This window comes from Cibotium barometz, chromosome 30 (assembly GCF_041138505.1).
Source record: "Cibotium barometz isolate CiBa-2024 chromosome 30, ASM4113850v1, whole genome shotgun sequence".
Taxonomy (NCBI): Eukaryota; Viridiplantae; Streptophyta; class Polypodiopsida; order Cyatheales; family Cibotiaceae; genus Cibotium; species Cibotium barometz.
Genome location: NC_141075.1, coordinates 35399433 through 35471521, shown reverse-complemented (window position 1 = coordinate 35471521; position 72089 = coordinate 35399433). Strand labels below are relative to the sequence as shown.

The 72089-nt window shown below is 40.0% G+C and overlaps 1 protein-coding gene across 1 annotated transcript; it reads left to right on the top strand.

The window, feature by feature from the left end:
• The first annotated feature begins 20080 nt into the window (after positions 1-20080).
• Positions 20081-55113, top strand: LOC147621425 (lysM domain receptor-like kinase 3). Its single transcript, XM_086824166.1, has 12 exons — positions 20081-20739; positions 21693-22038; positions 24155-24193; positions 36380-36694; positions 36909-37051; positions 44705-44794; positions 44951-45056; positions 45151-45302; positions 45513-45613; positions 45751-45901; positions 54136-54237; positions 54696-55113. The coding sequence occupies exons 1-12, from the start codon at positions 20443-20445 to the stop codon at positions 54858-54860; spliced, it is 2007 nt and encodes a 668-aa protein (XP_086680292.1). The 5' UTR covers positions 20081-20442; the 3' UTR covers positions 54861-55113.
• The last annotated feature ends 16976 nt before the right edge of the window (positions 55114-72089 follow it).

The following is a 72089-nucleotide window of genomic DNA, read 5'->3' as shown; positions in this document are numbered from 1 at the left end:
AAAATAGTTGAAAAACGGATTTTTGACACCTCAAAATGGGAATTCCCCGTCATGAAGGAGGCGCCTTTTTCTCATCATTGCTTTCCATTTTTAAATCAATAAAATGAGATATTTCATATCTCCTCTCTCTTAATTCAAGTCTAGTTTCAAAAAGTAAGCTAAACTGACCCAAAAATAGTCAAAAATTGAATAAACTGATATGGAAAATTCTAGAATCAGTTTGCTTGGTTTGAGGCTCACTTTTTCCTATAAATAGAAGCCTCTCTCTTTGTAAAAGCTTAATAGTGTTTTACGCACTGCTGTTACTCTACTCCTCCTCCCCGGAGCCCAAAACATTGAATTATTTGATAATTCACTTGTTTTTGACTAATTCCTCTACAAAGAATTGGTGGCCACTGTTGATCCAAGCAAGAGTAGAACCCTCAATCCCTCAAGCCGAAGGAAAGCTCACAAAACTTTTTTACCTTCTATTCTATGGTTTTCTGATTTCTTGTTTTTTTTAATGTGAAATTGGATATTATGCCTTGATGGAAAGGCTTCCCCCTTCTCTTCATTAAGAATTTCAGCCTTTCTTTATCCTAAAATGAGAAACAAACAAAATAAGTTAAACTTTTCCTATTGATTGCTCTTTAGAAGTGAAAATTGATTAGATTAGAGTGTTTTAATTCATCTTGGGGTAAATTCTAAGTAGAATTAGAATGTAAAAATTGAGAAATGGTCAGCCATATAAAGGAGGTTATGGCAAAATTTTCTTAAATTTTATGAAAATAAGTTTTATTTTTATGTTATTCAAAAAGAGTAATCCCCTCCGTTTGTGTATTCTAAAAGTATTATTTTCATTCTATGCATAGAAAGATGCATATTGAAAATATTTCTATTATAAAAGCGTTATTTTCATTAGAATTATTTTTTTATGCATAGAAAGATGCATATTGGAAATATTTTTTTATAAAAAGTGTTACTTTCAAGAAAATTAATTTTTATGCATAAAATGATACATAAAAGAAATTTGTTTAATTATAAAAGTGTTACTTTCACCAATATTGATTTTTATGCATAAAGTGATGCATTAAAGAAATTTTTTATTATAAAAGTATTACTTTCATCAAAATTTAATTTTATGCATAAAATGATGTATTAAAGATTTTTTTAAATTATAAAAGTGTTATTTTCATTAGATTCAATTTCTATGTATAGAAAGGATATTTTTTATTAAAAAAGTGTTATTTTCATTAGATTCAATTTCTATGCATAGAAAGATGCATATTGGATATTTTTTTATTATAAAAGTGTTATTTTCATTAGATTCAATTTCTATGCATGGAAAGATGCATAATAGAAATATTTTTATTATAAAAGTGTCATTTTCATCAGAGTCATAGAAAGATGCATATTGGAAATCTTTTTATTTTAAAAGTGTTATTCCTATTAAATTGATTTTATACATAAATAGCTGCATAAAGAATTTTTATGTCGAAATTAGATTCTCTTTAATTATATGTTTAATTTTCATGAAAATTTGTTAAATGAATAAGTAAATACTCTAAGAGGAAAAATTCTATCGATTTATATTAACTCGGTTTGTAAAGAGAAAATTCAAGAAATCTATCGAAGTCGAAATATTCAGATAAATGATTAATTTATTCCTCATCGAAATTCGTGATTAATATAGAAATCAATTAAGTGAATATTCAATGAATGAAATTCAGTAAATTAGTAATTGAAATATCACCCCCTTTTCGAGAAAGATAATTCAGGAAGAAAAAGAGATGTGAGGTAAATAGATGTGTGATGTGAATCAGATAGATGTGAATGAAGGGATGAATAGATGTGATGCGAATAGAGGTGATGAGATGTAAGATAAATAGATGTGAAGAGATGTGTAATGTGAATCAGATAGATGTGAATGAAGGGATGAATAGATGTTATGTGAATAGAGGTGATCAGATGTGAGGTAAATAGATGTGGTGAGATGTGTGATGTGAATCAGATAGATGTGAATGAAGGGATGAATAGATATGATGTGAATAGAGGTGATGAGATGTGAGGTAAATAGATGAGAAGAGATGTGTGATGTGAATCAGATAGATGTGAATGAAGGGATGAATAGATGTGATGTGAATAGAGGTGATGAGATGTGAGGTAAATAGATGTGATGAAATGTGTGATGTAAATCAGATAGATGTGAATGAAGGGATGGATAGATGTGATGAGAATAGAGGTGATGAGATGTGAGGTGAATAAATGCGATGAGATGTGAATCAGGAAGTAAATGAATGATATGGGATGTGAGTGGATGTATGTGAAAGTATGGATGTGAATGTATGTAAAAGTATGTGATGTGGATGTATATGCAAAGGAATGTGATATGATGAAAAATGAAGTGATGTGACATGAATATATGTGGATGTGAAGTGGTAGATAGGAATGTATGAATAGATGTAGGTAGTCGTAGAGGTGAAAGATGGATGGATGTGTATGAATGAGATATGGATGTGTATGAATGAGATATGGTGTGGGCAGAAGTGATGTGATATAATGTGGATAGAATGTATGTGATGGGATGGTTATGAGAATGTATGTGGTGGTATGAATGAACGAATGTGATGGATATGAATGAATGAGATGTGATAGGTGTAAATGGATGTGATGTAATTGAATGTGATGGACGAGAATCGATGTGGTGTCATGTGAATTGTGATGTGAATGATTATAATTGGATGGGAATAGGAATACTTATGAAATGGTTGTGGAATTAAATAATGTGGATTGATAATGGAACAATGTGGAAAGACAAGAGTTCGTTATAGAAATCGTATTTATGACATGTTTTTAAATGACTGTTTTATGTCAAGAATGCTAGGGAAGCATTCTTGACATGTTTTTAAATGACTGTTTTATGTCAAGAATGCTGGGGAAGCATATTGACGGTCTTGTGATTGAGGTCGTGGAGACCTAATCTGATAAAGTTGCAATAGCTGTGACAGAGAGTCAATGAAGGACGTCTCGCGTAGCAAGGTCGGCCAAGGTCTTGACCAGCCTTGGTTCATTTAAAATGGTGAGCTTCCGGTATGGTGGATGAGGGACCAAGGAAGCGGCCTATGAGTGAAGCGCTAGGTCACCTGCGAAGGATCCTAGAGGGTGCTAACTATACAGTGCTAGGGCTCTGGGTCACCAAAAAAATACCCACACGTGCATCGTGGAAGATATTGGAACAAGGAGTAAGAGTTGTTTTCTGAATTCGGGCATGGATCTGGTTGATTGACCTTGCTGCTATCGGTCCTCAATAGATGAGTCCATGGCTCTTTTATATGGATCCGTTGGTTGATCTTGCTGATCTGTAACGGAGATTCCATTTTTGATATGTGAATATATTGCCGGTTACTATGAGCTAGGAACTATCGAAAAGACCCCTGAGTGGATAGGTGGTCAGTGTTCTGGTTGCCAATGATGCCATAGGTACACCGATGAAAGAATGTTTGGAAATAAGGATTCAACTGGAGATTTTGAGGATTATGAGATCAGTGATACAATGGTTTTATTAAATGATTGTTTTTAAAGATAGCTATTTCTATAAAAAAGGGAATTTCATATTGGGTGTGTAAGTGGTGTGACTAGTTCTAAGTTTGCATGAATATCCAGCTAGGGGGCCTGGGAACTCTTTTCCCTAGTACTACTCGAGACAAAACCTAACCAAATTCTTAATTGGATCCCATCACTGTAGTGGTTGGGTGGTTGACCTAACCCATGGGACTAGATGGGGTTAGGCTGGACTGATGGATCCCTTAATTGAGACTCAATTCTGTTATGGTATGATAGATTAAGTAAATCCCGAACAAAAATTGTTCTATGGAAAAGAATCAACGGTTGTGCCTCTCAATAAGGAAAAAAGCATTGGTCTCTATGATCCAAGTGCAATCTTTCCCTGATCTGACTATGGGACTTACAGGTTTGGTCAGATCAGTTCAGTTAGTTAAGGCTTTTGACTACGCTGGAGAAAATTTATCCTAGTGGAATTGCGCGTGCTTTCCAGGCAATGGGAAGTTTTTTCGGGTTCGGTTTTGGAAGAACCGATGGATTAGTGTCTTGTCTAGATATCCGTGGGCGAGGCCCCGAGGGCAGGGACCCTGGCCTGCGCAAGAAGTGCTACTTTTGCTGCTAGCGACCTTGAATTCGTTACGCGGTAAGTACCTTACAGTTGGTATCAGAGCAAATTGGCTAATGTGGATCAACCGAGAAGCCAAAAATGTCAAAAATTTATGAAGTAGCAGTAAAAGGTTGTAATTGTGTGATAAAATTCGTACCAATTGTTATACAGAGACTGAAATGCATAAATTGGTAATTGGGTCTTTAGATAGAAGTACCACAATTATATGGAATCCCTGACTTGCTTGAGACCTAGAAATGATGGTATTTACCTTATAATTCCAAGGACCATGACTACCCATATATACCAAGGGTATAACTGCAGCTCTTTACTGGCAGTATATATGAGTGAATCTAAGACCTTGAAATTATAAGCATAAATGCTATCCAGATGATGAATTTGGACATCATAGTATGGATTGTCCAACACCTTTTGGATCAAGGTTTTCGGGGTAGGCAAATCAGGGGTGAAGATTCCAGACTCCAGCTCCTTCCTTCTAGAGTAACCAGGTTTCTTTCCGTCAAAATCAACTTCCCAGAGGTAGACCCTCTAACCAACCTGCAGTCTCAATCCAAAGTAATGCAAGACCTGTGCATCAGAATAGGAGAAGCCAAAGACAGATATTTCCAAATCGATCGTCCATTTCCAAGGCACTAACACTGGAAATAATTGAAGAAGAAGAAGAAGAAGATGAAAGAGATCATACTCCGCCTGCGAGATGAGGACATCTTGTGTTTTTCAAGTGGGAGAGAATGTAAGATTCCTCCCCAGCCCCTCAAGATGTCTAGTTTCTTCCCCTGTAATCAATCCCCTCAAGATGTCTAGTTTCTTCCCCTGTAATCAATCCCCTTTTCAGAATGATAAGAGATCTTGTTTTTACCTATTTTGGCCTAGAAGAGAGAGAAAATATTCTAGAGAGAGGTAACTCAGTTTTTAGATATTTTTGGATGAAAAATATCCTTTCTTATTAAACTAAATTCCCTTGAAATAGAAGTTTAAAAAGAATTTCCTAAGGTGCATTAGAAATAAATTATAATCTGCTCACAAAAGGCCTAAGCCTAAGGGTCCAGATTTTTTGAAAATTTTAGATTAAGGTTTTAGGGACCAATAAGATTAATCCAAATGTAGGGATGATATAAATTGAAGAAATAAAGAAACACCCCCCCTCCCCAAAATGAGTAAATACTCATTTTGGGGCCAAGGAAAATAGTTAAAAAACTGATTTTTGATACCTCAAAATGGGGATTCCCCCTCATGAAGAGGCACCTTTTTCTCATCATTTCTTTCCATTTTTAAATCAATAAAATGAGATATTTCATCTCTCCTCTCTCTTAATTTAATTCTAGTTCCAAAAAGTAAGCTAAACTGACCCAAAAATAGTCAAAAATTGACCAAACTGATCTAGAAAGTTCTAGAATCAGTTTGCTTGGTTTGAGGCTCACTTTTTCCTAAAAATAGAAGCCTCCCCCTTTGTAAAAGCTTAATAGTGTTTTACACACTGCTGTTACTCTTCTCCTCCTCCCCGCAGCCAAAAACATTGAATTCTTTGATAATTCACTTGTTTTTGACTAATTCCTCTACATAGAATTGGTGGCCACTCTTGATCCAAGCAAGAGTAGAACCCTCAATCCCTCAAGCCGAAGGAAAGCTCACAAAACTCCATGTAAGTTAGAAATTCTACTTTTTTTAAATTCTATTCTATGGTTTTCTGATTTATTGTTTTTTTTAATGTGAAATTGGATATTATGCCTTGATGGAAAGGCTTCCCCCTTCTCTTCATTAAGAATTTCAGCCTTTCGTTATCCTAAAATGAGAAACAAACAAAATAAGTTAAACTTTTCCTATTGATTGCTCTTTAGAAGTGAAAATTGATTAGATTAGAGTGTTTTAATTCATCTTGGGGTAAATTCTAAGTAGAATTAGAATGTAAAAATTGAGAAATGGTCAGCCATACAAAGGAGGTTATGGCAAAATTTTCTTAAATTTTGTGGGAATAAGTTTTATCTTTATGTTATTCAAAAAGAGTAATCCACTCCGTTTGTGTATTCTAAAAGTGTTATTTTCATTCTATGCATAGAAAGATGCATATTGGAAATATTTTTATTATAAAAGTGTTATTTTCATTAGAATTAATTTCTATGCATAAAAAGATGCATATTGGAAATATTTTTATTATAAAAGCGTTATTTTCATTAGAATTATTTTTTATGCATAGAAAGATGCATATTGGAAATATTTTTTTATAAAAGTGTTACTTTCAAAAACTATCGATTCATATTCGGTTTGTAAAGAGAAAATTCAGGAAATCTATCGAAGTCGAAATATTCAGATAAATGATTAATTTAGTCCTCATCAAAATTTGTGATTAATATAGAAATCAATTAAGTGAATATTCAATGAATAAAATTTAATAAATTAGTAATTGAAATATCACCCCCTTTTCAAGAAAGATAATTCAGGAAGAAAAAGAGATGTGAGGTAAATAGATGTGTTATGATGTGAATTAGATAGATGTGAATGAAGGGATGAATAGATGTGATGTGAATAGAGGTGATGAGATGTGAGGTAAATAGATGTGAAGAGATGTGTGATGTGAATCAGATAGATGTGAATGAAGGGATGAATAGATGTGATGTGAATAGAGGTGATGAGATGTGAGGTAAATATATGTGATGAGATGTGTGATGTGAATCAGATAGATGTGAATGAAGGGATGAATAGATATGATGTGAATAGAGGTGATGAGATGTGAGGTAAATAGATGTGAAGAGATGTGTGATGTGAATCAGATAGATGTGAATGAAGGGATGAATAGATGTGATGTGAATAGAGGTGATGAGATGTGAGGTAAATAGATGTGATGAAATGCATGATGTGACCAAGGAAGCGACCTATGAGTGAAGTGCTAGGTCACCTGCGAAGGATCCTAGAGGGTGCTGACCATACAATGCTTGGGCTCTGGGTCGCCGAAAAAATACCCACATGTGCGTCGTGGAAGATATTGGAACAAGGAGTAAGAGTTGTTTTCTGAATTCGAGCATGGATCTGATTGACCTTGCTGCTGGTCCTTAGCAGATGAGTCCATGGCTCTTTTATATGGATCCATTGTTTGATCTTGCTGATCTTTAACGGAGATTCCATTTTTGATATGTGAATATATTGCCGGTTACTATGAGCTAGGAACTACGAAAAGACCCATGAGTGGATAGGTGGTCAGTGTTCTGGTTGTTGCCAATGATGCCATAGGTACACCGATGAAAGAATGTTTGGAAATAAGGATTCAACTAGAGATTTTGAGGATTATGATCAGTGATACAATGGTTTTATTAAATGATTGTTTTTAAAGATAGCTATTTCTATGAAAAAGGGAATTTCATATTCGGTGTGTAAGTGGTGTGACTAGTTCTAAGTTTGCATGAATATCCGGCTAGGGGGCCTGGGAACTCTTTTCCCTGGTACCCGAGACAAAACCTAACCAAATTCTTAATTGGATCCCATCACTATAGTGGTTGGCTAACCTATGGGACTGGGGTTAGGCTGGACTGATGGATCCCTAAATTGAGACTCAATTCTATTATGGTATGATAGATGAAGTAAATCCCAAACAAAATTTGTACTATGGAAAAGAATCAATGGCTGTGCCTCTCAATGAGGAAAAAAGCATTGGTATCTATGATCCAAGTGCAATCTTTCCCTGATCTGACTATGGGACTTACGAGTTTGGTCAGATCAGTTCAGTTAGTTAAGGCTTTTGACTATGTTAGAGAAAATTTATCCTGGTGGAATCGCCCGTACTTTCTGGGCAATGGGAAATTTTTTCAGGTTCGGTTTTGGAAGAACCGATGGATTAGTCTCTTGTCCGGATATCCGTGGGCGAGGCCCCGAGGCAGGGACCCTGGCCCACACAAGAAGTGCTACTTTCGTTGCTAGCGACCCTGAATTCGTTACGTGGTAAGTACCTTACAGTTGGTATCAGAGCAAATTGGCTAATGTGGATCAACCGAGAAGCCAAAAATGTCAAAAATTTATGAAGTAGCAGTAAAAGATTGTAATTGTGTGATAAAATTCATACCAATTGTTATACAGACTGAAATGCATAAATTGGTAATTGGGTCTTTAGATAGAAGTACTGTAATTATATGGAATCCTTGACTTGCTTGAGGCCTAGAAATGATGGTATTTACCTTATATTTATAAGGACCGTGACTACCCGTATATACCGAGGGTATAACTGCAACTCTTTACTGGCAGTATATACGAGTAAATCTAAGACCTTGAAATTATAATAATAAATGCTATCCAGATAATGAATTCGAATGTGGTTGATATGATTTTAAAATTCTGGTTGAGAACTGATGAGTTGATTTGGATTCTGATTGAAAAATGATGATTCTTGAATTTTGGTTGAAATGTAATAAGCTGAGCAAAAACCTCAATGAAGATGAATGGGAAGAGTCCCTGTGTGATGATGTTCATAACTGGAATGACGATAATGACTTCAGTAAATCACTATGAGATTAGTCGATTGTGCTGTGATGACAAATTGCTACTGTTAACACTTGACCCAATGGATCAAGTTAAGGGATGATAAATTAAATTTTTGTATAATTGAAATTTCCATGGAGGACTGTTCAGATGAAAATTTTTGACTAATGGACCATTATTGTGTTGAAGATATGAATGAGATATTCTAAATGAATTGTTATCTGATAATGAGTTCTATATGAATGAGATATTCTAAATGAATTGTTATCTGATAATGAGTTCTATATGAATATCTCTATCCCATGATTTTGTGAGGAACTGACCAATCTAAAGAATCCCAGAATCAGTCGAATCTAAAATCGGATTTGAATCATAAATAAAGGCACTTGACAAGAATTTTTGTATTGATGAGAGCATGGATCAAGGTCGTCGTGGTAGAAATGATAACCCCCAACTCGACGAGGAAGAGCTCGACTTGGATGTTCATAAAACTCTTCATAGATCGCAGCTTGGACCTTTCAAGGGTGAAGGGGAAAACTTGGGTAAGGCTGTGGAAAAGTGGGCTGAAGCAATGTAAGAGTACTTCGATGTCACCGGGTACAATGAGAAGAGCAAAATGGCTCTTGCGAGATTGAAGATAGTAGAAACAGCCAGACTGGCATGGAGAAACCACTACAAGACAAACCGTCTGGAGCGGAATACTCAGACATGGAATGATCTCAAAAATTACCTAAGGACGAGGTTCTGCCCTCCTGGCTTTTTTGAAACAAAGATGAATGAATTCTTAGAGTTAACCCAGGGGAGAAGAACTATTGAATTATATCACCAAAGCGTTCCTCTCCTCCTCAAATTCTCGCCACCGTTGGATGAGGAGCAGTCGATGGCCAGGTTCATTTGGGGACTGAATGAACCTTTGAATATTCTGGTGAAGAATGCCAAGCCAGTTTCCATGGCTGAAGCAGTGCGGATGGCGAAGGATTTCACCAAGGCCTTTGATGTCAAAGTTTCGTCGAAGCCACCACCGTCACCTTTTAAAAGGTTTTAATTCCAGAAGGTGATTCCAACCTTCCGCCTGCCTAAAAGATATCAGGGTCAAGCCCAGTATATGGGAAGTTCTAGAATGGAAGAAATGTCCGTTTCCTGAAACTCAATCCCCTGGAATTCAACTTCAGAAGTTCCACCCTTGAGAATAAGGGAGTGAAATGCTATAACTGTCAAGGATTCGGACATCATAGTATGGATTGCCCAACACCTTTTGGATCAAGGTTTTCGATGTAGGGAAATCAGGGATCAAGATTCCAGACTCCACCTCCTTCCTTCTATAGTAACCAGGTGTGGGCAAAAGTGATGTGATATAATGTGGATAGAATGTATGTGATAGGATGGTTATGAGAATGTATGTGGTGGTATGAATGAACGAATGTGATGGATATGAATGAATGAGATGTGATGGGTGTAAATGGATGTGATGTAATTGAATGTGATAGATGAGAATCGATGTGGTGTCATGTGAATTGTGATGTGAATGATTATAATTGGACGGGAATATGAATATTTATGAAATGGTTGTGGAATTAAATAATGTGGATTGATAATGGAACAATGTGGAAAGATGAGAGTTGGTTATAGAAATTGTATTTATGACATGTTTTTAAATGACTGTTTTATGTCAAGAATGCTGGGGAAGCATATTGACCATCTTGTGATTGAGGTCGTGGAGACCTAATCTGATAAAGTTGCAACAGCTAACAGAGAGTCAATGGAGGGCGTATCACGTAGCAAGGTCGGCCGAGGTCTTGACCAGCCTAGGTTCGATTAAAATGGTGAGCTTCCGGTATGGTGGATGAGGGACCAAGGAAGCGGCTATGAGTGAAGCGCTAGGTCACCTGCGAAGGATTCTAGAGGGTGCTGACCATACGATGCTCGGGCTCTGGTTCAACGAAAATACCCACACGTGCGTTGTGGAAGATATTAGAACAAGGAGTAAGAGTTGTTTTCTGAATTCGGGCATGGATCTGGTTGATTGACCTTGTTGGTCCTCAATGGATGAGTCCATGGCTCTTTTATATGGATGAGTCCATGGCTCTTTTATATGGATCCATTGGTTGATCTTGCTAATCTTTAATGGAGATTCTACTTTTGATCTGTGAATATATTGCCAGTTACTATGAGCTAGGAACTATCGAAAAGACCCCTGAGTGGACAGGTGGTCAGCGTTCTGGTTGCCAATGATGCCATAGGTACACTGATGAAAGAATGTTTGGAAATAAGGATTCAACCGGAGATTTTGAGGATTATGATCAGTGATACAATGGTTTCATTAAATGATTATTTTTAAAGATAACTGTTTTCGTGAAAAAGGGAATTTCATATTGGGTGTGTAAGTGGTGTGACTAGTTTTAAGTTTGCATGAATATCCGGCTAGGGGGCCTGGGAACTCTTTTCCCTGGTACCCGAGACAAAACCTAACCAAATTCTTAATTAGATCCCATCACTACAGTGGTTGGGCGGTTGGCTAACCCATGGGACTGGATGGGGTTAGGCTGGACTGATGGATCCCTAAATTGAGACTTAATTTTGTTATGGTACGATAGATGAAGTAAATCCCGGACAAAAATTGTTCTATGGAAAAGAATCAACGACTCTGCCTCTCAATGAGGAAAAAAGCATTGGTCTCTATGATTCAAGTGCAATCTTTCCTTGTTCTGACTTTGGGACTTATGGGACTTAAGGCTTTTGACTACGTTAGAGAAAATTTATCTTAGTGGAATCGCCCGTGCTTTCCGGGCAATGGGAAGTTTTTTCGAATTTGGTTTTGGAAGAACAGATGCATTAGTCTCTTGTTGTCCACATATCCATGGGCGAGGCCCCGAGTGAGGAACCCTGTCCCGCACAAGAAGTGCTACTTTCACTGCTAGCGACCTTGAATTCGTTGTTGCGCGGTGGGGACAGGTACCTTACAGCTAGTATCAGAGCGAATTGGCTAATGTGGATCAACCAAGAAGCCAAAAATGTTAAAATTGTTTGAAGTAACAGTAAAAGATTGTAATTGTGTGATAAAATTCATACCAATTATTATACAGATCGAAATTCATAAATTGGTAATTGGGTCTTCAGATAGAACCGCAAGTATATGGAATCCCTGACTTGCTTGAGGCCTAGAAATGATGGTATTTACCTTATAATTATAAGGATCGTGACTACCCGTATATACCAAGGGTATAACTGCAGCTCTTTACTGGCAGTATATACGAGTAAATTTAAGACCTTGAAACTATAAGCATAAATGCTATCCAGATGATGAATTTTCGAATGTGGTTGATATGATTTTAAAATTCTGGTTGAGAACTGATGAGTTGATTTGGATTCTGATTGAAAAATGATGATTCCTGAATTTTGGTTGAAATGTAATAGGCTGAGCAAAGACCTCAATGAAGATGAATGAGAAGAGTCCCTGTGTGATGATGTTCATAATTGGAATAACGAGATAATGACTTTAGCAAATCACTATGAGATTAGTGGATTGTGCTGACAAATTGCTATTGTTAACACTTGACCCAGTGGATCAAGTTAAGGGATTACAAATTAAAAATTTGTATAATTGAAATTCCCATGGAGGACTGTTCAGATGGAAATTTCAGTCTAATGGACCACTATTGTGTTAAAGATATGAATGAGATGTTCTAAATGAATTGTTATCTGATAATGAGTTCTATATGAATATCTTTATCCCATGATTCTCTGAGGAACTGACCAATCTAAAGAACCCCAGAATCAGTTGAATCTAAAATCGGATTTGAATCATAAAAATAAAGGGACTTAACAAGAATTTTCGTATTGATGAGAGCATGGATTGAGGTCGTCATGGTCGAAATGATAACCCCCAACTCCACGAGGAAGAGCTCGACTTGGATGTTCGTAAAACTCTTCATAAATCACAGCCTAGACCTTTCAAGGGTGAAGGGGAAAACTTGGGTGAGGCTGTGGAAAAGTGAATCAAAGCAATGTAAGAGTGCTTCGATGTCTCCAGGTAGTACAATGAGAAGAGCAAAATGACTCTTGCAAGACTCAAGATAGTAGAAATAGCCAGAGTGGCATCGAGAAACCACTGTGAGACAAACCATCTGGAGCGGAATACTCAGACATGGAATGATCTCAAAAATTACCTAAGGATGAGGTTCTATCCTCCCGGCTTTTTGGAAACAAAGATGAACGAATTCTTAGAGTTAACCCAGGGGAGCAGAACTATTGAATTATATCACCAAGCGTTCTCCTCAAATTCTCGCCACTGCTGGATGAGGAGCAGTCGATGGCCAGGTTCATTTGGGGACTAAACGAACCTTTAAATATTCTGGTGAAGAATGCCAAGCCAGTTTCCATGGCTGAAGCAGTGCGGATGGCGAAGGATTTCACCAAGGCCTTTGATGTCAAAGTCCCGCTGAAGCCAGCACCATCACCTTTTAAAAGGTTTTTAATTCCAGAAGGTGATTCCAACCTTCCGCCCGCCTAAAAGATATCAGGGTCAAGCCCAGGATATGGGAAGTTCCAAAATGGAAGAAATGTCCTTTTCCCAAAACTCAATCCCCTGGAATTCAACTTCAGAAGTTTCACCCTTGAACAAGGGAGTGAAATGCTATAGCTGTCAAGGATTTGGACATCACATGCTTAAAAAGGGAAAGCAAACCCATCAAAGAATGGATATGGAGGAGATGGCTTGGAAGCTAAAAACAGATCGAGTTCTCAAAGATGCAGCAATAACTGCCTTCTATTTTGATTTGACAAGGGAAAAGATGACTTGGGAACAGGTGTGTGAGACATATAAGCTAGGGGAGTATGAGTATAAACAATTGAGGAGCTACAGCCCAGTCCTTTGTTAGGGATGCTCTCAATCTTTAAAAAAAAAATCCTTCACTTCCAAAAAGTGTAGTAACTTTACTGAATCACCTATATAGAGCATCTATGGGTATTGTATCTCAACAAGAGTCTATTCCTTGGACAATTAGGGGGGTGGGTTTTGATATGACAAAGATTATAGCCTTCTGTAGTGAAGAGCATGTACCATTTCAACTGGCAATCATGGACCTACATGGTACAAAGGAGCAGCTGTCGTCAAATTTTTTCTCCAAGTTGGCACTTGCTTTGAACACACACTAAACTCACAATATGAATATATTCTTGTGTGTTTTGTTGATTTCATTACCATTGGAATTCTTATCGAAGGGATTTCTAGCCAGTCAACAAAGGTGCACTATGAATTTGGCGTGATCCACACACAAAAAGATGATGCCTGGACATCTGGAACAGTTGAGATTGCAACTGTTATTCTTTTCATCAGCAAGGTTGACAAGTTTGATAAGGTTCTCACAAAAAATGTATTCATCTTAGGCTCTAGTGGCCAAAATAGAGAATTCATCGACAAAGGCTTTATTGACAGTCTCATCATCACTCACAGGGTTTTGTCTTGAACACAGCTATGTTGTAGAGATATATTGTGGTGGAGTTGTGCTAGAGGAGAGCTTGCTAAAGAAGAGACGATGTATTGCTTTATGCAAAGATGATTTGGAAGCGATGGCATTAGAATCAAAGTGCTCTGCTCTTTTAGATGGTCACCCGTCCTTGCAAAGAGTGGTGTGGTGCAAGTGGCGGCACAAAAAAGCAAACACTAGATGATGCAGAAAAAGAGAACCTTCAAAATCTTCACATTGACGACCTGCCAAGTACACAGAGGAGGAAGACGAAGGTGATGATATTGACAACAAAAATGACACAGATGATGATAAAGAAGTTGGGGATGCTATAGACTTTGAAGATGTAGGGCAAAGGAATGAAGAGGACCAAGGGAATGATGCTCTATTCAATGAGGATGCCGAAGACAAATTTGAAGATATTGGAAGGCATGAAAATGATGATGAAGGTGGGAATGGTGATGATAGATTGGATACTGCAAAAGCCATGGAAGCTACAAATGTTGGGGTTCCTATGGCCGTTGAGAAGATTCAGGATACAGATATCAACAAGGCTTTCCATGCTCATAGCCCATCAAGCTCTCAACCAAAGAAAGGTAGAAAAGTGCATTGATAGTGCTTATTATAAATGTACAAAACGAATGGTGATCATTGAAAGGAGCTTATCAACAACTAATATTAGCATAGGTTTTGTTCAAAGTGTGGATTTGTTGAAATAATTATTAGTCTTTTGATTAATACATTGGCTTTTTTGGATTCACTTTTAACATTTTTCTATCAAAGTGAATATTTATATTCTATTTATCCTTTATTTCATGCCAATGTTTGGTACAAATGATGATGCACACTTACTATTAAGAAATTAGTCCATATCCTAGTGTAGCAGTGAGGTTTGAACCTAATACAAATGATGACGCACACTTACTATTAAGAAATTACACTTACTCCATATCCTAGTGTAGCGGTGAGGCTCAAACTTAAGTTTCAGCCATCCCTCCACTTATGTCCAACCTTGGGGATGTCTTCCAACACAAGGCACAATCTCAAGTTGAACGATCTTTACATTGCCCTTGTAAGTGAGGCTCAAACTCAAGTTTGACTCTTATGTTATGGTTCCTAATTCATTATGGTACATCACTCGAAGTTGAGTAATCTAAGTTTGGATACAAAGTATATGTGTAGATATAAAAATGACTAGTATTGTATTAGCCTTGGTGTATTATTTAAATCCTAAAAGTAATAGCATTTTATTTTAATCTTACAAATATATACAAAGAAGGGAAAGACGAAGATAACATTGCTCAACTAGAACATCATCATGAAAGCCCTACTAGAGAGATCAACTCTCATGATTCAAATGCTAGAAATAATGAAGACAACATGGTGGAGGTAGATCACATGGATGATTCAACTTTGCAAACATCTTCAAGGCCTTCAAGTGATAGGACTAAAGAGACTAAGGACATTCTTGATTTGCAAGTTAATGTTGAGGTTAGTGAGAATAAAAAAGTTAATGAAGAGCTTCAAGAGACTTTTGTAACCAAGGAGAGACAAGAAGAGATTGTCGAACAAATTGACGAGGCTACATATGCTACGAATAAAGGGAAAATAGTTGAAATCAAGAACTCTGTGGGATAGAGGGTGTTGATGAAGAAATTGACGAGGCTACATATGCTACGAGAGAGAATAGTTGAAATCAAGGACTCTGTGTGGCAGAGGGTGCCAAGAAAACTAAAGGTAGATCTTTTTCAATAGGATGTTATTTAAGATGATTTATTCAACAATTTTGTGTGTTAAAAAGTATGTTTCTCAGCGAGAGTTATTTTTGCAGGTACAGCTGCTTCTAACAATCACAAGTTAAGTGCACAAGAAATAGAGCAACATGTTGAGGAGCTACGTTCCGATACACAAAAGAGTAGGCCTCTAGGAAGTTTATATTCTTTTGAGAGAGATGGAGATAGATTAGTATTTCAATCTTCACCAATCAATAGTAGGGAAATGCAATCAAGTCTAGGAGCCATTGTCATAGATGAGTATGGGAGCATGAAACGAAAGTAAACTTGTGGATGTTTTGTTGTAATTAGCTCTCATTGATAATATAGGATCACTTGTTTTAATATTGTTAATTATGTAAACACATTAAAGTGTTATCATTCTTCTGTATTGTATGCAGAAAATATTCCTCGTGCAATCACCATAAAGAAACATGCACTTATACTTGATCTTAATGGAGTTTTACTCAACAAGGAAGAGAAGAGGCATCCACAAACAAATTGTATTCGAATTGATATTGGTCGCACCACAGTTGTTATTCGCCCTGGGTGTTTTTAATTTTTGGATGAGATTTGCTAGTACTTTCATGTTGGTATTTGGTCCACCATGCTACACAAGAATGTTTGTGCCTATGTAAACACTCTTGAACAGCATGCACATAAGAAATATCATTTCTTTATGGTGTGGGGAAAAGAAGAATGTTATATCCATAATTGTATAGGCCAGATGAGCCTACTGTTGAGGCTATGTTTAAACCTTTACTCAAGGTTTGGAATCAGTGCTAAGATATTTACAATAAGAAGAATACATTGCTTATTGATGATAGCCCTTTCAAGGGATGTGTTAATCCAAAAGACAACTGTCTCTTCCCTGAAAGTTTTCAAGGAGGACACGACTACGTACTGTGCAATGACCTTCTACCCTACCTTTTAAATCTAAATAATACAAATGATATTAGGTCTATTATTTGCTTAATCGGCTAGGTCAATCTCCTATCACACATGGTCATAATTTATTTATCGATTTTCAAGATGTACTGGAAGAATGGCTCCAATTCACGTCCCTATTTTTGCGAGAAGAGCTCAATGAATATTCAGATGAAGTGGAAAACTCATCTTCTGCATCTTCACACTTACCATTGTATGGTGATAAGCTAAAGTATGTCCAATCAAGAGGGGAAAAAAGAGAAGTAGAATCCATAAGCAAGGATCTAGCAATGTTGGCATCCAAAGCTGGAGTACCATTACTATCCAAAGACCAGATAAGCTTGTTAAAAGTGTGTTACAAAAGAAGGATTTTGAGTGATCAACACGCTATTGCTTATGCTACTCGCTTGGGATATGATCGTGGTCATCTCATAAGTGGAGTTGCAGCAAAAGCATACATATCAAGGCTACAAAAGGCTTACTTGAGCTTATGGGTAGGATAATGTCTGGTTTCATTAAACATTGAGTGATAGTATAATCAGATTCCAACCTAACCCATACTAGTTGTTGCTCCTACAGGTCGAAGGAAACCATTTTTGAGGTCTAAACGTGCGGTTTGAAGTATGGGATCTGCACAAATATCAAGACTTGTTGGGTGCAGAATGTTTGGAGCCATTTTGTACTAAAAGCCCATAAGATAGACTCAGGCTTTGGCCAAAACAATGTGCTTAGATGGGTTTAATTTTTGGATTGTACGTTCCAAATCTTTACACTATTGTATCAAGAAATCAAATGCCTCCAAACTTACTGTCATTTGATTATCTCTTTTGTCAATATTTGCAATTCGATAGCAATGAAGATGTGTTTGTTTTTTTATTGAAGATATTGCCTTGTCAAGGTGTAAGGCCATGAATATCATAATTTAATTTGGATAGACTCAATTATCTCAACAGTGAAAATCTTTTATACATCATATTCAATAAATTTGATGAAATTTAGCATTGACAATATACTCGCTCTTTTATTTTTTTGGTTGAACTAATGAGGTATTGGAGCGTTTGTCTATGAAGGTTTAAGACCATCCATATCATGGATGAATTTATGTTGTTGGCACATAATATATTTATTTAAAATTTTGAATGTCCATTAACCATACATTTTGTTTTCAACAGGATATGTTGAAGCATATAGCTTTGATTTCAAGTGTACAGAAAACTTACTATTGAGGTGGCACCAATCATTGGTGACTCATGTACCTAGAAGCAAAAGAGTTCCACCACCCCCAGATACAATAAGGAAACAAAGAAGAGTATTGATACTTGAACTCAATGCTGTTTTACTTAAGACCATTGAGATGCAACATGGTGATGTATGTCCAGACTGGGCCAAACATATGCATCTTGTGGAAGAGAATACAAGTGTTTGGCATTTGATTCGCAAAGATGCATTCACTTTCCTTGATTTTTATATGCAATGGTTTGAGGTATGGATCTGGAGTACTAATAGACTACAAAGGACTCAACGCATTCTTGAGTTGTGCTTTCCTCGGCACCATCAAAAGTTTAAGGTCGTAGCAGGGTAGGCAGCATGTCAAAAGACGGATCTTCTAATTGGATATCGATTTGTATACCACAAAAACTTGGATGTAGCATGGAGAATTTTTCATGACTTGGATGGAAATAACACGCTAATTTTTGATGATACCCTCTACAATGTAATTTGGAATATGCCTGGAACCTACTTGATTTTTCCAAAGATGTGGAATCAAAATATAGAGGAGCTTCAAAGTTTTTTGGAGACAACAATCAGCGCATGGTTACTTGGTTGGATTTATGCAAAGAACAAACGGGAGTATACTTGCAACACTTTAGTAAATGAAGCAGCTTATGATAGAGAAACTTTGTATGTATTGGAGCAATACATGAGAAAATGCTATGTTTGAGATACAATTTGTACTCAATTATTATCTTGACAAAGTGTCTAACGAAGGGTTTTTGTCTTCGGATGAATTGTAAACTTGAATGTAACAATCTCATTGAAATTTGATTGCTTCAGGTGTTTCTAAACACCACACTCTTTGGAGATCCCTCAATTCTAAGGTTCCTATTCCAAGTGTTCTTTGGCATTATTATCCCATGTTTTTACTTCAATGTCCCTCAAATTTGAGCATATATATCATGATTTATAATCTTGATATAGTGTCTAAGATGGGTTTTTATCTGTGGATCAATCGTAAACTTAGCACATTGTTACTGTCATTGAGATTTACTTTTTTGTTTGTTGTTTCTAACACCACACCCTTTAGAGATATCTCATTTCTAAGGTTCCTTTTTGAATGATATTTAGAATTCTTTTGGCAAATTAAATAAACCCCATGTTTTTACTTCAATGTCTCAAAGTGGAGATAGTATTTAACATTATCTTCTTCATATGAAAGGTGTTGTATAATCTCAATTAAGTTTAGTGTCATGTTTGTCCTTCCAATATTGTTGCATTGACGTATGTATCTATACAACTACAAACAAATACGCCAAATAGTTGTGTCAAGATATAATCTAATGGCACAAAGAGTGCACCAACAAATAGATGTTAGCTCAAACTACATAAAAATACCGAGTTTCCAACCAATCCTATAAGAAATGGGACTCGAATAATTCCCAAAATTCCTAAATTTATCTTAGGAAGGGAAGAATACCCCATGCTTGGCTCCATAAACATCAGTAAGGTATACTCATAGTAATTAATCATGGATATCCCATTAATTTAAAGAGGAGAAGTCATCACAACTCTTATAGTCATTTGAGGTGTGAGCTATAATTTATTCATGTCTTAATTTTTAAGAGGAGTTCATCGCAACTATTATAGTTAGTTAAGGGGTGAGCTATAATTTATTCATGTCATAATTTAAAAAAAGGTCAGTCATTGAGTGTCTAAATTAGATACTTGGGCATTGACCTAAGTAAGTTGAACCAGCCTAACAAGGCAAGACAAGATTGTGTACACGTGAGTTTGCAACATTATGGATATGAGCTTTGCTTAAATGCAAAAATTGAGGGTGAAACAATAATAAATAAATGTATTTTTTAAGTGCATAAAATTGAGGTGAAAATTGCATGCCAGGAATGAATGGGTTGCATCCAAGTGTGTATGCAAATGAATGGGTTGCATCCAAGTGTAAGCATCTTGCAAAGAAGACAAAGGAGGCCATGACAAAAACAAGGCCAAAAAAAAAACAACGAGGCTAATTAACCGTCCACAGCCGGCCTCTCTTTCTCTCTCTCTCTCTCTCTCTCTCTCTCACACACACACACACACACACACACACTGTCCTCTTTAGCTCCCATAACTTGCTCAAAATTATTGATAATTTCCTGTCCAAAATGTTAATCGCAGATTCAACCTTTGGATTGTAAGTGGAGCTCAGATTTTGGGGTAACCATGGAGTGTCTTTTTGCTTGACTTTATCAAGCGTTGATGATGAGCAGCAAGCTTCTTCCTCTCTTAGCTCATTATCATTCTGTAAGCGAAGGATTTCTGCAGAAATGGGTTAAGGGGGCGAATAGGCTTGTTGGTTTCCATTGTCTGCATATATAATTGGATCACTTAAGCTTGTTGGGCGGTTTAGCTTGCAGTTAATCACTCAGCTATGCAGATTACCCTTAATTATGCGTTTATGTGGTGGTGGGCATGCTGGTTTTTGTACTATTGCATGACCCTAGCAATGGCCCAATTGGAGCCTTTGGCTTGCAATGACCTTTCTTCTTCCAAGTGCCCCTCTATCCTCTATGTGCCCAACACAAGAGTGCCATCAAATTTCACCAAGGATGATGTTGCTCTCCTCTACAATGCCACCACTCCATATCACATAATTCAAAACTTCCATAATGGCTACCTTGTGCTCGTGGATTGTGCCTGCTACAACCTCAACCCTCCCAAGATTCAGGCATGGATTTTCCTACTTCCTTTTGTTCTACATTCCCCTTTAAAGTAAGATTACATCTTCAAACCTCAATGCCATACAATAACTAACTATAATATCATGTTATTGCTATAAATCGTACACCATCAAATGAGTATGCTCGGATCAGATGAGTACGATGTGAACGCAATGTTGCACCCAAGATTCAAGAATATTACAATTCTAATTCACCATAGGATTGTTTAGCTCATGCCATTTCTCAACCAAATATCATGGTATAAATGATAAACCATCTTTTACCTTGGGGAGTTCACTACATGAATGCATTCAAGAATTACTTTAAGAGCCCTTTATGTATGAATTTGGCATTCTAAATGCACCCAATCATGTAAATTTGGAGGTAATAAAACCTTATTGGAATAAGCTTACAACATTTACACTTTTTTAATACATTTTTGTGTGAGTCCTCCATGAAAAGAATCATCCCTTATGTTCAATTCATGTTCTATATTACATAGTTAGAAGTAACATCTCCCTTAAAAGGGGGGTTTTATCAAAGTCTTACTTATAATGAGCATGGTAACTTATCAAAGTGTTACTTTAATGAGCATGGTAACTTGTAAAAGTGTTACTTATAATGAGCATGGTAGCTTGATTCAGGTTAAGTAGGAATTCCAAATTTCTTCATATTGTATAGGTCTAGCTTGCTCTACAAGTGACACAATTCTTTGGACATTACTATGCAATTATTGTATGTAGGCATGGCATTACTATGCAATTGTTGTATGTAGGCATGACAATTATTGTATGTAGGCATGGCATTACTATGCAATTGTTGTATGTAGGCATGACATTACTATGAAATTGTTGTATGTAGGCATACATTGCGATGACAACCTACACACTTATAGGTTTAGCTTACTATAGCTAACACAATTCTTTGGGAATGACATTACTAATGCAATTGTTGTATGTAGGCATACTTTGCACTGACATCCTACACACTTACAAACTCAGATGCCGGATTTGGATTCGCTCAAATCTCAAATGAACATTTTGATAATTTGGCATGGAATCAAAGTGTGGGAGAAGTACCAATAGTGGGCCATCCTTTGGAGATCCATCTAGGTTGTGGTTGCCCACCTTCATCAGGATCATATATGTCTGTGATCACTTATTCAGTGCAATCAGGGGACACTGTTGGAAACATAGCAAATCAATTTCAATCCAATCTTGATACAATTAGTAGTTTCAATAATCTTTCCAATGTCAGTCGTATTCAAGGAGGACAAGTGTTGTTTATACCATCATCTATTGCACCAAGTAAGTATCTACTAACCATACGGAAACAGCTTTGAATACATCATAAAATTTGTTTCACCTTTTAATAAGTACATTGGCTGCAAAATAGTATTTTACTTAATTTCTTATCTAGAGCTCCCTTGTTTACTTTCTTCCTATGCCAATACCATTAATTTGTTGTCAAGAGCTCACTTGTTAATATTCTCCTAATACCATTATAATTAACTAGGTGCACTTCGTATTTGTTCTTAACCCTTATGTGATCCTAAATGAACTTCTTAGGTCCTTTGATCATGTAATGTATTCTATTATTTTTTTCCATTTTTCTTTTCAAGTGGCGCTTACACCATTTAAAGTACTCTCCAACCCATCTACCATTTAAAGTACTCTCCAACCCATCTACCAATTACTATGGTTGGAAAATTAAACCACCACCTTTGTGAAGAAATAAGACATGTTAATAAAAATCATATTCATCAATTGTAAGTTATCTAGATCATACTAAAACAAGATTTTTACCATATGCTACTCGTAGATTTATTTTACAATAGTAATTTTCAAGCATGAAATTTTCAATTACACAACACTAATGTAGTGTGTCTTCCATTACTTATTCTCCACACCAATATCATTAGTTAAGATCACTCTCCAAGCTAGTGCCTCTTTCATCTTAAGAAATTTATCTTGGTCCTCTCTCTCTCTCTCTCTCTCTCTCTCTCTCTCTCTCTCTCTCTCTCTCTCTCTCTCTCTCTCTCTCTCTCTCTCTCTCTCGTGCATGCGCGCAAATAGGCATAGGTGCTTGGCCGAAGAGAAACCTTGGAATTGAGACCCACTACCACCTTGTACATGTAGACTTATCTAGGATTAGGCACACCACTCTAGAGAGCTAGATATCCTTTCCCTCTAAATTTTAACCGTCTTCTCGTCAGCTCCAAATTTGGGATATAATATTTAATAGCCCCACCTTAAGTGGTGGACATTATCTTCATGTATACTTTAGTAAAGGAGGATGGCACATGATGATGAGCACCATTGGTTACACCAACCTCATTATGTATTCCCTATGTGTAGTACGTGGGTCGAATTTCTTATGGCACTTTTGATTCCATGTTTTGGATGTTTAGTTACACATGGAACATATGTTACACTTTTTGGTCTCTCCATACCTATTGGGTATTTAGTAGGTATTAATAGAATCTCTCTCTCTCTCTCTCTCTCTCTCTCTCTCTCACACACACACACACACACATGCACACATGCACAAATAAAGGAAAACCCCTTTGAATTGAATTCTCTTGTTTCATCTCCTAATTAGATCCGAGGGGTGGGGAGGAGGTTGGTGCTATTTAGTTTAGATGAGAATAGATAATTACTGCTATGAACCAATACTATTTTTAATCAAAAGAATAATCATTCACTTCAAGAGAATACAACTAGGTTGAAAATTTAAAACAATCAACAAGAAATTTTCTTTATTACAATGAACCAATACTATTAAAGAAGAAATGTTCCTTTGCATACAAAAGAGTACAGTAGCTTTGATAATCTAAAACAATCCACAAGATATTTTTTTTTTTGCACATCATTCATACAAAAATCTATATAATTATTAAAGTGAACCAATACTATTTTTAAAGAAGAAACATTCAAAAGCATGATCATTTACTTCAAAAGAACACAACTATTTTGACAATCTAAAACAATCAAAAAGATATTTTCTTTTTACACATCATTCATGCAAAAAGATAAACTTTAAACTGTTATCATGACGAGAGCTATTCCTTTTTCTCTTCACATGTAGATTAAGAAATGGCTACACATTGTTTTCAATTTGTGAGTGTTGCTTGGAAATAGATGTGAGAAAGTAATTCATTTGTGAATGTTGTTTGGAACTAGATGTAAGAAAGCAATTCATTTGTGAATGTTGTTTGGAACTAGATGTAAGAAAGCAATTCATTATATAGCATGATATACTTCAAGGAGAAAACCTTAAACTATGAAATCACAAGGGTTTAAGTTGTTTACATGAGCAACCATGTTATGATTTATAAGAGAATACTAACACTAAATACTACAGCTAAGAGAATATTGAAGCTAACTTTGCTAGCTTTTTCTTTCTTTCTTTTTGGCATGCTAGGTTCCATTTACAATGCTACAGAAACACAACCAACAAAAGGTATGCTTTATTTACCTTGCGAGATCAAGTTTCTCTTCCGCACTAGTTTAATGATTATGATGTTGCTCATGTTTTAAATATAGTTAACAAGAATAAATTTCTAAAACATCTCAAATATAGCTTGAGAGGGAAAAAGAATGTGTGTGTAAATTAGATGTTTCCACTTGGAAATTAAATGAATGAGAGAGAGAGAGAGAGAGAGAGAGAGTAACATCTACAAAAGTCCAGAGTAACCTATGAGAGACCATGAACACCAATGGAGGCTTTGAGTTAAGTTTGTGGTCCAAAAGAAAACATTTTGAAGAAAAAATCATGCTAGTTAGCTAGTAGAGCTGTAGATGTTAGACAGAATCTACTAACAAAATAAAATATTTTTCGCTTAATTTTATGGAAGTCCTAAATGAGGGCTCTACCCTCATGTGAGTGAGTGAGTGTGTGTGTGTGTGTGTGTGTGTGTGTGTGAGAGAGAGAGAGAGAGAGAGAGAGAGAGAGAGAGAGAGAGAGAGAGAGAGAGAAAGAAAGAAATATTAACGTCTCCTAAAGGCCGAAATGGCCCATGAGACCAAAACAAGGTACACCTGCTGATGATGATGATGTCTCATCATAACAAATCTGAAAGAAAGAATGAAAATAGTTGTGAGAAAGAAGAGATGAGAGGAGACAATGTACTCAAGAACTCATCAATGAACCACTAGCCAACTTGATTAGAAATGAACTACAATGTCTTATATATATAGGCACAAGATGAACGCGGATGTCTAGAAAAGTTCCTCCACCCTTTCCTCCACCCAAAAATGTGTAAATAGAAAAAAATGAAAATGAATGCTATAAATCCCAAAAATGCCTAGAGGCTAAAGAGTGTGCCACAGCGTGACACCATCTGGAGATGACACCTATCCAACACCTCCTCTTCAGGTCCAGATGGGAGGACCAACGCCAACGCGCTGAAGAAGATAATCCAAGGTAGGTCGAGGAAGAGGCTGTTCTTTGGTAGGACAATACTCAAGCTGAATGCGACCTTCAAAAATCCAATCACGAACAAAATGAAAATGAACATCAATGTGTTTGGATCATCCTCGAATAACTAGATTTTTGGCTAAAGCAATAGCACTCTGTGAATCTGAGTAGATGAGTGTCGGAGTAGATGAACATCCAAGGTGATTCAAAATTTGGTGAAGCCAAAGTGCTTCAGAAGTGGCATCAAGATATGACTTGTACTCTACTTCTGTCGATGAAGAAGAAGTAATTCGTTGCTTTTGACATTTCCAAGAAACAAGTCCTTTACCAAGCATAAAACAATAGCCTGACATGGAATGCCTAGTATTAATACACCCTGCCTAATCAAAATTTGAGTAACCAATAAGTGTATCTCCATCTGCATAAGAAATGCCATACTCAAGAGTTCCATGAAGATATCAAAGAACCCTCAAAGCTGCCTGCCAATGAGATCGACGAGGCTGTGAAGAGAATTGGCTGAGAATACTCATAGCATAGGAGAGATCTAGCCGAGTGTTAACCAAACAAAGTAGAGAACCAATAAGTTGGCGATACTCTGTAGAATCAACCTCAGGGGAATCATCATCTTTGGATAATTTTGAATTAGGATCCATGGGACAAGTGAGTGATGCACAATCATGCATGCCATATTTCTCAAGCAACCTTAAAGTATACTTCTTTTGACAAAGAAAGATGCCAGAAGCAAATTGCCACACTTCTAAACCAAGAAAATAGTGGAGTAGTCCAAGATCAGTCGTGGCAAATGATGTTGTGAGTTGAGTTTGAACCCATTTGAGTAGGTCCAAATTAGAGTTAGTGAGTGTCAAATCATCCACATAAAGCACAAGAATGCATATATCATCATCCACAATAAGCACATAAAGATTAGGATCTGCATGAGTCCTCTCAAAATATAGAGAAAGGAGAAAACTGTCAATCTTCTGATACCAAGATCGAGGAGCTTGCTTAAGACCATAAAGAGCTTTCTGTAATAAATACACATCATGTTCATGATCCTGTGCAATAAAACCTTTAGGTTGTGCCACATAAACTTCCTCCTCTAAATCTCCATTCAAGAAGGCAGATTTAACATATCCATTTGATATATAGGCCAGGCATAGTGAGAAGCAAGAGCAAAAACAACACGAATAGTAGAATATCTGGCAATAGGAACAAAAGTTTCATCAAAGTCTTCACCTTCTTTTTAAGCATAACCTTTAGCAACAAGTCATGCCTGTACTTATCAAGAGTACCATCAAAATGAAACTTGACTTTGAAAATCCACTTAACACCAATGACCTTTTTATGTGAAGGTCGTGGAACTAACTGCCATGTGTTATTAGATTCAATAGAAGAAATCTCTGCTTGCATTGCTTCACACCAATGTGGTAAGGAAAGAGCTTCCTTAACCATTTTAGGCTCAAACACATCACCAATATGAGACATCAAGGCAATATTTACTGAAGGGCGTGTACATAAGACACGTGTAGTAGATTGTTGAGCATCTGAAAGTGATATACCTTAATCCTGAAGTAGAGAGCTAATCCATTTTGGAGGACCAGAAGTCCGTGTAGAATCCAATGAAGTAGTAGGTGTCGCAATCGAAATGGATGAAGGGGATGAAGTAGGAACTGATGGTGTAGATGAGGATGAGACTGTAGGGAATGAGAGAGGCTCAAGCTCAAGAGATGGAAATGGATACGTGTAGTAGATTGTTGAGCATCTGAAAGTGATATACCTTAATCCTGAAGTAGAGAGCTAATCCATTTTGGAGGACCAGAAGTCCGTGTAGAATCCAATGAAGTAGTAGGTGTTGCAATCGAAATGGATGAAGGGGATGAAGTAGGAACTGATGGTGTAGATGAGGATGAGACTGTAGGGAATGAGAGAGGCTCAAGCTCAAGAGATGGAAATGGATCTGAGAGAGATGTAGAAGGTGGTAACTCATCAAGACCAAAAACATGCTCATCAAAGATGGCATCACGTGAAAGAACAATATCCTCACGAGAAGGATCCCAAAAACAAAACCCTTTGGAGCGAGAAGCATATCCTGTGAATATCATAGGTTTGGACTTAGCATCAAGAGTCCTCCTCTTAGAAGAAGGCACATGCACATGAGCAACACAACCAAAGACATGAAAATGAGAAACAGTAGACTTGTGGCCTGTGAAAGCCTCCTCTGGAGTCATGCCGTCCACTGCTTTCGTAAAAGAGTGATTGAGAAGATAAACTGAAGTAGCTATAGCCTCACCCCAAAAGGAGGAAGGTAGCGTCGCATGATGTAAGAGGGAGCGGGCCATTTCCTTCACCGTTCTATTCTTTCTTTCAACCACACCATTCTGCTGAGGAGTGTAGGGTATGGTGGTTTGTCGTTGTATGCCTTTTGAAGCTAGAAAATCCTCAAATGCTGTAAACTCACCTCCGTTGTCAGTCCTAAGAAAAGATACCTTTTGACTTGCTTGATTCTCCATTTGGGCAAGCCAAACCTTGAAATGAGAAAGAGCATCAGACTTCTTACGTAAGAAATAAACCCATGATTTCCAAGAGAAGTCATCCACAAGAAGCATATAATACTTGGATCCACCAAGCGATTGTACTTCCATAGGTCCTGCAAGATCAGCATGAATAAGCTCAAGTATGCGTATGGCCCTATGAGTAGCCTCCTCTGGAAAAGAAGCCCGATGTTGCTTTCCTTGAGCACAAGAAGAACAAATGTGATGGCGAGGTTTCTGAAGCTTTGGTAGACCTGTAACCATGTCATGTGAGACAAGATGTTGCAAAGTAGCAAGAGGAACATGGCCAAAGCGGAAATGCCATAGATCACTATCTTCATTAGAAACAAGTGCTTTAGGAGAAGCAAATAATTGATGAAGATGAGACTCATGTGGTGGCAACTGTGGTGTAAAAGAGCTTATATGATAAAGCCCAGCATTTTGATAACCATGTGCCACACAAGAAAGTGACTGTCTATCAACGATTTCAATCACTTCATCATCAAAGTAAACCCCAAGACCTTTAGAAGTAGATCACAGAGAGAGACGAAGCATCACCAATGTGTACTAATGAAGAGATAGACTTATGGTTTTCCAATAAGGAATAACTATTCTGTTGCCATATATATAGGCAGTGATGTGTGTGAATACACTTAGGACCGCCGGGGCACTTTTTCTCTCTTTAGGAGGTTTTTTCCCCCGGCTTGTATATACGCCCATCCTTCTAGGGCTAACATCTCTTTGTACATTGACACAATCTAATACACTTTGTGTTGTGTGCATTCTTGCTTCTTCTTCTCCAAGCTTTGTGTGCTTTCCTGCAACCCTAATTTCAACAATTGGTATCAGAGCAGGCATCGGCTCCCAGGGCAACACCGCCAGCACCCTCCGACTCACGTTCTCCGATTGAGGTGAGTTTTCACGAGCGCTTGCAGGTCCCTATACTCTGCAAATAGGCCCGTAGGGCTTTGCGTTCTCAGAATTTGCATCTGAGGTCGTTTCGGGCTCCGTTTTTGCATTTCAAGTTCTGCACAGGTGTTTTCGTCATTTTCTGCAAAAATTTCGACAGTGCAGTTTTCTGCAAAACAGGCATACGTACTCTATTGTGGACCGTGCTACATAGCACGAGTTGTTTTCTGTTCAATCTTTGCTTCATTACAGGCAGCTTTTGCATCAGTTTCAGTCAGTGGCCATGGCTGATAACAGCAATGATGTATTTCGCATGTTGTCTGCTGAAGACAAACTGGATGGAGATAGCAACTACCCACTTTGGGCATACATGATGCAGCATGTTTTGGTTGCAAAAGGAGTGTGGCACATTGTGCAGGGTATAGATGTACGTCCAGGTTCTGTGGATGTAGGATCTGTTGAGGATGTTGCAGGTTCTAGCAGCTCTACTGTTGCTGCTGTTTTACCCACTGCTGAACAAGCTCGTTGGGATGGTAAAGATGCGCAGGCTCATGCCTTGATTACACTTTCTGTCAAACGTAACATCACCCCACATATTCGTTCAGCTAAAACAGCAAAACAGGCTTGGGATATTCTAGCTGGTTTGTATGCAGGTCGTAACGAGGCAAAAATCGCTTACCTGCGTAAAGAGCTAGAATTGAAGATTATGCAAGAAGATGATGACATGAATGTTTTTCTTGCTGAGATTAAAGATCTCAAAGAACAGTTGATTTCTGCAGGTGAGATTATTCCTGATCATTCTCTTGTGCAGACTGTTCTTGATGCTTTACCTGAGACATATCAGACTTTTGCTTCCACGTGGAGACTTCTTAATGAGGACAGACCTGATGCTGTCAAGTATGATACTTTAGTCAACAAGCTCTTGCAAGAAGCGCAGTCCAGGCAAAATAGGGCCAGGCAGCGTGCAGTTGATCAAGCATTTATTGCTGCCCAGCAACAGAGAAGAAGTGGTAAGGCAGCCCCTTCCACTGTTTCTTCTTCTATTAATAGGTCTGCAACTTCTTCTCCTTCCACAGGTAGCAACAATAAGTCTGAGAAGGCTCTTGATAAAGGCAAGAAAAAGACCAGGTGCAACTATTGTAAGGCAAATGATCATGTCATTAAGAATTGCCCTAAGCTAAAGGCTAAAGAGGCAAAGAAGAAAGAGTCAAATGCAGCCACAATAGCGGATGCTTCTACAAATGCAGATTCTGCAAATGTTGTGCAGGATACAGAATGGGCGTTTAGCGTGTATTGCCAGTATGACCCATCTGTACATGATGCATGTTTGGCAGTTTCTGTTGACTCTCATGTTTGGTATTTTGACAGTGGTGCTACAAAGCACATTACCTCGCATCGTGATATGTTCACTTCTCTTGAGGCTGTCCCTAATGGGAATACTGTCACATGTGCCAATAATGCTTCTTACCCAGTGAAGGGCATTGGTAAAATTATGCTTACTGCTGCAAATGGCAGCGCTTTCACACTTTCAGATGCTTTGTATGTGCCAGGGATAAAGAAGAATCTATTGTCTGTCTCTGCGCTTGCTAGACTTGGATTTGTAATCAAATTTGTGGATGACAGATGTACTGTTCATGATTTGACTTCTGGTGATACGATTATTGTATCTGGCACCTTGTTTCGTGGGCTATATAGGCTCAATTCTTATGACAAGTGTGTGGAAGATTCAGCAAATGCAGTTTCTGATGAAAAGGCAGTTTCAGATGCAAAACTATGGCATGCTCGTTTTGGTCATCTGAACTTTGCTAGTTTGCTGCGTTTGCAGAAATTTGATATGGTTGCTTCATTGCCCCCTCTTGAGGCACCATTGAAACATGTTTGTGAAGGCTGTATTTTGGGCAAACTACAGCGTTTTGCGTTTCCAAAGGATGGTTCTGTGCGGGCCACTCGCAAATTGCAGCTTGTACATAGTGATGTATGTGGGCCTATGCAAACTCCGTCATTTGGTAAACACTTGTACTTCGTGACTTTCATTGATGATTACTCAAGGCATGCATGGGTATATCCACTGAAGGCAAAGTCCGAAGTGTTTTTGTGCTTCAAACAGTTTTTTCTTATGGCTGAAAATGTATCCAATTGTACTGTGGGCACCCTCCGTACTGATCGAGGGGGGGAGTACATGTCTAAAGAGTTTGATGCATTTCTGGCTAGTCGTGGGATAAAACACCAATGTACAGTGCCGTATACCCCTCAGCAAAATGGTGTTGCTGAGAGGAAGAACAGGTCACTTATGGAGATGGCACGATGTATGGTCAAGAGCCAAGCTTTGCCACATGCGTTTTGGCTTGAGGCTGTCATGTGTGCTGCATATGTACTCAACAGGTGTCCCACTAAGGCCTTGCAGTCTATTACTCCATACGAAGCTTGGCATGGCAGGAAGCCTTCTATTGGTCACTTGCGTGTCTTTGGTTGCTTGGCCTATGCTTTAGTGCCTGTGCAACAATGCAGAAAATTGGATGACAAGGCTGTCAAATGCATTTTTGTTGGTTATAGTGCTGAGAGCAAGGGTTACAGATTGTATCATCCGTAGTCAAAGCGTATCTTGATTAGTCGAGATGTTGTTTTTGTGGAAGATGCTGTGCAGCCCTTGTTATCATGTACCAAAGAGACAGGTGTAAGCTCACGGGATGTATTTGATACGTTGTTGCCTCTCTTTACAGGTGGGAATTCAAATGTAAGTCCTAATGAGGCAAATATTCAGCCTATGCAGATTTCAAACGACATCATAGATCAGCCTATTTCTGATGCAGATTTACAGGATGTAATTCATGAGGATAGGGCTGAAAATGAGCAGGCTAGAGGTATGCCTAAATGGCTGGTGCAAACCTTGCGTGATAGTAAGATTGATGCACCTATTACTAGTCGTACTCGTTCAGGTTTTCAGCATGCCTCTTATGCATCAGATTGTTATGCTTTGGCTGTGTCTAGTATGTGTGAAGAGGAAGAACCTCTTTCATTTGATGAGGCACAAAATTCAGAAAATTGGTTGGCTGCAATGCAAAGTGAATATGATGCTATAATGAAGAATGGTACATGGTCTTTGTGTGATTTGCCTATTGGTAAAAAGGCCATTGGATGTAAGTGGGTTTTTAAATTGAAACGAAAGCCAGATGGTAGTGTTGATCGCTATAAGGCTAGACTTGTTGCAAAGGGTTATGCTCAAGAAAAGGGCATTGATTTTGATGAGACCTTTGCTCCCACTTGTCGTATGACTACCATTCGTAGCATTTGTGCATTGGCAGCTCATAATGGTTGGAATGTGCATCAGTTGGACATAAAGACTGCGTTCTTGAATGGGGATTTGCATGAGGAGGTGTATGTATCGCAGCCTCGTGGTTTTGTTCAAAGAGGGCAGGAAAACAAAGTGTGCAGGTTGAAAAAGGCTTTATATGGTTTAAAGCAAGCTCCACGAGCTTGGTATGAAAAGATACATGCATATTTGACTGCACATGGGTTTCAGAATAGTCCAACAGAAAGCACTTTGTATGTTAAACGTGTGGATGGTGTACATCTAATCATTGCTCTCTATGTCGATGACATGCTGCTCACAGGACCAAATGAGAGTCATATTGCTGATTTTAAGGCTGATTTGAATGCCTCTTTTGAAATGTCAAATTTGGGGCATTTGCATCATTATTTGGGGATACAGTTTAAGCAGTGTGATGGAGGTATTGCTTTGTGTCAGACAAAGTATATTGAGACATTGTTGCGGAGATTTGGCCTTGAAGACTGCAAGCCTATTGCTACTCCAATGGAGACAGGTTTGAAGTTGAGTCTTCATGATGCTGGAGATCACTTTGATGTCACACTCTATCAGACAGCTGTTGGTTGCCTCATTTATGTATGCATTACGAGGCCGGACATTCAGTTTGCAGTCTCACAGGTGAGCAGGTTTATGCATAGCCTAGGGTCTCAGCATTGGAAGGCAGTTAAACGCATCTTTCGCTACTTGAGTGGCACCATACATCTTGGGTTGTTTTATCCCAAGGGGGGATCGTTGCCGCCAGATTTACATGCTTTTTCGGACTCAGATTGGGCTGGTTGCTATGACACAAGAGTGTCCACAAGTGGTTTTTGTTTCATGCTCGGTAGCTCATGCATATCTTGGTTGAGCAAGAAGCAACCTACTGTGGCCACTTCTAGTTGTGAAGCTGAGTACAGGGCAGCTTTCACAGCTACGGTTGAGTGTGTGTGGCTCAGACGGCTTATGGCTGACTTGGGTGTTGGACAGGAGTCTGCCACCTCTATCTTCACTGACAGTCAGAGCGCATTAGCAGTTGCGAAAAACCCAGTTTTTCATGCTCGCACAAAGCACATTGAGGTGCATTATCACTATGTCAGGGAGAGACTCTCAGCAGGAGAGATCAGCTTGTGCCAACACAGGACAACCTCGCCGATCTTTTCACAAAGGCGCTTCCTCGTGAGAAGTTTGAAGCTTTCCGCAAAGCTTTGGGCTTGCTCCCCTTTGTGGATTGATCTACTTCGGGCATGGCACTCCCCTATACATGAGTGCCAGCTCTCGTTCACACCATCACTCCCAGGGGGGATTTGTTTACATATATATAGGCAGTGATGTGTGTGAACACACTTAGGACCGCCGGGGCACTTTTTCCCTCTTTAGGAGGTTTTTTCCCCCGGCTTGTATATACGCCCATCCTTCTAGGGCTAACATCTCTTTGTACATTGACACAATCTAATACACTTTGTGTTGTGTGCATTCTTGCTTCTTCTTCTCCAAGCTTTGTGTGCTTTCCTGCAACCCTAATTCCAACATATTCGTCATGTGAGAGGTAGCACCACTGTCGACAATCCACTCATCTGCAGTATGCATATCAAGATCTTTGATTACCACAAGTGATGTGTCACATGAAGAAGTAGAAGACATAGCAACATATGCAACCTTGGCATTACCGTCTTCCTTCTTGTCTTTGTCTTTGTCGTGAGAAGATGTTGATGTAGAAGAACCCTTAGATTTGGATTCAAGTTCAGCTTTTACCTTCTTGGATGCCGCCTTCTTAGCAAAACAGCGATCCTCCGTATGGCCACTACGACCACAGAAAGTGTACTCCTTTGGAAGAATCCTTTGATTTGTCCTTATCGCCTTTGGTTGAAGAATCTTTAGCATTGGAATTAGAGCCTTTGCGTTGATCATTCCCCTTGCCTTTGCCTTTGCCCTTGCCTTGGCTTACAAAAGTCGAGTCCTTTTTGTTTTGCTTGCTACTAGTAAGGCACTTATCATGAAGAAGACCCATAGTCTCTTCAAAGGAAGGGAAAGGAACTCGAAGAAAGATGTTATCTTTGAACGATTCAAAAGAAGAAGGCAATTTACCAAGTAGCTTGTGGACCGGATTGCTTACCAATGTACCAAACTCTTCAAGTTGCCGCTTGATTCGATTGAATTCTCCAAGCTTCTCCACTATGTTGTCGGATTCGGAGATAGAAAGCTTATCCAAATCTTCTTCCAACTTAGCCATCTTAACCGTTGAAAGTCTTCCATATTGCATTTGTATAGCATGCCATAATTGTTGAGCCGTACTCCTTGTAGAAAGAAATTGAGACACAACCGATGTAGATATGCCATGCACAAGTAAAGCTTTGGCCCGTGCAGTTGCATAAACAAGGACCAAGTGTGGTAGTTGTTTAGGGTAAGCTTTTGTGAATCGGAAAGACTTGGAAGGCTCAAAGATTGAGTGAGTGGGTTAAAGGGCTGATATGATTGAGTGGGGAGAGGAGTAGTAGTGGAAGTAGTAGAAGGAGGAATCATAGTAGATGAAGTTGCCATAAAAGACATAGATGATGTAGGGGAATATACCATAGAGGGCATATAAGTATGTGGATAGGAAGGCATAAAGGACAAAGAAGAAAGAGAGAAAGGATCCATAGAAGGTAATGGATATGACGGAAAAGAGAAAGTAGAAGCACCTACCGAAGAAGGAATTGCACCAACTTCCGTTGTAGTAGTTGCCGGTCTAACCGTCGTAGGAGATGTAGGATCCATAGTATCTTCAAGTTTGCCTTTTTCTTTTGGAGTAGAGGACTTCCGAGATCCCATAGGGAGAGGAGGGTGGGAAAACACAAGGGAAGAAGTGTCGTACCTCCAAAAACACAGCCAATAGATGGGCTGTCCACCAAGAAAGTATCTCTAAAATATGTACAAAGATAGTGCGAAAACGCAGCCACAAAACGCAGCCGATATATGAACCAATAGACTCCGTAGAAACCACCAAAAGAGGGCTGAGAATGTAGCCTTAGGTAGAAGGAGTATGGAGGAGTTGATTGTCCACAAAAACGCAGACACAAAGTGTGTAGCAAAGTGGAATTTTCAGTCGATAGAAAGGTGTAGAAAAGAGGATGAATATGTACCTCAAAACACCATGAAGAGGGCTGAAGTTGATGATGAAAACGCAGCCAAGAAATGGCTACAAATCTCTCTCCACAAGAAGCCTCCAAAAAAACGCTACCGCATGTAGGGAAAACTAGTTGGCAATGTTTTCACCGCAAGTAGAGTTGTAGGACTCGGACTGAAGTGCTTTAAAAACACACTTGTAGAGGATGGTAATGGACTGGTTTGAAGCCTTTTGCATCATTAAATGAGTGCAAGGATGATGAGTAAGGGTTTCTGCAAAAAACGCAAGCAGAAATTCTGCATGCAGGCAGTCTGCGAAGAATAACTCAAAAACGGTGAGGAATTTACAAAAAATTTCTTCTGCTAAGTTGTAGACCATGATGATTCCAGTAGGGCTAACGGCACAATCATCAAAAACGCATTCGTTTAGCAGAAAATCAAAAAATGAAAAGACGCCATTGAAAGCGGGGTTGTTGAAGAGGACTAGAGGTAGAGAGGAAGAAGAATAAGGAGACTCTATGTGCGCCACCACCTTGCTCTGATACCATGTGAGAAAGAAGAGATGAGAGAAGAGACAATGTACTCAAGAACTCATCAATGAACCACTAGCCAACTTGATTAGAAATGAACTACAATGCCTCATATATATAGGCACAAGATGAACGGATCTCTAGAAAAGTTCCTCCGCCCTTTCCTCCACCCAAAAATGTGTAAATAGGAAAAAATGGAAATGAATGCTATAAATCCCAAAAATGCCTAGAGGCTAAAGAGTGTGCCACTAGCGTGACACCATCTGGAGATGACACCTATCCAACAATAGTAACATCCTAAGAGAGCTAAGAGCTGAAAGCTGAACTGCTGAATCGTTGCAGTAAACTTCTCCGGTGGCGGGCAATGATGGCTCGAATCTGCCGATGGTGAGGGAGTCGTGGACGCGATCCTCGTATGAGACCAAAATGAGCAACAATAGATACTAGCTACATATACAATAATGATCATGTGAAGAGACAAGATAACCATATGAGTACACAAATTAGCCACCTAGATAATCTCATGAATATAAAGTATCATCTATGGTGCAATCATTTGTCTATACAGATATGTAGGTTTCTAAATGAATTCATCCTCTATGATCTATGTGCACATACACCCATGGATGGAGAGAGAGAGAGAAATAGATAGATTGATTGATAGACACACACGTGTGCAGAGACACACACAGAGAGAGAGAGAGAGAGAGAGAGAGAGAGACACACACACACACACACACACACACTAGCCACTGAGCTAAGTTGGTTTCCATGATGTGGATGCTATCAAATATATGGTTACATGCTTAGAGTGATGATTAATGATTAGTTACCGTGGCGTATGCGCATGCAGGGTCATCTAAGAAGGGTCATTATGTGAGTGTTGGGCTGGCTGTGGGGATTGGCATGTCATTGGCCATAGTGTTGTCTCTTACTATCATCACAGTTCATGTGATAACCAACAAAAGAAGAAAAAGAGACGAGAATCTCCCCCCTGAGCAGAAGATCGGTAGAATTGCTTTTGCTGATGTTGAGTCCACTGCTCCAACTTCTCGCAAAGGAAGCTCTTCTAGTCACAACAATAGCTTTTTGGGCAGCTGGAATGCTCTCCTCAAGCGGCCTGGTAGCATCAACAATAATGTCAAGCGTGCAATTACCTTACCTGGAGGTAATACATTTGGGGTCCTGAGAACACACACACACACACACACACATGCACATGCATATGTACATAAATGCGTGTGTACACACACATACACCCACATATACTTATATATACATTTGTGTGCGTGCACGTGTGTATGCATGCATGTATGATGTATCTTGTTGGACTCAAACTGTGATTTTTTGGACTCAAACTTTTCCTTCTCTTGGTTGTGCAGAGGCCCAAGATGTCTTTGAATCTGAGAAACCAATTGTTTTCACATACAAAGAAGTTGAAGAATCTTGTTCCAACTTCTTAGAGTCAAGGAAACTTGGTGAGGGAGCTTTTGGTGTTGTCTATCATGGACACCTTCGAAATCAAGTAGGTTGGGTCTCTCCTTATCTTCTTGGAATTCCTTAAGTTTGTTCATTTAGAATCTTTAGTATGACTTGAAAGAGATGGCAGCATGGGATGTGGTTTTAATTTTAATTTCATTTCTTGGGCATGAAAGGAGCTCTTGCTGATGTGGAGTGCACCTATATTATGTTAGTGCTAGGGTGTAAGCACATATAAGTATGTACATCTATGGATACATGTATGTGTGTCTATGTGTGCTTGTATTGGGCATATGCCATATGTACGGGATGTGTATATGCATACAATGTAACATGCATTAGCTTTTTACTTGCCAGCTCGAAGGGGAAAACCTGCAAGAGGGAGAGAAGTACACTGTACACCAGATGAGGTCCCAAATACCCACTAAAGGGCCCCTCCCAAAGGAGTATTTGCTCTGATTGTTGTTGTGAGGAACGAGTACAAAAACCTGGCTGATTCTGCCCTAAAACGGGATTGAATTGGGTTACCTCAAAGAGCTGTGTTTTTCTCCTTACAGGCTTCTTACAGGCTGTGGCCAGAGATCACATGTGTGAGGGCTGCAGTTTGATGACCTGCTGTGAGTTAACGGCAGGAGATGAGACACTCACTATACTTGAAGATGAGGAAATGAGGATTTTATTGCTCCATATATATGGACTGGGCCTGTAGTTGTGCTTGCTGACTAATGTGGCCAGAGATCACATGTGTGAGGGCTGCAGTTTGATGACCTGCTGTGAGTTAACGGCAGGAGATGAGACACTCACTATACTTGAAGATGAGGAAATGAGGATTTTATTGCTCCATATATATGGACTGGGCCTGTAGTTGTGCTTGCTGACTAATGTAGGGCTGGCTGACTTGCATAGTCGTGGGCTTTTGGCCCTTTTTAGGCTGGCTGACTGGCGTTCATGGACACCCCCATGCTCTTGGGCCTTGGCCTTGGGCAAGTGTTGGCTGCCCACTGCCCTTTTCCCATGGATTTGGGCCATCCATGTAGCCCATTTGGTCCTACATAGCCTCCACAAAGGTCTTTCTGTATGTCTTCCGGTTGCTGCTAGAACCTTGGACCAAGGTTCACACACAATAATGAGTGTACAAACCTAGACATGGACTTGAGTTGCCCACTGGACACCCGACCTGTGTCTAATAAGTGTTTGGGTAACTACATCATTTAGTGCATTACAAAGATGGTGCCGGAATGGCACACCAAGATGGTGTGAAACACCTAGCTTGCAGGTTAATCATGGTATTGATTGACCAACCCAAGGAAAGATGCTTATTCGGAACCTTGAAAGGACTAGACCCTGCAAATGGCTTTAACCAGCTGGCATGATAGACAACATGCATGGTCCAACTTGGCGGAAGGTGGAGCTTAAATCAGATCTCGTTGATTTTCTTCAATGAGATCTCATTCATTTTCTTCAAAATGGGAAAAGGACGGAAGCTTTGAAAGGATTATGTTGGACATTGCTTGCCCACTTGCTTCAATCGTTGCTTCATTATCCGGAGATACTTATTGGTTTGTTGAGTATAGGTGTCTGGTGCTTTGGCTAGACAATCTTTAACCACTCCCAAAATTTTGTGGTAAGACTCTGAAATTCGGTTGGCTTTGGGGTCTCGAGACATTGCCATGGTCTAAAGTGACTAGAACGGTTGTCCAAACGCCATCATGGTCTAAAGTGACTAGAACGGTTGTCCAAACGACGCCACGTACAATTGAACCAAAGGCAAATAGATTTTTCACTTACTTTGTTGGTCGTGGACGTAACATTGAAACGCATCGAAGGCGAACTGGTTGTAGGTCCACCATCAATCTAGTCTGTGTGTGAAAAGCACTAGAAAAGTGAAGTTTAGTACCGAAATGATCAAACAATGCTCTCCAAAAATGATTGGTGATATTAGCATCTTGGTATGATACAATGGTGGGCAGAGGATCACAAACGGGTACCAAAATCTAATGAATAACTTTGGCAATGGCATTGGACCAATACTGTGACACACCTCACGTGTAGTAGTGCCATGTGGTGGTCGAGAGCCGTGATGGCATTGGGCGGTGTGTGTAAACTGGCCTTGACGGGCGGTGAAACAAACACTCGCACATAAAACACTTCAACGCCATTGAGGACCTAGAAAAGGAAAACAAACAGGGGGAGCTAGAGTGCTCCTGCAAACAGTACACGGACACCGATTGGCCCCAAAACGCAGTGGCGCCCCTTGCGGTATTTCTTTAATTGAATATAAGAGCTTTGATTACAATATAAGGCTGGGAACTCAGCCGTCGCAGTAGAACCCTTGAAGCCTGCAAAGAACCTGCATCTGGCTTCTTGTCCACTCGGCATCCACAAACAAGTCCAGCCATTGTTCACATCGAAAGACTCTTTCACATTGAGTCTGCATACAGAAGCTTTCTCCCATGATCAAGGCTGCCACAACCATCCATAGCCTCTCACACTATGAACAGCATCACACCCTGACACATCCAGTGCTTCTGCATCACAACACAGACTCCCAAACTGTCTCTCATAAGAGAACTCGTATCACAGCACAGCATAACATACAGTCGACACACCTGTACCAACCCTCTCTACTTTCCAAGGATACTATCCATCTCTGTCATGGATTCCCTGTCCCCTGTCCAATCAGTAGCAAGGCTGTACCATACATGTGTCCATTCCTGTACCTTCTGCCTGCATGTGACCTATCTCCTGGAGAAACCCAAAAACATGTTTCCTCGTCGAGAAACCTACGACCTGTTTCCACATGAAACCCTTAGGCCTGTTTCCCTTTGAAACTTCTGTCCTGTCTCCATACAGAACCATTCATAGCACCATTCAACAACAGTGCCAACAACAGCATACATTAAGTTACCTGTTCCCTCATGAAACATATGGCAACATAGAGATGCCCGTATCTGAAGGTCCCTCTGTTCCTTTCCAGCAGGAAGAAAACAATCTGCTCCATGAGCACGCAGCCATGCGAGCTTGCATCACTCCCATGCCAAGAAACATAACCACATGACCTTGTACTTGCGGCCAAAAACCCAAGCACATAGCTGAATTTGCAGCCACACAAAAACAGCCCATAAACTGTCCCAAAACAGTCCTGAACCCAAATCAAAGAGAAGCGGGAAGTTCCTTCAGATGAACGCCATCGATGAGATGTCTATGTTCATGAAAAAAACCAGCCCCTCCTTTCTGTATCAGCTGTCGTATAGTAGCCGTCTATATCAGCTGTACCCGTCCGTACAAATATGCCTGCAGCCGTACAATCGTACATCTGAACCTGCAGTCGTACAATTCTGCCACGTGGACTGTACCTGCAACTGTACCTAACTGCGCCGCCTGTACCTGCAAACAACAGCCTGACCTGCCACGTGGACTGTACCTGCAGACAGCAGCCTGACCTGCCACGTGGACTGTACCTGCACAGCAGCCGCCTCCAATCCTGCAGCCGCCGGCCTATCCCTGCAGACCTGCGTAGCCACACAGTCTAGCCTGCCGGTATGCAAGAGAAGGAAAGGGAGAGAGAGAAAAGCCAGCGCAGTCCAGCCAGCATCTCCTCTCTTCTCCCAAAAAGCACATGCGCCTCATCAAGGGATAGGCGCCTCTTTTGTCTGCCAGCCCCCCTTTTTCCCAAAAAGCACACGTGGCCCCAAAATAGCATATGGGCCACATTTTCTTTCATAAAAGGCATTAAAAATGATTTTAAAGGTTTTTAAAACCTTTTAAGTTAAAATCTCTTTGCCCCCTTTTACACATGGGGTTGTCCACACATGGGCTCCCTTTTTGACTCCAACCTGATGCCATTCACACTGTCCACCATGTCCCCGTGCACACCTGCATCTTGTCCAGAGAAAAACACAGGGTCGTGACAGTGTGCGTGTCACATGCACCCATGCACTGAGGTGCAATGTGACACACCGGCTTGTCATCAGTGCCATACTTGTACAAAAATAGTAATATTTTTGGTTCATTTGTCATATGCCGTGACCCCATTGTAAGCCCCAGTCCAGGGACATGTCAGGCACGAGCTATGTAGGTCCTTCCTTCTAAGCTGTAGGTGTAGAGTCTATCACTTAAACCGCTTGGAGAACAATCATGTAGGTCATCTTAGCCTAGATATGTGTAGAAGCTTTAGTTAGCAAAGGGCATGCAAAGGCTCTTGGCCAGCCCTAAGGCCCCAACCATGGTAGCCTAGCATAAGGGCAAGCACCATGGGCCATTAAATGGGCCACTAAATGGGCTAGCAAAGCCCTTAGGGCACTGATCAGTATCAGATATTCATATATAAGAAGCCCCTCAACCCTTGCATAAATCATGTCATTCTTCACAGAATTTAGCAGTCATACATTGCAAAAGTATGTGTGCTTGAGACTTAAGTCTTGTGCATACATCAATTCAGCCAAGCACTCTTTGTGCTACAGTGCAAGGCAGTCCGAAGCTATCTTCAGCACTCAGCCTTCAGTATTGCATCTCCCTCGTGTGTAGTGGCTCCACTGTTGTCTTCAACCCATTTGATCGTTGAGCAGATGTTTGGTCTACATTGTCCTTGCGTTTGGCAATCCTCTGTCAATCATCTTCAGTAAGTGCATTGTAAAGGAGTTGTCCAAAGCAATAAAACCAAATACTCTTGTTGCAGGAGGGGGCCCTTAAGTGGGTACATTGGGACCCAATCGGTGTCGTTTCTACATTCTCTCTACAGCTTTATCTCTTGTGAATAAAGATTAAAGTGGATTGCTTCATGCTCACTGACATGAAGGTATAAAGTAGCTGATCATATCGGTTGCATGTTACATTGATATCAAAGCTTTTGGTTGTGACCCGCCGGCTTGACTACCTGCAGTGAGCATTCCGTGAATGGTGAAACTGAGGTCGGGAAAAACCATCTAGCCATTCACCATGTTAGGAGAAGAAGAAAGAGACTTCAAAGAAGGCTTCATTGCAGGAGGAAGCCCTGCAAGAGATGCTGTTTAATTTCTTGCACAAGATTAACCAGCATGATCTCTGCCGAGAAATTAGTGACATGTTCAATATGCAATTCAATTCGCTTGATATTCTTAGGGACACAAAATATTATTTAAACTAGAAGCTGGAAGAGTATAACAGAATCACGTACAAAGATTCTATGGTTTTTCAGGAAAAGAATTTTGTCCACATTAATGACTTGGTTCCTTCGGAACATTTAAGAAGCAAGTTGAATAGAAGCATCGTGAAGTTACTTGAAGACTATAAAAGAACAGAGCCCAAGTATGCAAGGCACATAAAAAATTTACAAATTGCTCGATTGTCACATTGGATTTGTGTGCTATCGTTTCATGCTTTTAGAGGAACACGAAGACATCACTGCAGAAGAAAGTGTCCACGAAGACACAACAAAAGAAAAGACACTTCCGCAAAGCACTAACCGCTGGAGTATCACATAAGTTTGATTGGGAAGCCATGCATTTCCAGCATCAATAGTTGCTGGCAACCTCGTAGGCTGATCTGATAGCATTACTTCTCAAGTTGGCACCTAGTCCTAGTTCCTCCACCACCGTCAATCGAGTTCAACCAAACTTTAGTAAGTATGATGGTAAGTGTGATCATTTTGCAATCATGCAATTTATGCATCAATTTGTTGCATATTTTCTTTTGGTAAAGTTGCAATCCTCAAGACAAAGTCCATTTGGCAGCTCCACACCTCACTCGAGAACCCATTACTTGGTGGCAGCATTGGTCGGGTCTTTATGCAGATCCATTCATAGGCACGACTCATTACGTATGAGACACTTTTGTGTCCGATCTCAAAGCTAGGTTTCTTCCATCTCAGTACATGATCAATTTGGAAGATGAGTTTTAATTTTTAAAACTCTCCTAGAATGAGTCTCCTGTGCTGACCTATTCCAACAAGGTCATAACCATGGCACATCAATTGGGGAAGTTGGAAGAAGAGAAGCTGAAAGGGGTTGGATAAAAACATCTGGTTTCCTACACAGAATTTTGAGTCTCTGTCATATGATCGGGCTCTAACTTTGGCTCAGAATTAGGAAATGATGCTGAACAAAGGCAAGCCTAAGCAGGTCCAGTCAAGCCCCAAACCCCAAGAGCAGCATGAATCTTCATCCTCGTCAGGTAAGGGAACACAGAACTGTAAAGACAATAAGGACAACAAGTCTCAACCTTTAGAGCAACTCGGGCAAAAAGAAAACCACAGAAGCCAAGCCTAAAAGATGTGTGAGGAGAAGGCCAAGGAGGAAATTATTGGAGGTCATCTCTAGCCAGACGAGCAAAAGCGGTGTGAGGCAAAGAACCATTATTTCTTGTGCCATCAAGTAGGCCATGGTAAGAAGGATTGCACCAAGTGGTAGGTTGAGAAAGCCACCCCATCCCTGATTGGCAAACAAGACACCCTCACCATTGTTGATAGTTTACCTGAGCCTGTCATAATTCACGGGGATCGGAGCAATCTTGGAATCCCACTAATTTCACATGTCCAGGCCCAGTGAGCTATCAAAAAAGGAGCTGAGAGTGTTGATCTATGTCCGCGCGCCCAACAATCTGTTGTTCAACCAGCAACACCCTTAGAGAAAAAGTTGGCAGATCGCCTTCCACAGTTCCAAGCTTCTCCTCGAGATTGGCTTTCTTATAAAATTCAGAGTTTTAGGGCCATGTAACATGCTTTAGAAGAGGCTTCTCCTCGAGATTGGCTTTCTCATAAAATTCAGAGTTTAAGGGCCATGTATACATGCTTTAGAAGAGGCTTCTATGCTATGTTTCCCTTGCTTCATGTAAGTGGGATTTCAAGGCGCACTTGTAAATGTATTTGGGTTGTTCTATGGGTGGCTTTGATGGAGTCAAGAGATGTAATTAATGGTCTATATTGATGATATTTTACTCTTGGACATGTTATATTTAAGTTTGGTGGCAAACTTTCGAAGTTATGATCTCAAAGACGAGGACTAAAGTGGAATGCTTTCAAGGTCCACAATACATTGAGTTTGGTGTGTGTCAATTTCATAAGGGGATCCCTTGGTGTGGTTGTGGTTGTGGTTGAGGGTGAGACAGTTGGGTCGTGTTTGTGGTTGGTATGTTTATGATCATGGTAGAGTGGGTTGGTTGTTATTTGGAGTAGAGAAGGCAATGGGAGGCCGTCAATCTCACCAGCTACTATCTGGACACTACTTAGGGGTGACCATGCACTTGCAAATCACACCCACACGGCTTACCATTTCCAAGCATAGCTTCAAACTTGTGCATATGCACATGGCAAAGGCCTTGGCTCATCATAATGCATCCCACATGCTTGTTCATATTCATGCCAATATAGGACTTCAGTATTTTCTAACACCAATCAGAAAATTTCAAGGAACTTAGTAGAGCATGATACACTTGTTCACCATAAAGAAGGGGAGGTTGGATTTGAGGTTGCCTACCCAGTGATGGAAACCACGATTAGTTTCTTTGCAGCTGCATGCCATGGAGGTGCAAAAGGCATGTTTCCTCATCTGCAGGCGGCTCATCTGTGGTTTGAGTGACCACCAAAGCCTTCTCAGGAGGATGAAATCAGTGTTTGTGGCCAGAACTTGGGAACTCTAGCAGCATCCTTCAACCATTTGCATGCAAGGGTTTCAAACAAAGGCAGGATTTGTGTGCAAAATTGACTCGAAGTCTTTTCTTGCAGGAGGTAGCAATCAAGAAAATGAAGGCATCCAAGTCAAGGGAGTTCATAGCAGAGTTAAGAGTCCTCTGCAAAGTCCACCATTCAAATCTGGTAATGGCACTCACCGTTCCACTTTTTGCAGCTCTTTGGTTGCCATGCACACTGGTTCTTAGCATGTTTTACGTGCATGCACAAGCATGAGTAGTGGAGAAAGCTGATTCATTTGACTGCAAGTATGATGTTTTTTCATATAAAATTTCTCTGCAGATTGAGCTGATAGGTTATGCAGTTGGTCAGGAAGAGTTATACTTGGTATATGAGTTTGCAGAGCACGGCAATTTGAGTGACCGCCTACATGATCCCATTGGGAAAGGTATATTAGTTTAACAGCTAATGAGAGCATACATGGTAGCCATGAGACTCTCAATAACACTCTTTCAACTTCAATGCGATATGCATAAATGCAGGCTGCCAACCTTTAACATGGATGGAGAGGGTCCAGATTGCGCTTGATGCAGCAAGAGGTTTGGAGTATATACACGATCATACGAGAACCCATTATGTACATCGTGATGTGAAGACCAGCAACATCTTACTGGATGGGCATCTCAGAGCAAAGGTGTTTTCTGTGTTTCTCCTTGTGTTACTTAGTGGATTAAAGTCTTCATAGCATAACATTGGAATGCATGGCGAACTGTGTATGCATACAAGAGACTTAATCCTTTAAAACATATCAAAGGCAATGCATTATAAGTCTACAGTTAGCTGGCATACACCTTCACAAAGGTGTCAATAAGAGTTTACTGAAAGCTTTATTTGTCTAGAGCAGGTTGGAGACTTTGGCTTGGCGAAGCTGGTAGAGCAAGCAAGTGCTGAGGATGAAAATCTTACCACCCGAGTGGTTGGCACAGTCGGCTATCTTGCCCCAGAGTGAGTTGGATGACTATAACAAAAAAGTTATTTACTTCAAATTGTTTTGCAGCTTAAGAACTGTGATTGGCCATGTGGTGATGATGATGATGACGATGCACTGGGTTTACAAATTGGTGGCCTGATATGATCTGCAGGTACATTAGGGATGGTCAAATCACGTCCAAAAGTGATGTCTACGCATTTGGAGTAGTGCTAATGGAGCTCATTACTGGTCTGGAGGCTTTGAGTAAAAGCAAAACTGCTGATGACATGAACGCTTTGGACCAGCGTTCGCTGGTCGCCTTGGTAAGATTGTTTCTCTCTGTTGTCTTAATGCAAATTGGCCAGTTTTTTGGACAAGGAGCCTGGAGGATGTATCCGGACAGTAGGATCTTTGTAATGGCCAGGTCTTTACACATGTAAGATGGCTGTCTCCAAACTGGCTGACTAGGAAGCCATCTCATGATGGGCAGGAGGTCTTAGCACATGTAAGATGACCACCCCAAAATTGGCTGGCTAGGATGCCACATTTTACCTTACACATGGATGTACATGCACAGGCCAAATTGAGATGGCTGGGGGTAAAACAAACCATACATTGCAAATACTCTGTGATGGACATTTTGCAAAACTTAGTACCATGGTTTATCCATGAAGATTTGTCCACTAAAGTGGACATATCTTTATGCGTGAACATGTGTCTTGCGTTAACTGATTCTAAGGCATTTTTGCATGGGCATTAGGGCTTGTGATAGGTTTTCTGCTGCCAAGTCTTTCACATAGCATTAAGTCTTGCATAGGTCGCGTTAGAAGCTGCATGTGCATGTGTGAAGTCTAGGTAGGGCAAAGGTCTTTCCTGAATTCCTGACGTTTTTAGTACCCAGATGGAGAGTTCTCAAACCGAGATACAGGGGTATAGGCAAGAGTACTTCTGACTCATTGAACAAAACATCAACACCATGAAAGAATTATCAAGCAAGTTGGCAGTTTATTAGTAGTACCACAGTGGACTCATGGAGTCTCCAGGGTTGAGACTCAACCTGAGGGCGTCATCTCCTATGCGGAAGAGCTTCCGAGACCGGAGGTGCTTTTGGAGGGCACTATCTCAGAGGGGCCAGTAGAGGTATAGTTGTCAGAGGTTATGCTAGAGCTCAAGCGAGTCTCCAAAGGCCAATAGTTAACGGAGGAGCTTCAAGTGTCTCTCTCACAAAGGAGGATGAGATTTCTGTTGTAATAGTTTCGAAGGCAACGGATCTCGTAGAGGTACTATTGGAGGTAGAGCCAGAGAGTTTGGAGGAGAGTTTACAGCTGGGCGACACAGAGGGACCCAGGGAGATGTGCTTACAGCTTCCTCAGATCAGTTTGTTGTAACCAGTAATTTTCTGGGAGTTTTATAGTTGCAGATTATGATGACCAGAGTTCCACAAGATATGTAATGGCTGGTATGTTGCTTTTTGAACCATCACGTGTGATCACTCTGACAAACAAGTGCCAGGAGGGGCCATCATTGGGGAGTGCATGATTCGAGTGGAAGTGGAATACCCGAGTGCTCCAAGTTTAGAAGAAGGGGATGTCACATGCATGCCTTAACCTGGATGCACATGGACATAACTCTTTTCTGCGGCCGCCTTTTGGGCAAAGTTCGGGGACGAGTATGGCCAGCTTGGGCAGTGTATTTGTGAAAGAAAGAGCATCATAGGTCGTAACTTGTAGGCCCAAAGCACAAATTGTAGAAGGCTGGAAACAGTTGATTATTGCTGAAAATGAGCACGAGGAAAGCCCGTAGGTGCTTACAAGCATAAGAGACTGTTGCTACAGCCAATGACCTCCAGCAAATATGCAAGAATGAGATGAAAAGTGAGGGGAAGGGTGAGAACCCTTATATATCTCTCCAGGGAGCTGGTCGGCCAGCTCTAGCAGGCCGACAACTGTCGAGTAGCATAAAAATAAAATGCCTAAGAAATGGTAGAAAAATCCCAAATAATATTTGCTAAATATGCCAATGCAGGTCTCATAAAATGACCAGTACAAGCGTGAAAAGGTGATGTGGACCCTCTAGAGATGATATATTCCAACACCTCCTCTTTAGCGCCAGAGGGGCGGTCCAATACCAACACGCTGAAGAAACATCTTCTCGGAAGTGGTTTGGTGAAGAGATCAGCCACATTGTCCTTAGTAGAACAGTAGGCCAGCCGAAGAGGTCCCAACTGGATCCAGTCACGTACAAAATGATAATGCACCTCAATATGCTTGGATCGTCCCCATATCACAAGATTCTAAGCTAGAGCAGTGTCGGCACAACACATGCTCTAGAATCTGATGAATCCAAAATGCCTCAGTAGAGGAGAGAAGGTAGGATTCAGCGCAGCGGCACCTTCTATACCCTACACGCGGGTACCCCCCGCTGGCATTACAGGCCACCTGTTTGGCTTTTCCCCCCTCCTATTGTATGATATAGCCTCTCAGTTATTTGTACTGATATTTGTACTTTTTTGCACCTAGGGAGAGTCTCCCTAGCTGCCTTGATTGGATCTCTGCTTTGCCTTCTTATGAGCAGGAGAGGTTTTTTGTAGCCCAGCGGGCGTTTTTTTTTAATAACTACTGAAAGGATCTTTTCTCGGAAAAAAAAAGAGAAGGTAGGACTCAGGCCTAGAAGGCCCTGGGGTGGAATTTGGAGAAGGAACAACTGTAGGGAAATCTCTGGAAGCCATGTCTACTGACAAATGATCCTCCTCTGACTCACGTAGTCCGCTGACAACCTGCTAAGCACCACTGCTGCAGTGTGTAAGAGTGTGGAGAAGAAATGGCAGCAAAGAAATCTCTGAGAGCCCTGTCCTCTGACAATAAACCTCCTCTGAAGCAAGAGGGCTGTAAAAAAAACAGCAAATAGCCTCCTCTCAAGTTGTGCACAGCAAGAGGAGGAAAGAAGAAAGGGGGGGTGGGTGGGAAAAGAGAAATAGAGAAAGCAAATCTCTCAGTAATCCTGTCCTCAGCACCTAGAAGAGAGCTTCCGTCTCCGACAACAAAAATGCAACAACACCCGTCTATAGATGCAAAAACCGCAGCCAAAATGCAAAAACCGCAGCAACTCCTAGAAACCTTTGCTCCTAGAGAGAAAACGTAGCGCTTTCCTGCCTGTAGATCATCGTTTGGCTCTGATACCATGAAAGAAAGAGCATCACAGGTTGTAGGCCCAAAGCACAAACTGTAGAAGGCTAAAAACAGTTGATTATTGCTGAAAATGAGCACGAGGGAAGCCCGTAGGTGCTTACAAGCATAAGAGACTGTTGCTACAGCCAATGACCTCCAGCAGATATGTAAGAATGAGATGAAAAGTGAGGGGAAGGGTGAGAACCCTTATATATATCCCTCGAGAGAGCTAGCTGTAGTAGGCCGACAGCTGTCCAGTAGCATAAAATGCTATAAAATGCCTTAAAAAATGGTAGAAAAATCCCAAATAATATCTGCTAAATATGCCAACGCAGGGTCTCATAAAATGACCAGTACAAGCATGAAAAGGTGATGTAGACCCTCTGGACATGATATATTCCAACATTTTGCCACTCAAGTGTGTATAGACCAACCAAAAATGAAGCAGCCATGTATGGACAGCTTGGGATCCATTGTATGTGGCTGTGGAGCTATCCAACTAGCTGATAAGCATTACAGATGCCTACATATAGGCAGATCCAGGTCATTTGTGTAACATGCAACTGGTATGATCGTGTAATGCACAACAAGACCTTATTTATACCTTTATGTTAGTGAGCATGAAGCAATCCACTTTTAACTTTATTCACAGGAGATAGAGCTGAAAAGAGAGAGAATGCAGAGACGACACCAGATTGGGTCCCAATCTACCCACTTAAGGGCCCGTATTTGCTTTATTACTTTGGAGAACTTCTGTTACAATTCAGAAAACTTCTGAGAATGATTGACGAAGAATGCCAAATGCAAGGACGAGGTAGACCAAACGTCTGTTGAACCATCAAACGGTTTGAAGACAACTTTGAAGCCACTTTGGAGAGCCTTATGCATACCAAGATCTGCTGAGGGAGATGCACTAGCAAACTTTGGGCTGCCTTGGGATTGAAGCACTAGGGTGCTTGGGCTGAGAATGATGTATGCAGAAGACGAGTCTTAAGGCACACATGCTTCTGCAAGAGGAACTGATGAAAATTGTGTGGGATGAGATGATTTTATCAAGGACTGAGCGGATGCCTTATATATGCATCCAGGCTGCTGGTCGGTGGATATATGCTGTTGTCGGCCAACAAAAAATGCTACGCTTGTTGAATATGGTAATTAATGCCAACCACCTTCACACGTGTGATGCGCCTAGCAAAACTTCTGACCAACTGCTATTTATTACCCCCAACTGACTGCCTAGCAACTTCATAAGGTTGCTGACTAGATGCTAGGCCCCTTGTATGCCTCTTAGGTGTGGCCCATGGTGCCCACAAGCCCAAGGCTCATAGGCTGGCCTAGAGCGTTTTAATCCTTTTGTTAAGCATCTTCTACATGCTCCTAAATGCCTGCTATGCTAGGGTAACCTACATGCTTGATTGTTCTCCAAGTGGGTTAAGTGATAGACATTGACACCTATGGCTTGGAATGACCTACGTAGCTCGTGCCTGACATGCCCATTGCATCAGCCACACATCAATCCACGTCATCCATACATCCATCCACATCATCCACATCAATCCACATCATCCATACATCCATCCACCTCAATCCACATTACCCACACATCCATCCACATCATCCATACATCCATTCACGTCAATCCACATTACCCACACATCAATCCACATCATCCATACATCCATCCACATCAATCCACATTATCCATACCATGCCAATGCACTAAACAAAAACAATGTATATTTGTAAGGAGGTACGGTTTAACCTCATTCAAGGATTACTAGGAGAGGGTTGGGAGGTTAATGAGGGGTCACATCAAGGTGATGTGTACAAGTGAAATGTAGTAGATTCTACAGTGTCTTTCAGGTTCTTGAAGGCATGCTCTATTTTGTACATGCATCTGTGCCACAGTGCCCTTAGCACGTTGGTGCATGTGACATTCCCTCCTACTTATCTTGGTGGTAGTAGCATGGCCTTCAAGTAGCCTGCCAATAACTGGGGGTACTCCTAGAAGCAATCCTCGTCAAGCCAAACGGCTTCGTGAGTGCCTCGGTCTCTAAACATTGTGTAGAACTATCTGATTTTTTTATCGGAACCATGCTTCCACTTATGGAGGAGAATCTGCTCAAACTCGCTGATTTCTGATTCATCGACCACTTCAGGTTGCAGATTATTTAGAATCTCTTGTAAGGATGATCCGACGTACAGCTTTAACCATGAGACATTGAAGACATCATGCATAGTCCAACTGTTTGGCAGCTTCAACTTCATGGTGACATCACTAAGCTTCTTTACAATAGGAAACGATCTGAAGCTTTCGAAAGATAGCTTGGGACAACACTTGCCACTTGCTTTAACCGTGGCTTCATGATGCAGAGAAATACCCAATCTCCTTCCTTGTAGTTGACATCTCATCTAAACTTGTTGGCTTGCCTAGTGTATGCTTCCTGTGCTTTGGTGTGGTCTACTTCATGGACTCAATTAATCTCTGAGAATGTCTATGTGGTCTTGTTAGCCTCCAATGATGGTGACACCGTCCTCGTAAGAAGAGATGAGAAACGGCGACCAAATGCTACCTAATATGGAGTCTTGCCAATACTAGATGAACGAGTGTCGTTGAGGATGGCCTGTACCAAAGGAAGATATTGTTCCCATTTTGATTACTTATCATGGCAATACAATTTGAGAACATCGAAGGCTAGCTTATTGTATCTTTGTCTAACCATCTGTCTGTGGATGAAATGCACTAGACAACTGTAGTTTAGTCCCAAAGTTATCAAACAATGCTCTCCAAAAATGAGAAGTAAACTTTGGGATCTCTTTCTAAAGTAATTGTCCGGGGCAAACCACAAATTGGGTACCAAAGGTGGATGAAGAAGCGAGCGTTGTCTTATGTTGTGGCCGTCTGCTGGCATGGAATGAGCATGCAAAACTTATTGAACCGGTCAATTGTGGTCCAACACTGTGTATTCTTGGTTCCCATAGCTGTTGGAAGAGGACCTATGAAGTACTGATGTCCTGAAGAGGTTCCTCGAGGATAGGCAAAGACTGTAGCAACCCGGCCTGCTTCGAGTGTGGAACCTTTACTTTTTTGCAAATCTGACATGCCTAGACATATTGGTAGACATCGCTTTGCATCTTTAGCCAATAGAATAAACGCTTTAACTTCTCCAAGATACTCTTGATACCTTGATGACCACCAACAAGAGAATCATGGGCATCATGAAAAAGTGTATGTCTTTTCTCCTTTAGTACGCATAGCCGGTTTTTGTAGAATAACCAACCATCGAGGACTGTATAATGACCTCGGTTTTGATGTGAGGGACAGCATCTGACTAAGAGCATCGGCAAGTTATCCTTGCCAGGGACGTATCGAATCATACCTCCAAACTGTTGGAAGATTTGACTCTGTTGGCTTGAATATCACTCCATTGGGCACACTAGGCATGGTTTGCAACCATTTAGTGCCTGATGATCAGTCTTGACTGTGAATTCCCTTCCATAAAGGAAAGGTTTCGAATGCTTGAGAGCTGTGATCACTCTAAAAAGCTCTTTGTCATCATACACCAAATAATTCTTCTCAGCGTCATTTAGCTTGCAGCTATAATAAGCCATTGGTCTGCCTTCTTGCTGTAAAACAATGTTGATAGAAGGTTGCTAGCGTTAGTGATAACCTCGAATGGGTCATCCCATGATTTCAGCTTGAGGAGTGGTGCATAATGCATGGAAGGCCTCAAGAGCTTTGCCCATAATGGACACTTTCTGGTGACGTGTCTTCACGCCCTTGAGGAGATCTATAAGAGGTGCTACAAGTTCGGAAAATTTTTCCATGTGGGTGCTCTAGGCCTGGCCAAGACCCACAAATGATTTGACTTCTTGAGGAGTCTTGGGTACATCCAAATCCAGTATAGCTTGTACGTTGTCGGGTTCAAGCGAATACTAGACTCACTGATCACATATTCCAGATAATGGACCTCTAAGAGGCCAAATGCGACTTTGAAGCCACTTCATAGAGCCTTATGCATACCGAGATCTGCTGAGGGAGATGCACTACGGAAGGCTGAATGCTAAAGCAAACTTCGGGCTGCCTTGGGATTGAAGCACCTGAGAATGATGTATGAAAAGACGAGTCTTTAGGCACACGTGCTTCTGCAAGAGGAACTGCTGAAGTGCGGGATGAGATGATTTTATCAAGGACTGAGGGGCTGCCTTATATATGCATCCAGGTTGCTGGTCAGTGGATATATGCTGCTGTCGGCCAGCTATAAATGCCACGCCTGCTGAATATGGTCATTTAATGCCAGCCGCCTTTACACGTGTGATGCGCCTATCAAAACTGCTGCCGACTGCTGTTTATTACCCCCGACTGGCTGTCCAGCACCTTCATAAGGTTGCTGACTAGATGGTAGGCCCCTTGTATGCCTCTTAGGTGTGGCCCATGGTGCCCACAAGCCCAAGGCTCCTAGGCTGGCCCAAGAGCTGGCCTAGAGCCTTTTAATCCTTTTGCTAAGCATCTTCTACATGCTCTTAAATGCCTGCTATGCTAGGGTAACCTACATGCCTGGCTATTCTCTAAGTGGGTTAAGTGACAGACATGATGATGAGCCAGTGTGTCACACTGCACCTCAATGCATGGGTGCGTGTGACAATTTGCAAGGTAGAGGAGCAGTTGTAAGCTAGCATTTGTAGTGTTAGATTCCCACGCAATAGAGAGAGCTTCAACCACCACCAGTGTGCATCTTCCATGAGGGTAAACCTCTTGCTCAAGTGAAAATATGGGTGGAGCATTGACATCCAACACCCCTCCTCAATGTCCACCCAAAGGTGAGCTATCTATGTGGTGTTATTGAAAATGTCTCTCCATGTGGTCCCTGCTAACAGCCTTTGTGAAGATGTTTGTGAAATCCAATGACACTAAGAAGTAAACTATCTCAGCTCCCCCCAAACATGACAAGCTTGGACACTAAGTAATGAATCTCAATGTTTTTGTGTGAGCATGAAACATAGGATCCTAAACCATTCAATGCTTACTGTCCCATTATAGCCTCATGGGCTGATTAGTAGTTCAGGATTATACATGGTAACATGTTTTGCCCAACATCCCAACATACAAACAGATCTGTGTCTTCATTGCATATATTCATGTTTTGTCAATATACAATAGTTTAGGTCGATCACCTTGTCTATTGTGTACTTGCAGTTTATCATTGTGGTTAGCATTAATCAGTTTGCAATTAGCGTTAATCTACAGTAGCTTCAGCAACAGTCGTCACAGTGAATGCTCTGCAAAATGAGAAAAATGCACATTATTAATCCACTTCAATACTGTCCACCTGAAGGGTGCCACCCCAAACAAAGTTTCTATAATGGTTATGGTTTTTCTTTTTCTGCAGCTATATACAATTGCTTATAATGGAAAAGTGGAATTTGAAAAGCTACAACCTTTTGTGGATCCAAACCTTCAAGATAATTACCCAGAAAAAGGATTCTACAAGGTAATGTACATGGGCTAGTCTCAACCAAAATAATGGCTAATGTGGAGACTGAATCCATTATATCTGGACATTAATAGGAGTATGTGCATGTGCACACACACACACACACACAAACAACACACATGCACATGAACCCACCCATGTGCGTGTGCATACTAATATACGTGCACTCACACATGATGATGTGGACATTGAACCCATCATATCTGGCCACTAAGAGAGTGAGAGAGAGAGTGTGTGTGGGGTGTGTATGTGTGTGTGTGTGTGTGTGTGTGTGTGTGTGTATCTGTTTCTTCCCAGAGGAGGTGGGCTGCGTTTTCTTCTAGAGAGCTTCTTCCTTACCTGTCAGGGTTTGAGTTTGGGTCCCGTCACAGGCAGCATGGTGCAAGGGCCTGCAGATAAGAAGAGTATATGTACAACAAACAAGTCTAACATGCTTGCCATAAAACTACTTGCAGGTGGCTCAATTGGCAAGGGAATGTGTCGAGGAAGACAGCATGGCTAGGCCAGACATGAGGGAGGTTGTGTTTAAATTGTCTCGAATATTATTGTCATCCATAGAATGGGAAGCCTCCTTGGCAGGAAGTAGTCAGATATTTAGTGGCCTAGTTCAAGGCAGATAGGCGTTCTAGACCACTGACACCATGGTATTTAAGGGTAGTTGCATTAGAGGTAGACATGGTTAAGATTAGCTGCTTTTCCCACTCCAAATTCCAAATGAAAAATCATCAAAGTAGTGGTGCATTTTTACCATCTGATCTTGTTAGTGCCCCACGCTGAGCAACTCAGTACTCTTAAAGAATCTGTGGATTTTTTTGCATATATGTATATGATTCTGTTTTTGTTTAATAAAGTGTCAAAGGGAAAGCTTGTGATTTAGAATTCTAATTTTCTCCCAACTTGCTCCTTGTAAACTATATCAAGATGAATCTTGCTTGACACCCTTGACTATGTAAGCATTCCACTTTTTCACAGGGTCTATCTCCTCCATGTATTAGATTCTTGTGCGAGACGAAAAAAGTACATATAGAAGATGCCTAAATGTTATTACAATAAAGGAAAGAAAATTGAACTGACCTGCAACTAGGCTTATGTTAGAAAATCAATGTGAAGCACGCATGGGTCATAGCCTTGTGCTTCTGTGCTCAATTGCAAGCTTACTCTATGTCAAAGGAGTAGGGTGACAAAGTCTGAAGAGTCTCATTGTGAAAGGGCTTAGGTGGTGAACCCTTTACGTATTCAGGATTCTATGTGCTCTATTTGGTGCCACATTTGGACCTGTGAACTTTAAGTTATGGATGTGGCTTCAGAAACACTTGGTACATAGGACGTTGTTTGTTTGTTTTTCCAAAAAGGGACTTGTATATTTTTTCTAAAGATTTTAAACCAAACAAGGAGGAAATCTCAACCAATCAAGTGCCTTGTGTTGCCAACAAGGTCCAATAAGTGGTAATGAAAACAATGTCATAATCCCACTCTCATAAATTGGCTGTGCTTTCTCTCCATAGCCCTCCAAGATCCCTAGATTGGCTATGAGGGCGTGGATGATATCAATCCAAATCCTATGAATGCACTATGACTTATAACCTAAAGTGTCCTCAATGGCCTCAGTGCATCTAGTCTTCCAAATGAGCCAAACTTTAATGCGGCTCTTATGCACTGTCCAACCTCATGTAGGTGGGACAGACTTTGGCATGTCCTAAAGATGGCACCGTTGTGAGCAACTCCTTGATTGGTCATAATGACTAGATCCTTGTCCTTCCCCTCATACCTTAGCTGTGGGCTTGACTGTGTCAACCAAATGATAGCACCAAAAAAATGTAAGCATCCTTCCAAGGAGATGTGCTATCATCATCTAAATCTTATGTGCTTCCGTGCACTCCCACAAGCAATGTTAGGAGATTGTCCTTGAAGCTTGGCACATCTCAAGCATGCTAACATGGGCGATCGATCTCCACTGGTCAATTGGCAAGGCCACCAAGAAGAGAAAGCCAAATAAAAGAGGACATTTGTGTCCTCTTATAAGAATGCCACAACCTCATCCAAAAAGTCCTCTAAATGTCAGGTGTGATATGAAAAACCTCTCGATGAGATCGAAGAGTAGGGACTCTCTGAATGTGTCTCAAGACAAGATGTGTTGTAAGGCATGCTTTTCATCGGGTTAATAGCATTCCTCCACACCCACTCAGGAAGGTCCCAATGCAAATATCTAATAGGGCATTTGCCATACAAGGAAATATTCCAAGCAGATATGTTCACGGGATCAATGTAAAAGTGCTTCTTTGCTCTTCCAACAACTCTCACAAGACGTAGCACCATGCCCTCAATGATATCCTGCACATCACATCTCTCCAAATCCATCCATCCCTTGTACAAAGAAAAAGATTGGTGCATCATCCTCCCTCAGTGTGGGGAGGCCCATTACTTGTAGAGGTACACCTGTCCTAAGAAAACTCCAAACCACAAGTGATGAAGCCCTTCCAAGAAGGTCCCCGTGATCCACTGATTGGGTATGGTAACATCAATTTGCACAATCTTGTGATTGGTGCCCCTCAAATGCTATGTAATCACCCCTCTTTGATCCTCCATGAGGTTTTTAAGCCTCTTCCAATCCAATACTGTGAGGAAGAGAGTCTCCCAGCAGCCAACCCACTGAATACGCATAGCTACCTTAGGTCTACCATACTCATCCAAGATGATCAAGTCATTTCACATAATGGATCGTTTATTAGTTTCCTCAGTTGACCACCACTGAGGTATGTGAACTAAGTAGATAAAATATGGGCTATATATCTAGCCACCTCCTCTAACTAGAGTACACCATTTAACCTGCTACATGAGAAAGTCATATGGCTCAATGCTAGGAAGAAATCCTCCAACAATCATCTTACAAAGCAATGCCATATGATGTACCTTTGGGTCTATGATGTTCAATCCCCCCCTCTTACTTGGATAGGATAATGGTTTCCCATGCAGCTCTAGCCTTGGCGTGTATTGTGGCATATAATCTTGACCAAAGAAAATTCCAAATGAGGCGTCATAACTAGCCAATGCATCCCCTATGAAGAACTAAGAAGAAGTGATAAACCAAGCAGTGGTGGCCAATAGCACTTGGTTACTCACCAAGGCTCTAGATGCCAAATCAAGCTTCTTGCCAGTTATGCCAAGAGTAAGATAAACAGTTAGGCCTCCTTGATTATCCTCTTCCCATAGTCAGTGTTAGAGAAGGAGAGCGCGAAACTCTCCCATAAGGCTCTCTCCAAGGGGTGTATTCTACCCTCAATGGCCACCCTTTTTGTCAAAGGGCTGAAGGAGAGTGTGGATCTCTCACGTAAGGCTTTCTCCAAGGAGTGAATTCTACCCTCAACGGCCACCCTTTTTGTTAGAGGGCTGCTCAACCATGTTGAAATCCCCTCCAACTATGCAATGATCTACCTGGGGGAGGAGGTTTGTGATGGTGTCCCAAAAGGCCACCCTCTTACCTCTCACATTAGGTGCATAAATATTCAAGTTGTCCAATTTTTGACCCTCATATGCATGACCATATTCCACTACACTCTAGCATGTATGATAACACCATATCCAATAATATGAGACAGTGTGATGCACAAAAAAAAATGCATACACCCCCTTTGGTCCTATTTGCCCACCAAGACGAATAAGTGTAGCCAAAAAGAATCATACCAATTTGACCACATTGGTGCTTATATCCAATTTGTGCTCGTGCAAACAAGAGCACATCCATAGTTGCACAGAGCATGGAGGTGGTCCTTCATGAGGTGATTTCTACTATTTGTGGGAAGCCCTTGAGGCCATGCACATTCCATGAGACAATCCTCGTGGTGGTAAAGATGTGGTTTGACCCTATACCTAAGCAAACGGACCTTAGCGACCAATGTTTGTGCCCACCTCTCATAATGGTGAAGGAGGGGGCAATCACTTTGCATAGTCTCTGCATACGTGTAGAATACATGAGTGCCTTGTAAGGCATCCTGATCAGATACATCTAATTGTTCATCTTGCAAAGCCTCATGAGAAAGCAACATGTCCTTGTGTGCATCTACATGATTCCCCATGGCCATAGGGATGAATGAAGAGTTCTCTTTGCCTAGATGGAGACAAGAAGAGAATGGAGTTCACGGTGGTTCTCTCTCAGAATAGGTGGATGGAGAAGAAACTAATGAGAGGAGAAGCCTACAATCAAACTTATTTAAAGCAAGCAAACCATCTAGCATCAACGAATCCAATAAAACATAAGCAAGCAAGAATAGATAAGAGCAAGAGTTCACAAGGATTCTGTTACAAGGGAATACATATGTATTGCGTAATGTTAAAATTGACTTATATAAATGACTAGCTTTCACACTAGGTGAGACAAAACTTAAAAATAGTCCATTGGCACTAGTTCTAGAATTAAGTAACTATGTGCATAAGCTTTTCCATTTGGCGTTAAGCTCAAGGTAAGGTTTCTTTATTAATTCTAGTGCCATCTTACAAGAATCATACATGCAGATAAGATGGTAAAGCACCTTACATAGTAGGTCGGTAGGGTGAAACCATGTTAACTTGCAAAGTGTTTAACATACCATCCTTCTTATTGGTGTGACCACAGTCGTGTCACCAAGCTCGCGTGGCATAGATGCTATCAATTTTGAGAGGTGTGTATGGTTGAAAGATATAGTCGGTGAAGAGACCAATCCACATGCTTCGAGGCATAATTAAAGAAAGGTTTTAGTTAGCTATTGAGTTAGGAAGCATGTTGAGGGAGCACGTGGTATAATGTGGTAAAAAGATGCTTGATAGGAGGCCTCATCTTTGAGTTGTGTGAGTTTATTGGGCCCATACGAGGAAAGAGGCCCATGGCTTACTTATGGATTCATAGGCCAAGGCACCGACTAGTAATAACTGATGTTGGTGGTTCAAAATTCTTTCTCATGGCAAGGTATGATTCCAAGATCTCTTGGTGGAACTAGAGATTAGGGTTCTTCATTATTACTATGGTTTCTCTTTGGTGTTGAGGTTCTTGTTATGATAGTGTTGGTAAGTGGTCCAATGTAGATCATCATGAAGAGTTGTTTGTTTGAAACCATTGGAGGTTCCTACACATTTGAAGTCGATGGGTTATACAATGGTTCAAGATTTTGCCTAACACGGTCTCCCTATCCAAATAATGGTTATTGATGATGAGGCATGTGTGTTTGCTATTATGAGTGCCTATGTATATAAGATATTCTTGTAAAGTGCAAAGCTCTTGTGAATAATGCAAGTGGCATTGATCGAGGTACGTTTTTTGAGGGGTTTTGGTGGACGAGAATGGGTTATCCCAAAAGAATGGTAGAACAACCACTTGTGCTTGCACCATTCAAGGGACTACTCTAGGGGATGGGCTACACCATTCAAGGGACTACTGTAGGGGATGGGCTACACCATGGACCATAATTTTTCCCATGATGCCTCCCAATCCAGAAATGTACCTAGACGGTCAAAGGCGAGGATATGGTGCACGTACACTTTATAGTACTTGAGTTTTGATAAGAAACCATGTTATGTGGTTGGTCTCACATTTTTTGCTATTTGATCATGGATATATGAGCTCTTTATTTGGCCGAGAGGCTACTGACATTTGGTGGTGTAACGTATTTGAGGTTGGTGGTGGTTGGCTCTTTTGAGTAGATCCTCCTCCTTGCGTTGTGATATCTTTGGCATCTCTACCACCCCTAAATTATTAGTGCTGTGGTAGGACTCAATGAAGTATAGGGTGAGAGTAAATTTTGGGTCCCATGATGGTTGGGTTTGGATGGCATTGAGGCCGCCAACGTTGTCAAGGTAGGGGGCTACTTAGGGTAGTCGAAAGGCGGCATGACATTCCACCGACCTTGCAGAGCATTTCTAGATCTAAGCAGTATGAATCTACTAAATGGTGACTCTCTTTATTCAAAATGAATGGAACAAGAAGATCTGTAGGTTGCCTCTCCCACTGAGTGAGAATGAGGTGGAAGTAGCACTATCACACCACCACGGTTCTTGCTCTAGATGTTTCTTGTGCAAGGATTAAGTTCTTAGTTTCAATATGTGCATAATTGATTTATGTAAAGTGAAACGTAGGGAGAAGAGGGCTAGAAATAAGATAAACAAGAATCAATAAGAAGGGGATGTGTCAAAATAAATATCAAAATGTGATGAAGTGGGCAAAGATTGGTGCTGGCCACTTGTGATCTTGGAATGAGTAGGGTATACTTAATAGATGCCGAACAAATTTTAAGTTTGGCGCCTACTAGTGTGAAAACTAGTCATTTGTATATAAGTCATATTTGACACTAAGTAATACATAATCATTCCCTTGCAATAGAATACTTGTGAGCTCCCCTTGTTCTCTATTTTACTTGTATGTATGCTATTGAATTTGGCTTAATCAATGAATGCATGATGCTAGATAGGTTTATTTGTAGGTTTCTCAATTCCTCTTCTTTCCTCGTCTTTTATGAGAGAGAACCACCATGAAGGCTATCTCTTTTTGCCTCCATATAGGATAGAGAGAACTTCCTTCACCCCATTGGCAAAGGAGCATTTCGGTATGACAATAGAGTAAGGACATGATAGGATGAGAGCTATAGTATCCATATTTGGAAGTTACAATTATAGCTCTATGCCAAGACATAATGATACATGATTTGACAAAGCTAAGGTAAGCTCTCGACTTGAATATATTTATATCATCACCGTCAGGGACTATAGCTCTTATGGCTTAGTTCCGTTCTTCCATCCATTCCAAGAGCTATTGGGATTACCCAATATTGTCCGGTGTTGGTTAGGAGGTCACACTCCAAAAAACATATGGTTATTTTTAGTTTGATTTGAAGCTTGTTGCATTAGGGCATTCTATTTTCATGTATTAGAAGGAGGAAACCATAATTTCATTGACCTTTTGTATGATTTTGAAGTGCATAAGACTTTGATCTTGTTGCATTAATCTAAGGAATAGCTTAGTAATTATGATTAGGAGTATAATCCACTTCAAAAACATAAGCATTCATTCCATTAGAGTGATGGAATTTTCATATTTTTTCATGCATTTTTGAATTGGTAGCTTTAAAGCATACAAAACCAATAAAAAACAATTAAAAAACACTAAATTACTCACATCACCACCACCATTAACTAGGATCAAGACACTTAATCACCCCCTATCAAGTCTAAAAAACTTCAAAAACATCAAAAACTAGGCCAAACTAGCTCTTGGGTTGGGAGACACGAGTCCACAATCCCACAAAGAAAGACTTGAGTCAACACATGTGAGCTATAAGATGTGAGCCATAAGCCTAAACATGTGAGCCATGAGTTTAGACATATGAGTCGATGGACATGAATAGCAGACGTGGGTCTAGAGGTAGGTATACCTAATGTTGTGCCAACCAATTATGACTGCCTTGAAGACTTGTAAGGACATACCTACTCATGTCCTATAAGGACATACCTACTCATGTTCTATAAGGACTTGCATGTCATACGAGCTATACATTCCTATCTAGACACTACATCTTTGATAATTGTTTTCGAGCGATAATAGACCTAGTAGACAATCTACAAGACAAGGAAGTAAAAGTTATCCACTTGAACCAATAGATAGGAGATGTGTCTAAAGCTTCCCTAAGTGTGTCTCACCAGCACACCAATTAGAGCCATAGTCGTGGATGAGTTGGCAAAAAACCTGGTAAGATGTTTACACTAGTAATGGTAGGGCCAGCCCCCCAAGGGCAATCTCAAGAATATCCCCAATCCCCAACAAGTTCCTTAAGTCAAACATCCACACCTATTTCATACAAGTATGAAGTTTCTCTAGTAGGACACCCACACTTATTTCCATGAAGAGATGTAATTTGGTACGTAATTTGTCGCCAAAATCATACAATTACGAAGTGTCCAATTTTGAGGCCAGGTAGTAACAATTTTGTGCTCATTACCAATGCCACGAGAACCATGACACATCCCATTGTCCCACCTAGAAAGGTGGGACATATGCTTCCCTATGCCAAGGTACATATTGGTATTTCTAGTCCCACTAGTCACTCTCCTCAAGCTCTAGGACCTACTTATCAAAACCACTTATTGTGATGTATGTATAGAACACCACAATTGCCATATTTATCTGGATAGTACTTCCAACTCAACTGGTTTCTCTATGAACTGCACCAGTACGATGTTTCAAAGCCATGTTTCAAAGCCATGGTGCAACAAAGATAGAGAGACCTCAACAATATGGTACGTAGGCCACCAATGCAATGCTTTTAATGCAAAGGTCCACACTATATTACATAGTGCCCTCACAGAGGCCCTACACATCAAATCCCCTGAGGGCTCCTAGCACTTTGAATCTTGTGCCAAACCTTAACGTAATTCCTTATGGTGGAGGCATATGTTATAAGTACAGATTCCATCACGATTATGAGAATTATCTCAACAAATATCAACCCCATGGCACAAGAATTTGTTACCACTTTGATGAGCCTTAAACTTGTTGAGTGTACAAGGACGACTTATTCATAAAGTCCCCCTTAATGCCATCACAAGGCTACCAACAATAAGCAGAAAGCCCAAGCATCAACTTTAAAGCAAGCAATTAAAGAGCCGGAGTTGCAAGCCCAAAGGCTTTAGTAGCTCCTATAAAAAGGCTAATGAAGTAGAATTAGAGGTCCAAAAGATGAAAACCTCGAGGAGCATACAAAAACACAATGCACGAATAGTTGTCAAGAAAAACGATGTTGTAACTATTGAAAGTGGTTCGGATTCCAAGGCTTGCTTGTTTAACCACTCCATAGGTTAACATGGTTTCGCTTGCATAACCTATCATAAGCTACTTTGTCATCTTACCCACATGAGAACGAGCACTTAATTGTTGTAAGATAGCAGTAAAATATATAAAGCAACCTTTCTATATGCTTAACATTAACTATGTACACTAAGTCTACAGACTTAGTGTACATAGTTGCTTCAGACTAGTAATAGAGGTTGGAACATTCTTTTAGTTTGATTGACCTAGTGTGAAAACTCATCATTTATATATGTCATTTTTACAATAAGCAATACACAATTATTCCCTTGTAATCATTTTCTTTCTGAGATCTCCTTCTTTTCTCTTCTTGCTTACTTGCATGCTATTATATTCTTACTTGCTTGATGGATACATTTTTGGATAAGTGTGATTGTAGGTTTTCCCCTTGCATTAGCTTCTTCTTTTCTCATCTTTTGTGAGAGAGACCCAGCATAAAGTACCATCTCTTCTCACCTCCATATAGGCATTGAGAGCTCTCCCTTCACCCCCCTTTAGCAAGGAGCATTCTGGTGTGACAATGGAATGAGAACGTGAATGAGCTAGCACACCCATGCGGAAAGTCCTAGATTGTGGCTCTAAATCAAGACCCCAAAACACATGCTTTGGCAAGGCTCAGATAAAATCTTGACTTGAACATATTTAGCATCTGTTAGGGACTAACCTAGGGCTTAGCTCTATTTTCCCATCCATTCCAGACTATTGGGATCATCTAATATTGTCTGGTGTCGATTAGGAGGTCACATTCCAAAAAACAACAGTTTGGAGTCTTGGATGTGTTTATTTGTTGTGTTTGATTTTGGTTTGAAGTTTATTTTACATTAGGACATTCTATGTTCATCAATTAGTATAGCAAGACCCTTTTTTGGTAATTTGCATGGAATTGGAGTCCAAGAGGCTTGGTCAAGAATTAGCTTAGAAATTATAATTAGGAGGGGAATCCACTTTGAAAACATGAGCATTGAGCTCCATTAGGTTGAACTAGAGTGAAGTTGTCAATTTTAGTTCATGCATTTCATCATTTTCATAATGCGTTTATGCATTAAAAGCATGTTAAAGCATCCAAAACCAATCAAAAAGCACTTAATTAGTTACATCCCAATCTTTAGATTAAGAACACTAAGCACATCCTATCAAGTCTAAAAAATAAAAAACCAAGCCAAACCATCTCTTGGGTAGGGGATGTGAGTCCATAGTCTCATGCAAAAAGACGTGATTCTAGACATGTGAGCTGTGAGCTTGGAGAGGTCAGCCATGAGCTTGGAGATATGTCATGAGGCCTGAACACGTGAGTTGAGCCTAGAGGTAGGTATACCTAATATAGTATAGATAAATTATTACTATATTAGGTAGGTATAGCCACTATAGTATAGATCAATTATTACAACCATAAAAACCCATATGAACACACCTATCCATGTCCTTGGAACATATTCTTGTCAAACAAATTGTACCAGCAACAATTTTCAAGGAAAATTCTTGTTCTTTGTAATTATTAGGGAATTAAGTACACTTATTACCCATTAAGTGCATACTAACCCTATCATAGATCATTTTCCTAGATTTATGTGCCCCAGATAGGCCTTAATTAATTGGAAAATTAAGTATACTTATTACTCAATTATTTTTTATTAATAAGAAATTAAGTACATTTATTACCCAATAAGTGCACACCAAAGTGCACACCAACCCTATGCCCCAGATAGGCCTATTTCACACCAAGGGAGTACATGAGTTGACTTCATATAAAAAAAGGCATGAGCCTACACAGACATCAATCTAGACATGTGAGCCATGAGCTGTGAGCCTGGAGATGTGAACCTAGATACATAAGCTATGAGCCATGACCCTAGACACGTGAGCCATGAGCTATGAGACGTGAACTAAGACATGTGAGCCATGATCTTGGACATGTGAGCCATGAGCCGTGAGTTTAGAGATGTGAACCTAAACACGTGAGCCTAACAACATTAAAAAAAATATAATAATAAAAAACCTTGTCTAAAACCATTTGTAGACCTAAACTTGAAACACTAGGGACCTTTGATGATGCGAACCAGATCTTGATTAATTGTCAAAAATGATAATACAGTCAATCACAGCACACACATCTCCTCAAACCCACCAACCTTCAATCCCAACGAACCCAAAACTTGATAGAGTACTCCTCCCCAGTTAAGAAGACTAGAGTCCTTTATATTCACCTCAAGCGCGCGAGGAGCTTTGGGAAGAATGATGATTGGACTTAAGAGAAAAAGACTACACAACCATCTCTACAAGTCTAGCCTCTACATCCTTGATGAGTGTTGTGCAAGGCAATAGACCTAGTAAACAACCTAAAGACAAAGATGTAGAAGTCATCCGCCTAAGCCAATATATAGGGGATGAATCATCTAAAGCCTCCTCATTGGCCAAGTGTGCCCACAACCAATACTAGTGCTAAAGTTGTAGTTAAGGGCATGAGCATGGATGAGTTAGTAGAGAATCTAGTCAACCATTTAGGCCAACAGCAATGTTAGGGCTAACCCCAAGGGAAACGTCAAGGAGATCCTTAGCTAGCACCTCAAGCAATACATCCACATCTATTCCCTTGAAGAGATATAGTTTAATGCGTGATTTACCATCAAAATCATACAAGTACGAAGTGTCCAATGCTTAGGCCTAGACAACAACAACATTGTGCTTATTGCCAGTACAACTATGGAGTGTCCAATGCTTAGGCCTATACAAATACGGAGTGTCCAATACTTAGGCCTAGATAACAATAACATTGTGCTCATTTTCAATGACATAGAAACCATAAGATAACTCATTGTTTGTACCAAGTAAACCCACTAGGATGGACTTTGGGACCATGATAGATGCTCCCTATGCCAAGGCAACCATTATCCTTACCTACTTCACCCCAAGAGGTACAAGCTCCAATTCCTACATATTAAAATCCTTTACCATACAAGGTATATATAGACTATAGTACTACTTGTTGTTGGTAATCACAAGGTGTGTGTGTGTGTGTGTGTGTGTGTGTGTGTGTGTGTGTGCGTGTGTGTGTGTGTGTGTGTGTGTGTGTGTGTGTGTGTGTGTGAGAGAGAGAGAGAGAGAGAGAGAAAGAAAGATTTTATTAACATCTTCCAACTCGGCCTATGAGATAAATTGGTGTACCTGTATGGGGTATCCTCTGTCATCCCAACAAAATGAAAAAGTACTGAACTAAAAAGCTGAATCTGGGTGTGCAATAAGTACAATGAGTGGTGGAGGGGATGGAGCTCTACTACTAGGAGAATGCAAAGCTATATGCATGGAGTATACAATCATGATATGCAACCTAGCTAGCTCCATCCTGTACCATACTGGGGGTATAAAATGGTATACATCAATTAACACTAGTTTTGTAATTGGACACTAAAGTGTCCTGAGGACACTAAAGTGTCCTGAAAGTTAGCATTTTTCTTGAATTTTTGTGGGCAATCTATTAAGAGTTTTGAAGTGCTTAACATCCACAGATGTTCCTCAAGACCCAAAAAAAAATTGAGATTTTTTAAATTGCACTTTTCTTAGCTTTTGCAAGGCAATATTTTAATTTTCTTAGACACATGCTGATAAAACGCATGATTTTTGCTGTTTTCAAAATAGTAGTAATTTGTACATAACTTTTAGAAGGGACATAGTTTGATCATGAAACTTGGCTTGATGAAAAGCCCATGATGTAAACTAAATCTTGGAATCATCAAACGATAATTATTGGATAAATTTTTGACTCGCTAATGTTGAAATGATGTTTTTTATATAGGTGGAGCATGAATTTTTCTCCTTCCATATGCAAGCTAATAATGTAAAACTTGAGGTGCACCCATGTTATATAGGGTAAATACTACTTTGTTTTGAATTTTCCAAAACTTTAGAGCCACTTTTTGGGCCTCTTCTCATACATGGCCTTTTGCGCAACCTGTTTTTAATACGTAAAATGTCTAATTATGAGCCTAATTTTGATTTTCATCAAAGAGGAAAGCTGTGTAAGTGCATTATTTGTTGTAACTATAGGTGTAGACTACTTGTGCAAGCATAGTTATGATTAGTTTTTGAAAAAAGATGATCAACTTTTGTATTTTTATTTTTTACAGTTTTTTTAGAACTAGGCGATAAGAACCTACTTAAGTGGAGGCTAAGTTAGTATCATACACATCAAATTATGGCTTATTTATCTCATCTCAAGTATGAAAACCAATAATCAACATTCTCATTGATAGGGCTACAATTTTTTTTAATGGCGTGATTGAGTTTTGATAATACGCGTTACTTTTGCTGATTTTATACAACTTTTTTGGAAAAAATTCTAGGAAAGGAAAATGATTTTTTTGGTGAACTTCTACCTCTTTGTACTGATGTATGCTATCAAAATATCTTGGAAAAAATGCTATTGATATCATTGGATTTTTTTTTTGAGAGAATGATGCTTGCATATTTGAAAAAATCCTGAAAAATCCTGAAAAATGTTCATTTTCAAGACATATGCTACTTTGTTGCTTATGTACTTCCAAATAAAAAGGCATTTTATATGTTTAGCATTTTTTACATAAGCATAGGGTTATGTTCTACATGCCCAATGAAGCATTTTGGTTTTTAAAGCCTACATTAGGAGTTTGATTTTTTTTCGCAACCCCCAAAAAAGGACACTCAAGTGTCCTGTTTTGGTACCAAACTAGTGTTAAGGACATGCGAAGCGAGCCAGTCGCTCTGCACCCTCTCTGTGAAACTAAGCTCTGATCTCTGTCATCTCTCTCTGGTATAGGCGTGGTGTCCGAAAGCCAAGTGTCCTCTTTCTCCTGCAGGTTCTGGTGTCTCTGCTCTCTGGAGAGTAATTCCCTACCGTGTAGGGGCTGGGAGTGGGATGGATCTCTGAAAAAATGTAGTAATCTGTGTTTGTCATCCCCCCTCTGGAGCTGTCTGAGCCTGTAATGATGTCTCTCTATGTGGCGCTGTATGTCTAGAATGAATCTCCCCACTATGCGTTGGTCTGCTGCCTCAAAGATCTGGCGTAGGGAATGTGGCTCTCTAAATAAAATGGGATATCTCTCTCTGATGGTTGTATATGCTCTACATCTGCATACATAATGCTCCTCACTCTCCACCTCCTCTCTGGCACAATCTGCATACCCTCTCGTCTCGAGGGATCCGTGCTGCTCTGCCAATCTCAATCTCCAATTGGTGTGATGAAACTCTAAGCTGACCAATAGCCACTCGGGAGCCGTGTGGTAAAAAGTCCTCCATGTATCTAGGCCTCTCTATAAATCCATCATCAGTGATACTCATGAAGTGATCTCTGTAGTATAGCATCTTCGGTGGAAGAGGCTATGTAGGCGATATCCATGTCTCTCGTGTATAGAGCTGCCATAGATCCTGTCTCAATACTCTGTTCTTCTCACTAATGAGAGAGACGGATATGTGGTGCATCCCTGTCATACTGGAATGGTGGTAGATGATCCATGTCTAGGCCATGCTGTGCATACCATGATCCTCTGTCTCCTGCCTCAGCCAGCTGTCTAGATGCCTCAAAAGCTCTGTAATCCATTGTGTGGCATCTCTCTGAATCTGTCTAGTAGGCATATAGTCTATGGCCTCTACCATCATAGGAGGCGCAACAAACTCTGCTCGGATAATGTCATGAGGTACTGACGGTTTGCTGCGTATCATCCGTGCCATCATGAGGACTTGTGGTCTCTCTATCTGTGTCCACCAATGGGTAGCAAGGCCTGGCACCCATACCGTTGCTCCATACATCAATGCCGGTGTGACTAATGTGTCAAATAGCCACTCCTTCGTCTGGGGCTCCTGAAAATGTGCCTGGTGGCACTGTCTCTCTAGCATAGCCAATGCTGCATATCCCCGTGTCAATCTAGCTCTGGCTACTGAACCCATGGTGAAGCGTGTGGCTGCCTGTAGAGAAGGTAACCCCTAGGTATACGTATGATGTCACCACCTCCACCTGGCGTCCTGCGAGAGTGAATGTCAGCTGACTCCTGCCCTATCTCGATGTATGAAAGACCATAACCTTGGTTTTCCCAAGGTTCACAGTAAGACCCCTCTGTGTGCAGAAATCATCGAGTTCATGTAGATGCTGCTGTAGACCACCTGGAGACTCAAACACTAATACAATATCATTAGCATAAAGCATAATATGTACTGAGAGAGAGAGAGAGAGAGAGAGAGAGAGAGAGAGAGAGAGAGAGAGAGTTCATGTAGATGCTGCTATAGACCACCTGGAGACTCAAACACTAATACAATATCATTAGCATAAAGCATAATATGTACTGAGAGAGAGAGAGAGAGAGAGAGAGAGAGAGAGAGAGAGAGAGAGATTTTAACCCTAAATAATACGAGGGTGTTCACACCACAAAAGACTAGACTAACTCTGAAATATCCAACAAACCCCCCTTTGGAGTAATGGTGGAGTTGCATGCATTGTCGTCTCAATAGTCTCGTACACACCAACACAAGTATACACAAGACATGTTTCCTGCTTCAAATCCAAAGGCTATTAAGTGTGGCTTAGAGGCCAGTGAGTGTGGCACAAAAGACTCAGAGGCTCAACAAGCATGGTCTTGGTGAAAGACTTAGAGGTGAGGTCCTGCTCGGGTGCCCCGCATCTTTCTACTCTTCTTTGACTTCTCACCACCCTTCAACTCTTGTAATAGCTCCCTAGTCTCCTTGGGACTGCTTGGCCCTCCTGCTGTGCAACTCTTTTGGAATGAGGGGCGACGGCTCCATGGTTCCTTCAGCCTAAGTTACCTCTGCCTCCTAAGTTCCTTGGGGAATGGGGAGATTTATTTCATGGCTAAGGATTACACACCTTAGATTGGTGCAACTTCAAGTAATTCTCCATTTTTCTTTGTATATACCAAGCCCAATCCTCCTGTTTCTCCTCATGTACCTTTGCTATGCAATTGAGAGAGATCCCGTTATATATATCCATTGGCTTTACTTGCGTGAGCATTGACATTGCTCTACAAGCTCTCTCATGTACGATTCCTCCCTAGCCCCTCAAGATGTCGAGTTTCTTCCCCTGTAATCAATCCCCTTTTCAGTATAATAAAAGATCTTGTTTCTACCGGTTTTGGCCTAGAGAGAGAAAATATTTTAGAGAGAGGTAATTCAGTTTTTAGATATTTTTGGATGGAAAAATATCCCTTCTTATTAAAACAACTTCCCCCGACACAGAAAAAGAATTTCCTAAGGTGCATTAGAAATGAATTATACTATGCACAAAAGACCTTAGCCTAAGGATCCAGATTTTCTAAAAAATTTGGATTAAGGTTCCTATGGACCAATAAGATTAATCCAAATGTAGGAAGGAGATAAATTGAAGAATAAAAGAAAAACCCCCCATAATTGAGTAAATGTTCACATAAAATGAAGAGTGGACTAAGGACCAAAGAAAATAGTTAAAAATTTGATTTTTGACACCTCAAAGTGGGGATCTCCCCTCATGAAGTAGGTGCCTTTTTCTCATCATTACACCCCAGTTTTAAATCAGTAAAATTAGATATTTCATCTCTCCTCTCTCCAGATCCAAAAAGTAAGATGAACTGAGTCCCCAAAAATGGTCAAAAATTGACCAAACTGATTTGGAAAATTCTAGAATCCGTTTGCTTGGTTAGAGGCTCACTTTTTCCTATAAATAGAAGCCTCCCCCTTTGTAAAAGCTTAATGGTGTTTATGCACTATTACTCTACTCCTGTCCTGAGCCATTTAACATTGAATTTCTTAATAATTCAATTGTTTTTGGCCTAATCCTCTCCAAATGAATTTGGTGGCCACTCTTGCTTCAAACAAGAGTAGAACCCTCAATCCCTCAAGCCAAAGGAAAGCTTACAAGCTCCATGTAAGCTAAATTTCTTACTTATGAATTTTAAATCTATGGTTTTCTTGATTTTTTAATGCTTTGCAAATGTTTAAATTAAATTCTAATGCTATGCCCTGATGAAAAGGCCACCCCCTTCTCTTCTTTACAATTCAGCCTTTCTTAATCCTAGATAGATTAATTAAATAATTGATTAAACTCTTTTTTATTGTTTACTCTCTTTATTTTTGAAAATGGTGTAGATTAGAGTTATTAGAATCCAAATTGGGTTAATTTAAGTCATAATTTGAATGTTAAAAATGAGAAATGGTCAGCCATACAAAGGAGATTATGGCAAAATTTTCTAAAATTTTGTGGAAAGGAAAGTTTATTTTTATGTTATTTCAAAAGAGTAATTCCCACCATTTTTCGCATCTAAAAGAAATATCCTAATTACTCCATGTACATATTTATCTATGAATATGCATGGATATCATTGATATTAATTATTAAATTAATTTTTATGCATAAATAAATTTTTTTATTATAAAAGTGTTACTTTCATCAAAATTGATTTTTACGCATAGAAAGATGCATAAAGAAATTTTTTATTATAAAAGTGTTATTTTCATCAAAATTAATTTTTATGCATAAAGAAAATTTTTATTATAAAAGAGTTATTTTCATCAAAATTGATTTTTATGCATACAAGATGCATAAAGGAATTTTTTTATTATAAAAGAGTTATTTTTATCAAAATTTATTTTTATGCATAAAAAGATGCATAAAGGAATTTTTTATTATAAAAGAGTTATTTTCATCCAAATTTAATTTTTATGCATAGAAAGATGCATAAAGAAATTTTTTATTATAAAAGTGTTATTTTTATCAAAATTAATTTTTATGCATAAAAGATGCATAAAGGAGTTTTTTTATTATAAAAGTGTTACTTTCAAATTGATTTTTATGCATAGAAAGATGAATAAAGAAATTTTTTTATTATTAAATTATTATTTTTATCAAAATAAATTTTTATGCATAAAAGATGCATAAAGGAATTTTTTATTATAAAAGAGTTATTTTCATCAAAATTAATTTTTATGCATAAAAGATGCATAAAGGAATTTTTTTATTATAAAAGAGTTATTTTCATCAAAATTGATTTTTATGCATAAAAGATGCATAAAG

What these genes read in the sequence shown, in the direction of transcription:
- LOC147621425 (XM_086824166.1), top strand. Translation starts at nt 20,443, where the DNA reads ATGCAGATTACCCTTAATTATGCGTTTATGTGGTGGTGGGCATGCTGG. An exon ending in ACATGATCCCATTGGGAAAG is followed by an intron (nt 45,057 to 45,150) that starts GTATATTAGTTT and finishes GCATAAATGCAG; the next exon opens with GCTGCCAACCTTTAACATGG. An exon ending in CAGAAAAAGGATTCTACAAG is followed by an intron (nt 54,238 to 54,695) that starts GTAATGTACATG and finishes AACTACTTGCAG; the next exon opens with GTGGCTCAATTGGCAAGGGA.